General features: G+C 41.2%; 4 protein-coding genes across 4 annotated transcripts; 2 read left to right on the top strand and 2 right to left on the bottom strand.

Moving 5' to 3' along the window:
- Positions 1 to 13,292: 13,292 nt before the first annotated feature.
- On the bottom strand, positions 13,293 to 44,352 carry gjd1b (gap junction protein delta 1b). Its single transcript, XM_080888220.1, has 2 exons — positions 43,301 to 44,352; positions 13,293 to 14,646 (listed from the first exon to the last, which is right to left on the bottom strand). The coding sequence occupies exons 1-2, from the start codon at positions 43,369 to 43,371 to the stop codon at positions 13,797 to 13,799; spliced, it is 921 nt and encodes a 306-aa protein (XP_080744346.1). The 5' UTR covers positions 43,372 to 44,352; the 3' UTR covers positions 13,293 to 13,796.
- A 3,211-nt stretch (positions 44,353 to 47,563) lies between these two features.
- nop53 (NOP53 ribosome biogenesis factor) lies at positions 47,564 to 55,676 on the bottom strand. The gene is made up of 12 exons (XM_080889714.1): positions 55,449 to 55,676; positions 54,867 to 54,943; positions 54,642 to 54,747; positions 52,814 to 53,016; positions 51,498 to 51,553; positions 50,925 to 51,020; positions 50,535 to 50,636; positions 50,254 to 50,421; positions 49,057 to 49,232; positions 48,450 to 48,516; positions 47,995 to 48,071; positions 47,564 to 47,883 (listed from the first exon to the last, which is right to left on the bottom strand). The coding sequence occupies exons 1-12, from the start codon at positions 55,652 to 55,654 to the stop codon at positions 47,823 to 47,825; spliced, it is 1,395 nt and encodes a 464-aa protein (XP_080745840.1). The 5' UTR covers positions 55,655 to 55,676; the 3' UTR covers positions 47,564 to 47,822.
- Positions 55,677 to 56,216: 540 nt separating this feature from the next.
- Positions 56,217 to 58,929, top strand: LOC308401498 (histone H3.3A). Its single transcript, XM_080889715.1, has 4 exons — positions 56,217 to 56,369; positions 57,430 to 57,573; positions 57,757 to 57,910; positions 58,020 to 58,929. The coding sequence occupies exons 2-4, from the start codon at positions 57,446 to 57,448 to the stop codon at positions 58,146 to 58,148; spliced, it is 411 nt and encodes a 136-aa protein (XP_080745841.1). The 5' UTR covers positions 56,217 to 56,369; positions 57,430 to 57,445; the 3' UTR covers positions 58,149 to 58,929.
- Positions 58,930 to 60,128: 1,199 nt separating this feature from the next.
- Positions 60,129 to 63,928, top strand: LOC308401499 (histone H3.3A). The gene is made up of 4 exons (XM_080889716.1): positions 60,129 to 60,284; positions 61,212 to 61,355; positions 61,553 to 61,706; positions 62,424 to 63,928. Exons 2-4 carry the CDS (start codon positions 61,228 to 61,230, stop codon positions 62,550 to 62,552), a joined length of 411 nt encoding a protein of 136 aa, XP_080745842.1. The 5' UTR covers positions 60,129 to 60,284; positions 61,212 to 61,227; the 3' UTR covers positions 62,553 to 63,928.
- The last annotated feature ends 7,635 nt before the right edge of the window (positions 63,929 to 71,563 follow it).

Here is a 71,563-nt window from a genome sequence, read left to right as displayed (position 1 = left end):
ACCAAGTATACAAAAAATACAACCAATGCCACAATGACATGTAGCATTCTGAATAAGCAAGTAGTTTTACCACACAAATGTTAAAACTGATAGTTTTAAGTTTTTATGTTTTTAATCAGATTTCAGGTCCATATTGTCATATTTTAAATAATTTGTGCTTGCTTTCTGAACTTTATTTTTATTTAGTCTTATTGGGGTCTGGGTTTCCTGTCAGTTTTTCAGCCATTGTCATGTTATGTTCCACGTTCCCGTGGCCCAAAATTGTGCAATGAATTAATTTTATTTGCCTGTGGCGAGCTGCATTTAGGTCGTCTTCTCTGAACCATCACATGTCTATCCTTATCATTTTTATTCCTTGTACAGGCTGTAATCATCTTACACTTTCCTGGAGCTGGAGTCACTAAGCCCTTAAAAAAACAAAAAAAAAAACAATCCAAATTAAGAAAAGGCAATTGCTGTAAAAATGTACAAATACAACCACTGTCATTCTGTCTTTCTCTCTATTCCAAATCCAAACCTGAAAAAAACAAAAGGCATCCTTTCTGCCATCTCACAGGCTCTGATTTCCTCCGGTTCTTGAGCCCCTGTGGTGAGTTAAGCCCCTAATGTGTGATCGAGTAACTCATAGTGCAAAATGCCACTTTGCTCAACGAGTTAAACAAACCTGAATGCATTTCAAACCATTTAAAAGCAATCAGCAATTTGAAGCAAAGTGTCGCGCTGACACTATAAATTGTAACTGCTTGCTATGCAAGCACATGGACTGGGATTATACAGCAACTGTAGTCTTCACCTAAAGAATTGTTCTTAAAAGTTAAGCCTCAGTCGTTCACTTTTAGTCCTCATTAAATTCCCCAAAATGGATGTGGGGCTACAATGTCATTTAAAATATAATATAAAATTAGACACAAATCCTCTATGGGGTTGCATACAAAGGTCATCCAATGTAACAATTTAGCCAAATCAAACAAAACTACCTGTTTTGGGGACCCTTTGTTAATTAAGGGAGCAGCCAAAAGTTATAAAGTATGTTACCATACTACCATTGCCTTGGGGGAAGGGGGATATATACAGATATCCCTCTAGATATAGCTATACAGGCATCTGTATGTATAGACATTTCCAGTCATTACCTGAAAGATGAAAAGTTTCTCTAAAATAAAATGCTCCCACCACAAACTGAACTACTCAAAGTTATTCTAGAGACAGAGCACATGGACCAGCTCATGTACTTGTGACACCAATCCCAACCAATCCCATGCCAAATAAAACATAGGTCAGCCCTATAGCTTAAAGAAGGTAAAGGTGGAAGTCTAGGTGTTACCAGACCAGATACCATTTCAACTAGAAATGCAATGCTCTGCAAGGTGCAGAGTAAAGATGAGGTAAAAACTTAACAAGTTTTTCTTTGCAATGACCTTCTGGGGTGAAATCCAGATTCAGTGGAGACACCCAGTACTCATAACAAACCATATCACCTAAGTAAGCGTCGTTTCTTGCTGAACTTCTCCTAACCAGCCATCTTCTTCACCTGGTTTGTAACCTCAGCCTCAGTGCATGTACACAGAAGCCTCGCCTCTGTTTACAGGAAGCAGAACCTGACTGACATTACTGACAAATAACTGAAAGACCATATTCAACTTTATTAAAGTGTTAAATGTTACATTAGCTACAGAGAAAGTTTCACCAATGCCAGCTAACAGCATTTAACAGCAGTAAAACCTCGTTGGAAAGAGCTTCACTGACTCATATCAGACCTACACTCACTACAGATGAATGAGGAACTCACTTATTTGTCCGACAGCAGTCACTGTAGCTAGTGTGCTTGAATTGGGAGTGGTAAGAAAACATGACTCAGCAGACTGCAGTCTGCAATCTACTGACATCTAATAGTGAGATTTTACACACCATACCTTTAAGATCCTGAAGTTAATTTTACAAATTTTAATAAAAACACACATTGGTGGTTTGAATATAAACAGGAAACAGTGTAATAAAATAAATTATATAAATTGAAAAGAAAAAAAACTAAATAAAGCAGCAGTGGCCAAGACAATTATTCATCACAACATGAAATTATCAAGGATTAATAGAACTGTTAAGTGTACCTTGGCTTTAGGTGACTAGTATGTGAATAGTATGTCTGTGGTTGGTAGTAAACAATGCTTCTAATCTAAAACATTCACAGATTCCAGGATAGCTTCCCAATGCTACATTGGGATACGTATCCATGGGGCTACTATGTTAACTCTAATGGTGAGTGTGAAGGGCTGACATGAACCTGATGGCTACAGCTGTGTTCATCTTGTAGTTACTGTTACTGCTCCTAAAACACGAGCTAAATTAACTTTGCTAACAGGACTACCTGCTAGCTTACTGTGCAAGCTTGGTGTTTGGAGCACCTCTCCCTTTTTTTAGTTTGTTTTAAAAGTGCAAATCAAGAGAGAAATTTTGTTCTTACTATTAGTTCCACATACATTAGCGCTGTTATGTTAACATAAAAAATGTTGCTAATTGCACCCACTGAGTTTTATGTTAGCTTAGCTTTACCTGCTAAATGCTAAGTAAGTTGAGATTTGTAGGGGGGTAATAATGCCACTGTAATTTTATCATTTTAATACCAGTGAAAATGCTGCTTTATGTAAGTGTTCTCATAAGTTATTTTTATTCAGGTTACTACGAAAGATTTATATGGCAACTGTATGCATAAAAACATGATTAGCAGAGCTGATGGGTGTGGGTATTCAAGATACCACAGGTTTTCATATGTTAATAATTAGAGGGTTTTTCTGTAACTTTCCCTGTTTTGTTAAACTTGAAAACCTCCAGTTAAGCTACAAAATAATTATATGTGTGTTAAATATTATAAATATATAAATAAGTACTATTTAAAAAGTCATCTTTAATGAGCTTGGGGGCTCCATGATTTCACAGTCTGATGGGCCTGCATAATGAATTATTAGATGTGTGTGTGTGTGTGTGTGTGTGTGTGTGTGTGTGTGTGTGTGTGTGTGTGTGTGTGTGTGTGTGTGTGTGTGTGAGTGAGTGAGCGAGTGTGTGGTGTACACTTGAGTTAAAGCTTCTTACTGTATGATGCACATCTCACGTCATGGCTCCAGTATTTTCCATATACATAGCATGTTAGAATATGCATTGGCTGGTGCTTAATGAAATGGTCAGACGTTGCCTGGACACTGTCTCATGCCACTGAGAGCTTGCCAGGTGAACCTTGTGTGTGCATTCGTGCTTGATCCCTTCATTAAGCTCCTGCCGGTCCTAATTTTTGTGTATGCATGTTAGATGTCTGTTCAAGTAGGTATAAGCAAAGTGGTCCCAGGATCGGCTCCAATGCTTTGTAATTTGTTTGTGTGTTTGTGTGTGTGCACGTGTTGGTAGTATATGTTTGTGCTGGCGGTCAGAGAGGGCGCCTGGGAGGACTGGTGTTTGATTGGCGCATGCCGCCGAGATCTGCTCCTTCCTGTTAGCATACGCATCACTTCCTCTCACCCTGCCCAGAGCTACTGCCTCGCCATCTCACAATCACTCTGACATGATTCCTTTCCTTCTCCTTATTTTTTCTTCTTCTTCTTTTTCCTCTTCCACCCTCCTTCATGCCTCTTCTCTTGTCTCTACTGTCCTTCTTACTCATTGCGTCGCTGTCCATCATTGGTTTAAATGCCTCCTGATTCTCTGGTCCCATCACTCCTTTTTTAAAACTTTTTCTCTTTTCTACATTTCTTCCCATCTTACCATAGTACTGATTTCCCCTAAAGCCCCTCTCACTTCACTCACTCTCCCTGTTGACTCTCAGAAGGCCACTTTTGTTTGAACAGCATGACTGCCATTTCATCATCTTCATCTCCCATTTCTTCACCTGTTACCCCCTCAAAAAAAATCAACACTTTCCGCAACCTATTTATCTTTATATTCAGTCTCAAAGCAATCGCTTACCCTCGTCCCTCTCTTCCTCATCCCCTTCTTTCCCTCCTCCTCAGCTGCTCTCCCTGAAGACAGAGCAGGGGCAGCCAGGCAGAACAGCCAGCATGTTCGCATGTTCCCTTACTCCAGCTCTGCGGCTGCAGCAGCACTCTTAAACCTCTCTGCTCTCGCCTTACACCACCTCCCCTTCACTCCACCCTACATGCTTTCCTTACGCATTCTACACAGAATTCTCTTTGTGACTTTTTAATTTCTTGTGTCTTCTAACTTTGTTAATTTTCCATTCACCTCCTTCCTTCCCTCCTTCCTTCCTTCCATTATGCTTCACTTCACCCTGAGCCTCCATTCATTACCCCTCCAGGCTTTTCTCTGGCCTTACCCATCTCCTCTATCTTCTCGCACCCTTCTTAACATTCCTCGAGGCCATTTGTTTCTCTTCCTGTCTCAAATCTTCATTTCATTCCCGTTCTACTTCTATCATTACCAGTATGGCTTATCAGCTTTCTTCTTTCCTTTCATTCTGATGGTCTTGTTTTATTTTTATGCACCCTGTGATTCCCATCATCTTTTCATTGCTTTCTTCAACACTTTTTGTTAGTGTGTTCACATGTGTTCATCCTGCCATTTTCTTGCTTTGCCCATCAGCCATGGCAAATCATGTAGAGAAGAGTTTTGTGGTAAGACTGGCTTAGTTTAAAAAATAAGTTAGACATTTTCAGTTAAATAAATAGACTTATTGAGTCTGACCGCTACATATTTCTGTCATATTGATTCAGCTCTCGGCTAACTGCTTCAGTTGCCTATTAGCTCTTTGTGTCAGGAAACACTCTTCATTAACTACTGGTTGTCAAGAATTAGCACATTAGTTCAAAAATGTATGTTATCAAATTGTTATGTGTTTACGTATATTATTTTTTATGAAACAGTGTTTCATTTTTTAAAATCATGGACTTAGGAATATTCAGTGCTGAAAGCTTGGGGGGAAAAGAAAAAAGTGTGTGCTGGGTTATTTGCAAGAGAGGAAGTTTTCCTCATTTGAATCAAGAGTCTAAGAATAGAGGTTGTCATATGCTGTACAAATTGTAAAGACCCCAGAGGCAAACTTGTGATATTGGGCTACACAAATAAAAATTGAATTGACTATCAAGTCAAAATACATAAAAAATGCAAAGAGCTGTTAGTGTTGCTTCATTTTTGACAAAACGGGAGAATACACATTAACAGCTTAATTTATTTTGGATGCACCAGTTCTCTGCTGTTGGTCAGTAGCATAATTCTGTTTGTCAAATAGACCAAAAATAAACGCTTTTTCATCCCGCAGTTTTCATCCCCTCCCTTTGCTGTCCCTTCAGTTCAAGGACATGACATGTTTTTAATTGTCAGCCTCTGATTGACTGGCAACTTGTCTATAGTATAGTTCTGGTTACTCGTTTTGGTGATACATACAGGGGAGACATGTATCATGAGCATAAATGTTATAGTAATTTGGGGCTTTTAATGATTTCTTTGAACTATTTTTTTTTTCTAGGGTGGAAAAATTGTACATCTTACATCTTTATTGACTTTAAAAAACAAAAATCGGATTTGAATATCCAAATATATTCAAACCCGATTTTTTTTTATCTTGGATCTGCAGATGGTCAGAAGTAAACATACAGACTCACATGTATACATACATTCACTTTAATGTTTTTAATGGTGCTAAAGGTTCTACGCTGTCCTTTAACTTGACAAAGCCTGTTCTCTAGTTCTCGTTAGTGATCATGATTGACTACAGCTGGTAGTTTCACATTGTGAGCCTGAATGGATTTGTTTGACAGCACTTTGGATTCACCAGTACACAAAACAATAAGGAAACCTAAGAAACTGAAGGTGTATGCTGCACTATCATTCCATCCTGCGAAAAGAAAAGTGCAAAGAAATCATAAAAACCTGTAAACTGTAAATAGATCTGCAGCACACAGCTATCCCTCTTGACCCCATCTCACATTATCCTGTGTGTTAAACACCTGGTTTTAACACACAGGGATTTATTTCACTCCCAGATGTTTGTAAAGGCTTTTCTGAGAGGCCCTGAAATATGCGTAGAGTTCACTCCACTAATTACTGATTGAAAAAGCAACTACACCTCAAGTTCAGTAATTTGCCCACTGGTGTGTAGGTCTGTTTGAGCACATTCCACCCCTCTCATATTTGTGGTCTGTCTAATCTCCCTGTGTTGGTATTGATGCTGCATCACAAACATGTTTGTCCAGCATCAACATTGCAACTGATCAGGCGTGTGATGTCATAGCTTTGCAATATGGAGGAAAAAGAATAAAAATGCAATTATTTATGTCAACATTATTATGAAGATGATGGAACAACACCAGCACAGAGATATAAAATCATGCTACATATTTGGGTGAGATGAAAAGATATCAGCTAACACTGCACACATACATATACCTGGTAATTAGTGCTAACACCAGTATAGATGGATAAAATACTACAATTTAGTGGCCAAAACTAAAGCAGAGACTTTCTAGGTGACCTGTGGTGGAAGAAGTCATGCTATTTGTCAGGTTCAGCGACTTTTATTTAGTATCAGTCTACAGTCACCTGTCACATGCATAATGAAGTCATGGATTATTAGGCTTGTAACAGATGAGTGCAGATGCACAAATGCATTTTTACTTACTTTGGTAAGTTAAAAGATTCATCTCCCTGACACTTGTGTTGAAGGAGGAAATTTTCTTAGTCTGCACATATGTGCATATGGTACACTTTTTATTATGTGGACATGCATTTAGGTATTTACCATCCATTCATTTTCAGGTTGCCTTACACATTCATCTTTCTTGCAGTGTGCTGCAGATAAACCGGCTTTTCCAGATGCAGCAGGCAATACTGCTATGACTGTCTTCACAAATAAATTCCCCCAACTTTTGGTATATGATGCTGAACTGATTCCACATGGAGAACAGAAACTCTCCAGAGAAAGTGTACCCACCAAACCAAAAGATTTAAACCCCACACCTTCACTGTGAGGTTCACTGCTTACATCTGCTCTGCAGTGTTCTCAGTAGCCGTGTGCATGACATGTCAAATCTCTGAACTGTGAACTAAGGTCCTGCTTCCATTTTCATGAGGCCATGGTGATGAATAGAGAGGCACACAAGGTGATTTAACTTATACCCCGTGTATTGATCCCTGTGAGATGAAGGCAGTTTCAGATAATGGCCGTGGTCATTCAGGTGAGAGAAAAAGTAATTTATGACGGCTCCTCATCATAATGTACATGAGGAGAAATGATGGTGATGATGAAAACTCGTAACCCTGGTCTTACAGTTGATGCAGTAAAGGTGGATGGCTTCGATGTTGGAGGAAACTGATGATGTGTATGGCGGCGTCCCAGCGGAAGCAAAGGTGATATGAAAGGATAAGAGGACAATAATGCCGAGGATGATGATGGTGAATATGAATTCTGTGTATGTCTGTGTTTCAGGAAGTGGTGCTGAGCAGCCAGCCATCTGTTGGCAGATTAATCCTGGCTGTGCTTAGAGATATTACCGGCTGGCTTATCGCCGTGGCAACAAGCCTTCAATCCCAGTCCAGCACAGCCACCATGTGACCTTGCTGAGGAAGGTGGATGGGGGTTGGTCACACACACACACACACACACACACACACACACACACACACACACACACACACACACACACACACACACACACAGAAACATGCTACATACATGCAGGCATTGTATTTTTTGGATGCACTCTGTTGCATGTAGTGTGAAAAAAGCACTGCACACATACACGCACCCTGTCCTTTCATCATAAAATCAGGTTTTAATCCTGCTGTCACCTATTGAGTTCAGAAATATCATTACACCAGCCAGCTGTGCTGCACGCAGCTCTTCAAATATTGTTTTCTGTCTGCTATAAATAGACCTGTATAAATATGAATTGTGGCCACCTTTGTTCAGTTTCCTTCACACCACAGAAAGCTTCCCCCCCTAAATCTCATCATTCCCACGTGGTCACATATCCACCCACTCACGTTTTCTATACACACACACACGCACGCACACAACACATCGTTCAGAAAACGACCCGATCTGTAACACACAAATGGACGAATACGCTCGCTTATAGGTCATAAATCAGCAGGCTGGATGCCAGTTCAGGCTCGATGTAACATTCAAGGTTTTATTCAGTCTTTACATACAGTACACCAGTCAGAAATATACAGTGAACCTTCAACGAAGGTCCGTCACGTACATTGTAAAATCAGCAGTCAGAAACGACAGGTTCTCCGATCACGGTTACAAGTGTGAGCGTGTTTCAGCGTGTAGTCCATTGTTCATATGTTCAGTCCATGTTTTTTACATCTGGAGATGTCACAGATGACTGCAAAGGTTAAGCTTACAAATGATGATTGCCTAGGGCTACATTTTTTAAACTATATTCTCTATATTCTATATCTGTTATCCTTTAAATATTGATCACCACTAATGGATGCCAAATATTGGCCATGTTTGACATTGCTCCCCCATTCCCCTAAAACACAACAATTCTGGTTTCATCCCTCTCACTGTAACATCGGTTTAAAGACACAGCGTGGTCTGAGCTCATGAAATGCTGGTCTTAATCAGGAGGATGGAAAATAAGGGAGTGGAACTGATGTTCCACTTGTTCTGCACCTCCTTTTTTCCACTAACTGTAACAACCTGAAGCTTTCCAGGTAGTAATATCACATCAATGGCACTGTGACCACTGCTGTAGGTGGTGGCAGCACTGGTTAAATTCCATCCTGCCTGGATCTACCACTCAGTCTAATTAGATGAAGTAATTATAACTGAGAGGTGCATTCCTGAAACCTGAAATGGGTGTTATGCACCTTGTAGGGTGGCAGCACCAGCATCGCCCAGAGTTCAGAGGAGGAAGAGGGAACATTTTTGTTTCACAATAAAATGAAGCTGAACATCTGGTAAAGGAGTTTTTTAACTTTCATTTCCATTTAATTAAACTGAGTAAAAAGCTTTTCATTTGACACAAGTTGTCTAATTTTCAATTTAAATGCAAAAATGATTTTAATGCCTAACTGACGATACTATATTAATCTTGGGCTATGAGTGCACATTGTCCATGCCTAGTTTGAATTTCTTTTCTGTTTTCCATGGCTTTTCAATTTGTACTAAGAAGCCCTTGAGTGAATGAGAGGGGCATTTTTCAAAACTTGCTCAGAGGCCACTACTAGCCCTTAAAATTGGCTACATAATGGGATTAAGTTAATTTAAGGTCTTTCTGGCAGCAGAATAAAGAGTTATGTAGAAGTTCAATGAGCTCTGTGTGAATGAATGAAACAGCTCATTTACAGGCTGCGTTTCCTGAGGAATCAATTTGTTTGCTACTTTTCTGCATTGTAAAGTAAGTGGAGAGTTAGGGAAATGATGTCATCAGGCTGTATGCTTTTGCACACGTGGCCATCTGTTAGTAACAGTCAAGAGAAACGGCTTGATTTTTTTTAAGGAGACCTGCACTGATCTGTGGTACATTTGTGGGCAGTAGTGTGCTGGACATTAGGGAATGTGGCAATGTATCTGAAATCCAACCTCAGTAGCACCAACAGGTAAACAATCAGGCTTGAGGACAATTTTCATTGTTGGGCTTTACAGTACAAGGTTCGATCGAAAATGGAAGGTATGCTGACACGCATACTGTTTTTATAAAAGCAATCTTTTGTGTATTTGTACTAAAAAAAAGACTGGTGTAAAAGATCACCAGTTTTCTTTCCTGAATAGGTTGTCCGTAGGGAGCTTCACTGAGGAGTCAATCATCGAACTCTAAAACGCGGGAAACTGTAGGTCAGTTACACTTTGTGCTGGAGGCTAAACCCTGGAATGTTCTGACATCTAAATGGTGCCAGTCTTTTACCTGTACGTTCATATTCCTGTGTACCCTGTGGTTTTTACAGTACAACATTTGAGCGACTGGCTTACAAAGCTCAACTAATTATAAAGGTATATATCGGTGTGCAAATTTCTTGAACTAGAAGATTTACCGTATGCAGTGGTTTAGCCTTTTGGAAATTCAAATGGCTAAAATGTAATAGGTAGTTTTAACATCACTGAGTTGGTAGACTCTGCCTGGCTCTGTAGTGTCTGAAAACTGGGTAAATTATATACACACTTGGCATCGAGACAAAATAGCTTCATTCCATATTTTGGACTTTAAAAAGCCTTTCTTTTAAGATTCTGTTGAAGAAAACATAGAAACATGCTTACTCTAGCAATTACACATGCATTTAAAATAAACAAAATCTTTGAAAATTAATTAAATTTTGCATATCACTTTGGCAAGGGAGGAAATATAACATATTTTCTGCTAGTCTTATATTTCAGAACTCTACCCTTGATTTTACACATATAGTTTTTTTTTGTTCCGTTACATAGAAAAAACATCTTTCTTTTTTTTTTTGATATGTCACTGCACGAAAAGAGCAACAGACAACAAAATGAACCCACACATCAAAAAGAGAAGCAAATAAAAAAACAAAATAAATAAATTGCATAATTCATTTCACATTGACAAATAGAAAAGCAGACGGTGGAGAGTAGTGGACTGCTGGAAGAACTGAGGCCTGCTTTTACTTTTGGAACGTGATGGACCCACTGACTGGCTGCAAGTCGCTAATGAACTCTGGATAAATGTAAACCGAAGAAAACCAGGACACGTTTATGGCCTTCCACATCCTCACACTGCGTGCATGTTTGTGTTTCTGACCTGAATGAAACCAGACATAACGACAGAATCCAAGAGCTCTAAACTGAGCTCAAACTCCTCTTCCTACTTTTGCATTCGCTTGTTTTTGTAGCGGAATGAGTGTATGTTGAACATGCGTGCACGCCATTCAGTAAAAATAGTCCTCACACCAGCACTGACCTGTGCTCTGCAGGGATTAGATCAGCGCTGTACTGTGCAGTGACTCTTCAGCCAGAGCTGCATATAGTACAGGACATTGGCTTGGCTTTTAAGCTCAAGGTCAGCATTTAAGCTTTCACTAGAAGTACACGCTCACAGTAAGTGAAGGCCAAGAGGTTGCTCAACCCTTAGGCATTCTGGCATGGCCTGTCAGCACATTTGTCCCTCCTAGTCCACGTAGTAAACTTCGCTGATTTCACCGAGTCCCATCGGCATCCTCAGAAGAGACTAAATCTGGGGATAATCACCTGTAAGAATCACAGAGATTATAAAAGTAAGAGTGAATGTAAAAATAGAGCTGCTGCTTAAGCTCAAAGGCCAACTGCAGATCTAGGGCCATTACTTAGCATCATGTCATATCCAGAGTATTTCCACTATAGCTTCAATATCATTTTGTGGCACTGATTTTTCTTTTTAAAATGATCAGTGATCATTTATATGTACTCTGCATGGTTTTTATGACTTAACATAAAATATAAGTTAAAGGCTGACTGTGTAGAAAATACAAGAAGCCACTGCACTGTAGAGCTCCGTAGGGGTGATCAGTTTGCAAATGCTCACTTGATACTCCTAAATGGCGAAAGCACAGAGTGTTGGTCTGTAACAATTACCTGTAAACTGATTATGGCCTCTGCAACAAGACTTAAACAGACAAATTGTGAGTTTGGCATGAACTGCTATGTTCTTGTGCCCTTGTCTCAGTCACCTGGGCCTCCTCCCCGCAGAGTTACAGGAGGAAATCATGCTGGTGGAACGAAAGTATACCCAACTGTCTCTATATCTGGTTCAGTAGGCACACAGTGTGTTCCCTCCATCTTTTGCATCATAAACTCGTGCATGTCTGTATGTGTCCAGAAATACAATCTTTTTCCCAGCGTGACTTCCTTCAGTCTGCCACTCTTTCACTCGTCTGCAATAATCAAGGTGCAACACTCTCTGTCATCTTTATCTTTTTCTGTTTCTTGCACATCATTCTCTTTTCTCTCACCATGCATGCATGCTGAAATCCAGTCAGGAAAGAAATGCAAAACGAAAGCCACTGAAATTAAAAAAACAAACAACCTACAACTGTCCCTAGAGAGCAACTACGATCAGTTACACAGCTTGATCATTCAAGAAACACCGCATTGTGTAAACATGCATTTGTCTAATGGCTCATAGGCCTTAATTACCTGAAGCTGCGCAGCTGATTTTTGAAGAAAATCAAGGCTCTATAAAACACATAAAGGTGTAACTGCATTTTAAATTCAGATAAGTAACAAGAAGTGTTATTCTAAAGAGCTGCAAAAGAAGTTTGAAAAAATCAGCTGCACATCCTCAAAGCATTTTTTTATATCAAAGCTCACAAATCTCTCCCCTTCCTACACCGTGCATGTCATTAATCAGGACCTACAGTGACAAATGCTTCAAACTCAACTAAAATGAAAAGAAAAGACAGACAGTTTATACATAAAAAGTACAGCAACAAGATTTCCCAATCAACCCGCCCCATAAAGATAAATAAATCTATTTGGATATACTCTAAATGGATAAATAATATTACCATGATATACTCTATGTAACGTTTCAGCAATAATTAAATATCTCAAGGATGGCACCATCGCTTTCTCAAAAGAAGAAAAATCATTATTCATTGTGATGTGTTTTATGAAATCTGTTTAAAGTTGTAGTAAAGCGATCTCTTCTCAAGCTCTTTCGTTATCTTTCGCTCTTCTCTTTTTGTTTCATCTCTTAGCACACGAAAAAGCTGGAGGGAGTGGAGTTTGTGCTTTAGCAGAGACTGACGCTGTCTGGCCGATCATCCGTTTGTTCATTAGTTCCTCTCAGATGTTTACGCAGCAGGAGAGCAGCGAAGGTCACTGCTGTCGTTCGAAAAACCCCTCGGGTCTGTACAGGTCTGTACAGTGGAGCAGAGCAAGAGTAAGGGATAGGGCAGAGAGGGGGGGGGAGTGTTTATTGTACTCACTGTGTTTCTGTTAAAATCAACTTTTGCCAAGAGACTAAACATAAACATCGTCAGTCTTACTCTCTTGGTTTTGGCTTGTAACGGTGTTCCAGCAGAGGCATGACACGCTGTTGGGAGGCAGCGCTTTCTCTCTTGGCGTCGGTCTACCTCAAAATCTCAAGCAGGCAAAGAGAGGAAGCAAAAGAAAAACGTTCTGTCTTCCCCCCCCCTCCTTGGTTCATATGTTTTCCCAAAGCGTGACGTCTCCCTCCTGTTCTCCCTCACTCTCAAACTTGCCTTCATTCCCCAGAGTCTGTCACGGCTTTGACAGTTCTTCCGTTCCTCTTTTTAATAATGTTGCTGCTGCTCATCCTCCCTGTCCCATCCCCTATCCTGCCCCCCCCCCCCCCCCCCCCCCATTTTTTTTCACTGAGGCTGACACAGTCCAGAAGAAAAGCACCATGGGATGCATCAAACAACCATGTCGCCTTCGAATATCCCCAGAGAACACAAAACAGCCTCTCATCTGTTTTCCTCCCTCTTCCCCTCTTACTCTCATCTCTAGATCAGCCCCGTGAGGATTTAATTCTCCGCATAAGAAACGAGAAGCAGAGAAGGTCGTTAGTTAAAAAAGACAGAAGTATAAAATGGCAGTTGGACTATCTCCTTATGAGATCAGCATGTCTTTATTATGTATGTTTGCAAAACGAAATTTGTTGTCCTCTTTGATGCTCTCTAATTTTCTTCCTTCTCAAGCCTCTGCTGACTTTCAGCGCCGCAGAGCCTGAGGTTTGGTCTTTTTTTTACATTCTGTTTCATTCTGTCATAGAGGAGAGGTCATCTTGTTTGACCTCCACACCATCTTCATTAAATTAAAATCAGAATTCGTTCATTCTCTCTGTTGCACATTCATCCCGCTCCCCCTCTGTTGTCTGTCTTCATCGTCAGACGTAGGCCGATTCGCTGGACTGTGTGCGTCCCAGGTTGGGTGGCTGAGACAGATGCGCCATGTCCTTCTTCCTGATTTCACAGATAGACTTCCTGCGGGCCTGGACGCCCCTGATGGCGGCCTTGATCTTGCGCCAGCCGAGATGATTGAGCTCAGCCAGATTGAGCACAACGCAAATGCCGCTCACGGCAAACATGAAGACCAGGAAAACCGTTTTTTCTGTGGGCCGGGACACGTAGCACTCCACCTCCTTGAGACACGGGTAGCGGTCGCACTCGAAAATCCCAGGCACGCTGAAGCCATAAAGGAAGTACTGGCCCGCTAAGAAGCCAATCTCTAGGGCGTTTCTGAACACCACCTGGATGATGTAAAAGCGGGAGATCCCTTCTTGACGGCGAACCTTGGAGCTCTTCCCGTGCGTGAGGCCCCGTGGGGCATTGGGGATCTCCTTCACCTCCAGACAGTCAGGTTCTTCCTTCCCTCCTCCACTATCCCCTCCGTGCTGAACTAGAATTCCATTTATGTTGCGGAGCTTCCGAGCCCCATCCCTTCCGCCGTAGTCCCTCTCCATTATTGGATAGAGAAAAGAGTAGCGCCGGTCTCTCTGCTTGGCTGACTGATGGACAGAGTAGGTGATAAAGCAGAGGCTGGGTGTGCACACCAGTATGATCTGGAAGACCCAGTAGCGGATGTGGGAAATGGGGAAGGCTTTGTCATAGCAAGCTTGGTTGCAGCCCGGCTGTAAAGTATTACAGATGAACATGGTCTGCTCATCCTCGTACACCGTCTCTCCGACGATGGCCACAATCAGAATACGGAAGATGACAACGACAGTCAGCAAGATCCTAAAAGACAAACAACACAGAGATAAATGGGGTTAATACAATATTTTCTTTTGGAGAATGCACTGAATAACAATACTGTGCATTTCATCTCACCATCTCACCTGGGTGTTATTTTTGACTCTGAGCTTGGTTTTATCCCACATACTAAACATGTAACCAAAACTGGATTTTATCATCTAAAAAATATAGCCAGAGTCCGCCCTATTCTCTCTCGGGCCAACACGGAGATGCTGATGCATGCTTTTATTACCAGTCGCATTGATTACTGTAATGCCCTGCTCTCTGGTCTTCCTAAGAAGAATATTTCAACTTTACAACTTTTGCAAAACTCGGCAGCTCGTGTGCTGACGAAGACCAGAGGGCGGGCCCACATTACACCGGTTTTAGAATCGCTGCATTGGCTCCCCGTGTGTTTCAGGATCGACTTTAAAGTTCTTTTATTGGTTTTTAAATGTCTTAATGGTCTTGGGCCTTCTTATCTCTCAGATCTGCTTTTACCATACGAACCCTCGCGGACCCTGAGGCCCTCTGGTACTGGCCTTTTAATTGTCCCTAAAGTCAGGACACATACTCACGGAGAGGCAGCTTTTCAGTGGTATGGTCCTCGTCTGTGGAACAGCCTGCCGGAGGAGCTCAGGGCCGCAGAGAACGTACATGTTTTTAAGAACAGGCTCAAGACCCACCTTTTTAATTTAGCTTTTACTTAACGTTTATTTATTTTATGCTTATTTGTTCTATCCTGTTATTCTATTATTAATTTAGACTTTACCTAATATTTATTGATTTTATTCTTATTCATTTTTTAATCTTCTTACTCTATTTATATTTATATTGTATCCTGTTCTTATTTATTTTATCATTTTACCCTGTATATATCCTATTGTGTCATATCTCCAGTGTTTCCTCAGAGGGCGCTCTCTGCACCGGGGCTGTGATCGACCATGGCTGCTGGGTCTCTGGGGGTCCTCTCAGCCTGGCTGGGGGGCTCCTTGGCCTCCCTCCTGCTGTGTGCCCAGCCTGGAGGCTGCGGTCTGTGACCGGTTCCTGGTGCAGACGGCTCTCTGTTATAATGTTTCCTCACTTGGCTCATGCGAGCCCAGCCCAATTTTTACTCTTTAAGTGTGCGCGTGTGTGTATGTGTGTGGGGGGGGGGGAATATGTGTGTATTCACATCATTTATGTTAATGAGAGTGTGGGGAGTGAGTTGGAGGGTGGGGTGGGCTGCTTTTAACTATGTAAAGCACTTTGTGCTACATTTTTTTTGTATGAAAAGTGCTTTATAAATAAAGATTGATTGATTGATTGATTGATTGATTGATTGATTGATTGATTGATTGATTGATTGATTGATTGATTGATTGATTGATTGAGTTGTGTTCATCTACAAGAAAACGTCCCTATCAGAAAGGTGATAGAGGTGATGAGGGGATGAGATGTCCTCTCCCTAAAATACATCAGCATCTCTAGCTGGGTTATGGTAACCTCATTCCCTCCACCAGAAGTTATTTGTTTAATGAAATTATGTCCAGTCCTTTGAACAAAATGCTAGCAGGAAGTCAAAGTAACATTAGAGAGAAAACAGATGGCAGCTCACAGAGCTATTGTGACTGACTGGTACCATCATGTTTCTCTTTACTCGCATGTTAGGTGCATGGATACATTTTGCTGTACCATTTAACCCCGATATGAGCAAACTGATAAGAAGAATGTAGCTACATTTATTTTCTGGTCTTAACTAAGGGTTAGCTATCAGGGCTCTCTACTATAGAACCAGCTCCCAGTTTGGATTTGGACTTCCTTTATGATAAATCTTCCCATACTGCTTCTCTTGGTGATTGAACAATTCAATCAACTCTTTCCACTCCCTTGTGTTTATACACCAGTGTTATATTTCATCGTTAGTTATGGAAAAAACTCTTTCTCCCATAGCGTGTCTTTTGTCATATCTTCCTCCGCTTAACCTGAACCAGTCGTGGCAGATGGCTGCCCCTCCTCTGAGGTTTCTTCCCCTTAAAAGGGAGTTTTTCCTTCTCACTCTCACCAAGTGCTTTCTCATAGGAGTTGTATGATTATTGGGGTTACCTTCCAATATTGTAGGGCCTTTGCCTAAAAAGTATAAACTGCCTTAAGAGGACTGTTAGTGTGAATTGGTGATATATAAATATGACTGAATTGAACTGAAGGGTTCCGAACTGTCAATGGCTGACTCATTATTAGGAAAACAAAGCTATAAAGACCAAAGGGCAATAGAAATGACCTTATTAAGGCTACAAAGTTAAGCAAGGTGACTTGACGCTGAAATCAAAGCACGGGCTTTAAGGACGAAAGCCGAAAAGAAAAGGGAAAACCTGTATTAACGAGAGAGAGAGAGAGAGAGAGGCATTGTGTCACTGTTAAGTCACTGTTCCCCCGGATAAGAACCAGAGAAGAAGAGTGCTCCAAATGTCATTTATCAGCCAGAGTAAACACTCCAGAAGAAAAACATTTATGTGCAGAGCATTGCTAACGCTACTCGTCAGTCCTCATAAGTCAACCTGCTACCTGTATCTTACAAACAGAGTATGTGTGTTTTGTGAAGAGGGGAAGCAGCGATGACATATCCACATCTAAATTTAGTCTCTCTTTTCTTTGCATCTTTAGGCCCAGCTAGCATAGCAACCACAGTTTAGACTCACTTAAGTTGGAAATGTGATTAATCTTGGTAATATCCAAGCACCATCTCTGTGTTGTTGGCTTTCTTGTTAACAATACACCCTCTTTCCTTTTAGTTCCATAGCAACAGGTGAGAAGGAGGTGAGCTTTGTTTGCAGATTTGGTGCTATTCCTGTGTGTGGTGTGGTGAGACAGAGATTATTGCTCCTGAAATGGGTTCACATCAACTCAGCCTCGGTGTAGGTGTGCCTCGTTATTCGCGTCTATCCGGGCATTTGCTTGCATGTGATGACTTGGCATATCTGTACACTTTGTGAGTCTGTGTGCCTCCATTATGTTAGACACACATATTAGGTAAACTGGATTCTTATATTCCTCTCTACTTTCTTTCTTGCCAACATCTTTTTCTTTGTTCTGTTCTTACTTTAGGCATCCTTCATTTATTTTTCAGATCTTAGACCGAGCAAGCACTTTAGATAGCAAGCTTTTTGCACGCTCCATGAGCCGATGGCTGTCTGGCACTGTATTCTGCGACCATACTTGTCTAAAACAAGATTGTGCACTGCAGACAGGCTCAGCAATATTGTTAGTGTGTTGATCGATTGTTGCATTACTGTTCAATCCCTTAAATACGAGGTTTGAATTCTGTGTAAGATGTGCTCTCACCAATCACCAATGTTTAGATAAATGAAAGTGTCATAAATAAGAATCGCTGTCGTTGCTTCACATGAACCCAGAGGACACGCCATTCACTGGCTCATCAAAACCTGACCTCATTACATTTATCATGGACTTATGGGTTTTGTGCATGTGCGAGTCATTAGATTTTGACATATAAAAATAGCCATGGAGTTAGTGCTAACAGGCATTACAGTATGATGAATGAAGAGAAGCTCATTCTTGAAAAAGAGCTTCACAACAGACAGTTGGAGTGTTTTGGGTGTAATTTAGACAGCAGTAGTGAATGATACACTTCCCAATTTTACATGTTAGTGTTATTTTTGCAGTTGTGTTTGCATTCATTTAAATATGTTGGTAATATTGCATATATTACATAATGCAAGCCACTAAAAAGGGGGCAAGACTTGAGGCTCCTAGGTGCTGCTCCTTGATCAGAAGAATCCTTTTTTAAGCCTAAAACATTATGTATATATACTTTAACAGGTGTCTGACACAAGGAGCTATACCTGTTTGCTCTGTTTGGTCTCATCTCTGATACTGACAGTCACCAAACTGGATTTCTCCACTGTGTTGTGTTTGGAGCATTTTCATAGAATTGCCTGACAAATAATGGGGCTTCCTGTGTGGTAGCCCCATTACTTCATTTTGCAAGTAAAATTTTAGTATTTTTTTATTAGCCTGCACTAATTACCAGATTTGTGTCTGCTTCTGGCAGCCTTACACCTTAAGAATGCAGCTTACTAGTACTTGCTTAGCACTCAACTCTCTTGTCCGATTATTATCCCAGAATGCATCCAAAACCATCAGATGATGCGATGGTGGCTATATACATCTTTTAGACACAGCCAGTGTTACTATAATACATCACTATTTGTTCATTGCTGATCCATTTATCAAATCAGTTTCTGTTTAACAGTAAAATCTAACTTTTGTGAAACAAAACAGTTTCAGCATTTCATCAACTCAGTATGTAAAAGGTAAAGTACAAAGCTTTCTCAGATTTATCATATCAATTAGAGGATTTGTTTATCTGGACACTGTTGGGAGTGGACTGTGAATCCAGGGGGAGACCCATGGTGCTGCACCTGAGACCCTGCCAGATAATCATTAGATGGCATTTGGCTGTGTGAACGGTAATCTACCAATCGCACAGTGGCTTCGCCAGTCTTGCGTGGCGCAGATGTGGAGTTGAAGGGCAGAGTTAATCCTTTCCAGAGTCCAGCGGCATGCAGCTCACATGTAACTCCTATCAAAACGACAGGTCACCAGTGATGGCTTCCAAAATGAAAAATAAAAGACTCACTGCCAATCCTTTCACCTGTGATCAGCAGCAGGGAGAGAGGAATGTCGGAGCAAGGGGGAAAGGAATAGATGCAAAAAAAAACCCAAAAATAATAAGCGATTCCATTAAGGAGCTTAGTAAGCAGGGAATTCACAATACAATGGTGGAGAGTGTATAGCAGTAATTGTGCGCACACAAACACACATATACTGTAGCAGAGGAACGTCCAAACGGGGACGGGAAACTGTTGAGTGAGCGCTAACAGAAGACATCAGCTTTCTGTTGAAGATGAATGAGTTCCAGACAGGGATAAAAGATTATAAAGTCACCAAAAACGCAGTGGCTCAGACATCTTCAACTTAAATTAAAAGAGGTATGTGCCAGTAGTGTGACGGCGTGCGAGAGATAGAGAGGGGTTAGTAAAGAAAACCAGCAATGGAGGAAAATCTCATCGTAGAGAATGAATTATATAATAGCTTCCACACGCAAACCCAGTTCTGTAATCTGTGGCTGGGCCAAGGGAGGATTCTTCCATTAGGGGTCTTTTTGTTAATGCCATCGAATAGCTTTAGATTATCATACCGCACAGAGCAAACCCCACCTGTTTTTTTCCCTCTCCTTTTCAGAGCATTATTCTTTCTTTTCTTGGTTTTATTCACTCTTCATGCAGCTTTGGGCCCCCATTTATCTCCCTTGCACCACAACAGCAGTCGTCGGCCCCCATGAGGAATAATCCGGAATAATCTTAAAATTGTGTCTGTAGTTTTCTATGTAAAGCCTTGATTCACAAGTGATTCCCACAAAAAAAAATAAAAATGAAATTCCACAGAGTAAATTTCCTTCTTATCTTATGTGGAGAAATGTGCAGATTCACATTAACATGCACAATTAAAATGAAGCAAAGATTTTTACAAAAAAGTTGAAATCAGCTTCATTTACATGATTTTTGTGTTGCTTTATCACTGAGTGTCTAGCCAGTGAGCATATTTATACACCGGGTAATTTATAAATATGCTTGAACGATATTACAGACACGTTTCTCAGCACACTCACACCCTCGGTTCCCAGCAGACAGTGTTTGTTGTTCCTTTTGACTAATTTATTGGTGATTATGCAAAAACATTACACCAACTCCAAAACGCCTCCTCTCCTCCAGCAACTGCGAGTCCCTGACCCGCCATCTTTTTTTTGTCTTTCTCATTATCTGACAATAGAGCTCTAGCAATAAAGGGGTGGTTGTATGTTTTGAAAGCTCTCATTACGGGCATGCAGTTAATTGTAAAAAAAAATTGATGTAATGTACAATAGCATGAAAAAAATTATAGCTCTGGCATGTGACTGGAGAAATCTTGTTCCATCTGTTTCTCCATATGTATGCAGACATACATGGACACAAACACACGCAATGCTGCTGCTGCTGCTGCCCTGGTAATCAACACTATTCAACTTTCAGAGAAATTAAAGTGCAATTCACAGTGCAGCCTCCGTGGTATTAGAAATGAAATCTTTAATCTATCTTTAATGTCAGTCTTTTCCAATTAAACTTTCCTCAAAAATGATAGAAATCGAGGTGATGTGGGAGTTGTTTCTCATTATGCGCTGGAGCTGAGTTTCAGATAATAATGAGGCATAGCAGATGAACAAATGTAGATCTCTGTGTTATGATGTTTGTGGAAAGGCATTTTTGAGTGTGCTGTGTTAGACAGGGAGAAAGGTTGAGATGTTAATATGGTGGAAAAACATCACAAAATTCATTAACTGTGGATGAATGCGATCATGAGAGAGCTGAGGCTCTCTTAAGCTCATATTGAGGCGGATATTGAGGAAGAGGAGGGGAAGGACAGAAAATAAGTGGCTCGAGGGATCAATAAGGAACACAGGATTGTAGATTGGAAGATGTGGCAGTGGAGATAAAAAAAAAAGAAGAAGAAGAAGAAGAAGAGGGATGAGGGATGAGGGATGAGGAAGCGCAGCAGTGGTTCCTTTACCCATAAACCCAGCAAACACACACACACACCCCTATCTTCCCTCTCTCCCTTCAATCTCCCCTCTACTCAACTTCCCTCTGCTAGTTACCACGGCAACAGGCAAGGGGCAGAAAATGAAGGGAGATGAAGAGAAAGAAGAGTGCAGACTAGAAGCTAAGTCAACTAAAGAACAGCGTGTTTCAGCCGAGCAGGGGGGTACATTTGTCGCACCAGTCAGAGCGGAGCTTCGGTGCCTCAAAGGGCTCGATGCAAGTTCACTTTATGCAAAAAGCCCAAAGAAGAGTTCACTGAAAGAGTAAATTATGCCAGCAAGGCACAGCAAATTATCCAATGTTGAGGTTGTTTAGAAGTAATTCAGATTTTCAAATCCAGAATATACTGGCCCTGCTTTTAAGTGTTTGTGTGTGGGGGTGGGAAAGGGGGGCTCGGGCTCCACAGTTATTGCATTTTAAGGTGAGAAGATAAAGGAAGTTTTAGAGATAAGATACAGTAACTATTTTAAAATATGGATACATAGTCTCGACTTTTAATGCTACAGTTTCAGTTTATGAAATCCCCAGTAATATTAAGTCAAAGAGAAAGCTCTGAGCTCTGTCTCTGCAGGCTGAGGAGTCCATCAGCTGCTTCGGGTTGTGATGTAAGGCTCATTGATACGGCTAACCTGCTAATCTTTTTCAGACTTTCACCTTTGGTCTCCTTCGATACCTGTTGGGTGCTTAGCTCGGCTTTTGTTTGCACGTCACACCACTACCTCCACTGTCAACCCCGCATCGCTGCTGCCACTCAGTTTCTATTAGTTACATCCCCAACCCGCTTGTTTCTTTTTGTTATCCATTAGTTTTTGTCCCTCACAAACTGACCAGGCAGTTCCATCTTGTGTCATCTGTTTCACCTCAGATCTGTCCCTCACTGACCCTGATAATCGATCTGAATTGCTTTTTGACTTCAAATGGAAAGCAGTGGAACAAGGTTATCTTCTTGCTGTGCCTCCACTATAAATAAAATTTCCTGACATGAGCGGTTCTAGAGGAGCTGGATGGTTGCATTCATTGGAACTGTCTTTCAAAATGCCTTTCAAGTGTCACATTTGATAGAGAGCAACTGAAAATGACCTCATCCATTATCACAATGGAAAAACTAACTAGAGACGGGAAATAAAAAGATGACTCTGTTTGGTTCTGCTATATGCTGGCTAGATTGCATAACTGTCATAAAATAATATACATTGACAGCTAGCTGTTAGCATGCTAAAAGAAGACAATGCTGAAGCTGCATCATGACTGCTTTAGTACATATTTCAGGATGTCAGTGGGACAGTTTGAGCTCTTGTTGGCAGAGCTGGGTCCACATCTGAGGAGTCAGAGGAATCATTTCAGAGACCTGTTTGCCCCAGAGCAGAGTCTTATCTCAGTGTCTGAGGTAAAATCGTATTATTTTGCTTTTTGTGTTTTCAGTTCCGACACATATTTTGAGCTAAGAGTGCACTTGTTGCAAAATGCAGTGGCTTGATTTGCCATATCGGATCAGAAATGGGCTTGGTTCAAAAAATAAATGCCGCAAATTCAAATTTAGGTGCTTGGTGTGAACACTAGCATCAGGAATAGGTGCAATACTTCCAGGATGTTACACGTCCAGTGTGTAAAGGCCTTGAGGGTTGAGTTTTTAATAAACTTAGGCATTAAGGTCTGCCATAGAGGTGGAAAAAGGACAAGTTTAACAATCAGGGAGCCCTCCATACACTGCTGTTTTGGGGTTTTGTAGTGTAGTCAGTGAACATCCTGCTGATTTCCTGTTCCACACACCAGCTATAGTTTATACAACCACATATATTTTTAAAAGCTAATAAAAAAGCTGTGTTGTTGTCTGACAATAACCAGTGATTCTGGTTTGCATTTCAGTCAATGTTTTGCCTTTTCTACATGAACTGTTTACCTAGAGATTAGTCATTTTAATATTGCTGTATTTTGAATTACATTTTTTTACTAAAGACTCATAATCCTAAAATTAATCTCTATACTGATTTCATAGTTGGGCAGACAGTGATTCATCTTTTCTGAAGCATTAAAATATTGGTGTCTGGGACACTGAGAGCCTGAGGGCTGTGGTGTACACCGTGAGTTTTTAAAAGCTTAGCTTAAAGGTGGGCTGCAGATGAGTGCTAATAAAAAGCTGTAGAGGGGTAGAATAAGAACTGAGTAGTTTTTGGGAGCCATGGCGCTTCAGAAAAAGAAGGGACACAGTACTGCAGCATGTTGAAAGGACAAGTGCCTCAGCTGAGGCAGTTAAGGCTTGGACCCAGAAAAAAGTACTTTTCAGAGGGTCACAAAAAAGTCATGTAGGTCACTTTGGAGACAGTTATTAGGTATATAAACTCTTAATGATGTTCAGCAATACAACAGACAAAATATTGCTGATTTTTTTTCTTGCACCCCATCGCCACCCTTTATCCTGCTTCTCTTTCTGCTTTTTCTCTGAAAGGTTCAACTCTTTATCTCTCCTGTGTGTCTTAAGTAAACCAGTTGTTAACCCAAATCCAACCAACAGCGCGGACAGATTTAATCCTGTCACATCAAATATGGATGGACACTTGTCACACACTCTCTCTCACAGTCTGTCTGTTCCTTTGCCAAGGTTTATCAATAGCTCGTAGTTCACAGCAGGTCATCTGGCACCAGGTTGGATCCAGCCTCATACAGGAACCCTGAGACCCACACTCTCACACACACACACCCAGGGGGATGTTCCGGTGCTTCAGGCCAGCGACAGAAGGAGTGAGGGGGCTGCCCTCTCCCCTGCTGACAGACCTTTATCCTGCATGGCCACCCACCTCACCACATACACACACACACACACACACACACACACACACACACACACACACATAATCACATGCACAGACACTCTAAACGAACTAAACTAAAATACGGAGACCTGTAACACCAGCGATTGCACTGAGCACCAATTCTGTCAGGACACCTTTCCATGCACATGTGCGTGCATACACACACACATTTAATCAGATACACGCAGTCTTCCAGCTGTTACAGGGCATCACAAAGCCGATTGTGACTGACATTGCTGAGTCCGCCATCTCAGGAGAAGATGAATTTCTAATACAGAGACCAGTGAAAATAGTTACCGGACCTTTGCTCTCGAGTCAGATGGGATCAGGGCTCCGTAGCTGTTTACTAACAGTTTGCGGTTCTCTAACATGGCAAACCTGACTATTCACCTTTGCTGCTTGCTAAATTGATTTTCTCGTCTTTCTTGATATCTGGCAAGACATGAGTTGTGGACGGAAGCCAGGGTACCTAGAGAGAACCCACACTAACACGGGAAGAACATGCAAACTGCAGATAGAAAGAGCAAGATGTTTATTTTGTTTTTATTTAGCTTTTTCATTTAGGAATAAAATATAAACCTGGACGTGTTTAGTGCATGGCTGCCTTAAAAATGGCAACAGACAACTTTCTCCATCTTTCATATACAGTCTATGGTTTTATCCTGCTTTTCAGAGGTGTGATCACAAACTGCCTGTAGTAAATACATGTTTTCTTAGTCTTTCATTTAAATAGAAATAACTGAGTGATAATTGCCTAAAGTAAACTATTTCTTTTCATTCCCTGCTAAGCTCTCCCATTAAGAATTCACATGCTATTTATTGTCAGAAAGCTTGAAGTGAAAAGCTTCTATCGAAACCATGTGACGTGATATGAATGGAGCCTCGATAAATGCCACACAGATGCCTGTTGGGAGACACAGCTTTCTCCAGTAAATTGCAGCCGGCATCACAAGTCTTTTCTGCTGTCATTCTACAAGTTGTGAAGTCTAAATTTATCTGTATTCACCTCACAACACTGTCTACCAAGTATCTCTTTTTTTTATAATTAGCTACGAGAGTGGTGCAAATGCAACCTACTGCTGACCTACCTCCCTGCAGCTCTGCCTCACCGCTTAATTGAAGAATCTGCAAATGCACTGTTCCAAAAAATAGTTATGTCAAAGTATCTTACTGTATATTTTACAGTTTTGTACTGTCCTTCTAGAATATCATGAAATTTACATAAGTAGATTGTGATTTTATATGTCAAAGGTAAAATAACATAACATCACTGTACATAAAACACAATTTACTTGTTTTTTAAATATATATTTTTTGTATATTAGCTGTGCTAATTATATATTTTAAAAAGTAAATGTAGAGGTAGGAATTGCAATTAATATAAATCTCAAAGTATTCACAACATTCCTGAACAGAAATAGGCCTCTGCACATGGGGTGAGGGTGTGGCCATGAAAACAATGTGACATGCCATTGGATGTTGGGACACATAATAACATGACGCTAAGCATCGGCTAATGAATGTGAACTAACAACCACAAGGTCGCGGGTATGGCTGTACTGTAGGAAAAAATCCTAATATAAAAGTATTTTACTGTGCGTTTTACAGTTTTGTTCTGTTCTTCTAGAATATCCTTAAAGTTACGTAAATAGACTTTGACTTCACATTTCAAATGTAAATGAACGTTAAATCACTGTAATGTAATAAAACATAATTGTCATGATTATTAAATGTATCTGTCTGTACATATGCATATTTAGATTGTTAAAACACATTCACAAATGTATCATGATTTCACAAATATCTGTCCGTTATTTGAAAGATCGAACTGTTGAATTCAAATGTAATGCTATGGAAAAGTATATAACATGATTCCTATAAGCTTGTGTTACATCACATAAGTATTATTATCATTGCTATTTAGGGTGATCGTGGCTCAAGAGTTGGCAGTTCGTCTTGTGATCAGAAGGTTGCTGATTCGAGCCCTGGCTCGGACATTCTCAGTATTGTGTCCGTGGACAAGACTCTCCACCTACTGGTGATGGCCAGAGGGGATGATGGTGCGATATGGCAGCCTCGCCTCTGTCAGTCTGTCCCAGGGCATGCAATCCATTATTATTTAAACCAACTATTAACTGTATATTTCTGTACATTTACGTATTATGATTCATATTGCCATATTAATTGACCTTGTTTATAGGTAATTTCATTATTTGATCACGTTAAAATGTTCCTAATTTAATGTCTAAAAGCACTTGGAAAAGGCAGAATCCCATGTAAAATTAGCGCAACAAACTCTATTTTCATTACTGAAAATGACTGTATTTTCATGAGAAAGTTATTTTCTGTTATTTTACTGTAGTATTTTGGCGCCCCAGCTGCTGGAATATTACCGTTTTCTTAAGATTTGGGTTTTTTTTCCTATTTATAGATAATTTCATTGTTTAATCACATTAACATCTTCTTAATTTAATGTTTAAAATCACTTGAAAAGGCAAGATCCCATGTAAAATTAGCGCAACAAACTGAATCGTCATTACTGGAAATAACCATATTTTTATGAGGAAGTTATTTTCTGTTATTTTACGGTAGTATTTTGGCGCCCCAGCTGCTGGAATATTACCGTTTTTTAAGATGTTTTTTGTAACGGTGTGGGATCGTGTTTCGTGGAGTGAGTGTGTGTGTCGAGGTGTGAATGCATTGCCACGATTTTGCTACTACTTATAAGACTGACAAACAATGATTTTGGTCTTTGTGGCCTGTTGGACAGCAAACCTTAAAACTTATCTTTGACCTACAAACAGTCAAAACTACATCACACACACATGAAAATCAAGGTCAAAACACATAACCAAATTAAATGAAAGCAGTATAAATACATAAGCAAATTAATGAATTAACTTTTACGTTTTCATACATTTTTCCATTTGCCAAAGAAAAAAGTACTGTAAGGTGTTAAATTTAGACAACGCACACTAGCTTGCTGGGTTTTTTCTCAAAGGCATTTCCATCTGCAGTACTTTACAGTATTCATAGAACACTACAGTAATTTACAAAAATATCCAGCATAGTGGTGTGACTACAGTTTTGTATGGTGTTGTATCACTAATGGGGATTAGATTAGTATACTGTTTTCCTGCCGATGCTCAGGTAGCTCTACCTTGGCAACAGACCATGTGATAGAGTTCAATGGGAGAACACGACATTAAAAATAGACTTTCTAAAATTGACTCACTGATCATTCACTCTGTATCAATGGTGAGACTGAAAAAAGTGAAAGGAGTGAAATGAGTCACCATGGCAACAGAGCAGCCAGTGGGAGCGTTGGTTTTGGGGGGTAGGTTGTAAGGTCGTGATGGAGGAGTGAGGCACGAGCAGGAGAAAGAGCAGCAGGACAGAGGAAGCAAGCGATTGCGTGGGCAGGAGATGAGGGATGGAGCGGGGGTGGGGGTGGGGGTCAGTGGAGGGAAATAGAGAAAGACAGAGAGAGAGAGAGAGAGAGAGAGAGAAATGATGGCCGTAATCCGGATTAAATCAGTGGGTTTTGGACAATCCCGAGCTAAGACCGTCCGTGCCAACTCCCCACCCACCGTGGCAATCCCGTGCCAAGCCCCAGCCCAAATCAGCCTCTTTGGCACATGCAGGGAGCCTCCATGACACACAAGCAGACAGCACATGGCCATGCAGGGAACATCCCAAACCCACTCACACAAAACACACTCCAGAAAAAAAATATTACTAATACCTATTTTTATACAGTGTTTCTACAATCATGCAATCATGCAAATCAATGACAAATATGAATGACTGAAAGACACATGACATAAAATTTTTTAAATGATCTTAAATCCTGGGTTTTATATAGATGTAAAAGATCAACATAAAGTATGAGAATAAAAGCTGCCACTGTAGCTGGTTTAAAGACACGAGCCTGTGCTTGCTTCGGTTTTTACCACAATTTTAATGATATTCCAGTACAGAAGCTCAGAGATATACAGATATACAGAGGGACATGTTGGAACATTTTGAAAAACTGAGAGTTTGTGTAAAAAATTTAGCAAAAGTCGATGAGATAGAAACAAGTAACTATGAGATGATGTTGCGGCAGCAAGCAAAGGGACCATTGCAGTGTATACTGGGGCCTTAACACGGAGAGACAGACAACCATTCACACTATGGCCAATCACTAATTAACCTAACTGCACTTATTTGGACTGTGGACAGAAGGCAGAGTACCTAGAGAGAACCCACACTAACACGGGAAGAACATGCAAACTGCAGATAGAAAGAGCAAGATATTTATTTTGTTTTTATTTAGCTTTTTCATTTAGGAATACAATATAAACCTGGGCATGTTTAGTGCATGGTTGCCTTAAAAATGGCAACAGACAACTTTCTCCATCTTTCATATACAGTCTATGGTTTTATCCTGCTTTTCAGAGGTGTGATCACAAACTGCCTGTAGTAAATACATGTTTTCTTAGTCTTTCATTAAATAGAAATAACTGAGTGATAATTGCCTAGAGTTAACTATTTCTTTCATTCCCTGCTAAGCTCTCCCATTAAGAATTCACATGCTATTTATTGTCAGAAAGCTTGAAGTGAAAAGCTTCTATCGAAACCATGTGACGTGATATGAATGGAGCCTCGATAAATGCCACACAGATGCCTGTTGGGAGACACAGCTTTCTCCAGTAAATTGCAGCCAACATCACAAATCCTTCCTGCTGTCATTCTACAAGTTGTGAAGTCTAAATTTATCTGTATTCACCTCACAACACTGTCTACCAAGTATCTCTTTTTTCATAATTAGCTACGAGAGTGGTGCAAATGCAACCTACTGCTGAGAATAAAGCGCGCTCCCTGCAGCTCTGCCTCACCGCTTAATTGAAGAATCTGCAAATGGGATCGTGCTTCGTGGAGTGTGTGTGTGTGCCGAGGTGTGAATGCATTGTCACCCCCTATCTGCTTGCTGATATGATCAGCTGCAGACATGGGGACTGCGACAGTTTTGGCAGCATGCACGTTCGTGTGAGAAAGCGTGTCTATGTGTATGCTCCTGCCCCTGAGTGATGAGTAAATATAGTAACCGCACTGCAAGCTTACGCACATGTTCGTATATTTGGATGACCATCTGGTTATGAGTGCGCACATGTGTGTGAAGGGGCATTTGTGTGAGAAGGCAGTGAATCAGATGGTGCAGCATGTTAGTCCTGGCAGAGATTGTGTGTGTCTTAGCAAGGTGTAAGGTGTGTGCACTTTTGCTATTTGTTTATTCGTGTTGAGTCAGTTGCACTGTGCAGACGCTGATACTGCCTCTGAGGAATAGTCATCACAAACACGCACACTATAAACAGCAGAAACAGATGGATCGACCACAAACCAAGTGGTCCTAACAGTAATCCAAGTGAAGTGTTAAGATGCAGCCGAAGATGGGAGTTGCTTTGTGGGGTGCAAGGGGGATAAATCAGTCTCAGAAGAATATCCTTTTCATCTTCAAAAAGCGAGATGGGATGAGATAACAGGATACATGATGATGTGTAGAGGAGTGGTTTTATCTGATCAACAGACAAACATGATGATCAATCAAATAAAATGGAGCGTCTTTACAAAGCCTGCATAGTAATGCTCTTAGTCATGTCTCACAAAAGCATATTGTATAAATAAGACAATAATCTCACAGTAATCTCACAATAAAAACACCAAGCTCACAAAAATAGACCCAAGTGAGAGAACATCAAAAGCTGACGCTCTGCCTTGTTCCAAACAAAGATCAAAGATAGATATTTGTTGTAATTTTAGCCCTCGTATTTTATGTAAGTTGCTTTTTTTCCCCTCTTCCTAACCTTTTTATAGCACTGAAAACAGCCAGGCAAGGATGAGTTTTAATGACATTTCATTATCATTAAATCACAGATTCACTGTGTTTTGTAAGCACTGCGTGCACCATACACTTACAGATATTCCGGGTGGCCCTACATGGGAATTTGTTCCACTGTAATCAAATGTTTAAATATTTCAAACACAACTGTCTCCCTTGGTAACAGCTGTGTTTACATGCATAGGAGTGCATTAAATACAATCATGTGAAGAAGTAAGAGTTCACAGGACTTTTATGTCCAGTCCTGGACAATGTTAAGTACAACCTTACTGTTTCCACAGGAATTAAGAGCAGAGGTAGCAGCCAAGTGCTGCTAATCAAATGCATTTGATTTACGGATAATTAGAAAGTGTGACCACTGCTGTAAAAGCAGAAGTCTTGGCAGTTTGCTGGTCTGGAGCATTCAGGTATGTGTTAACACAATGCCGCAACCTCCCCAGGATTGGACGTGGCAGCAAATTCACTCCGAGGTCGGACCGAGTATTGCTTAGAGAAAATGCAAAAAAATGCAAAAGCTACATCTCAGACTCTAGTGGCCGCAGTTAACATGTTAAATGTTAAAGTTCATGACAGAACAATTAGAAAAAGACTGAACAAGTGTGGCTAGTTTGGAAGTGTTACCAGTAGAAAGACTTTTCTCTCTACAAAGAACATGGCAGCATGGCTTAGGTTTGCAAAGTTAATCTGAATAAACCAAAAAGACTTGTAGAACAATAGTGACTCAGTCACTAATATGCATAAGGAATTGTTCTTACCCTGCACAAAAAGTGAAAAAAAGTGATGATGAAAAAGTGAATCAGACTTTTTGCAAATCCTTGGTGTCATGCTCACTGCCTACAATCCGCATACTATCTGCTTACCACTATACTGCCATTTATTTGTATAAGGAAACAAGTTCACCTTGAGGTGGAAAAGGTGGTGACAATATTGTTATACGCAGGGTTGCACATAAGTGGTCTGCAGGTGCGCATTCGCTGTCAAAATAAAAGACGCACACCAGATAAGAAGTTGCCACGCGCGTTTGCGTACATATTAAAGGCAGTGTTTTTGTCCGGTAGAGTGGTATTTTCACAGCATATTCTGCACCACATCTCTGTGCGTTCATCATTTGTTTGAAGCCAGCTCACCTCCTGCAACCACTTTTCCGAGAATACGCGCTTCTTTTGCGGTTCGGACTCCTTCTGACATTTCTTTGGAGGTGGAGGAACACCAAAGCTTGCTTCTTCGACATCTTTAAGAGTTCTGAACAAATGTCTGTCCTCCTCCAGAAAATCTTATGTACGCAAACGCGCGTTGCAACTTCTTATCTGGTGTGCGTCTTTTATTTTGACAGCGAATGCGCACCTGCGGACCACTTATGTGCACCCCTGGTTATATGAGACAATCCTGCAAAAAAGGTCAAAAAGGTTTGGCAGGACAAAGTCTGAATTAAGAAAAGTAAATGGCGTCTGAAATGGAAGCCAAAAAAGGCACAACTTTGCAAAGGGTTTCCATGGACACCTCATACCAGCTGTCAAACACGGTAGTAAACACGGTAATAATTTGGGCTTGTTTTGCACCCACAAGATCCCCAAGCACATTAGCGTTACTGTGTCATCTATGAACTCCTCTGTATAGCAAAGTAGAATCTGAAATGCATAACCTGAAACTAGGTCATCCAACATGGCAATGAGCAAATCTTGGTATCTGTCTATGGATGCAGCTTTTTGACTAGGGTAGCTCACATTAGCTAATAACTTGGCAGTCTAAAAATGGTCACTTCTGGCCCTGAAAAACCAACCAACCATTTCCAGCTTCACAATGAGAATCCACTAGAGGATTACCTCATGGGCCATCATCTTATCCATCTTTTATTTACAGTCTGTGAGTTACATCAATACCCCAAAACCACATTTACTGTGGGTAGAGGTGATTTTTGTAGTTTAAACTCATTGTCTGGCTTTTTAAAAAAAAAAAAATCAGGGATCCGAAAGGTGTAATGTTTACTTTACTTTGGATTCAGCTTGTGCCGCTAAAGCATGAAAACCAGCATGCAGTGATGTGAAGTTTGTTTATGATAAATAATTCATTGCATCACTCTGAGTATCATGCAGTAATACAGATGAGCACAGGGACTGCTTTTCTTGGGTGGGTTTTAAGGTATTGACTTTGTGACAACACAACAGTGGATGCCGGCAGGTGGTTCTTAATAACTTAAGGTGAATCAGAAGTGCGTGGATGCACCACCAGGGACACAACTGGTTCTGCTTTCCACTCCATTTTATAAAAAGTAGAGCGAACCATATGATAACTGCTAAGGATTCAGTTGCAACTTGGATTTACACTGCTGTTGGCAAAAATGATTTTCACTGCACTGTTCTCAAGTGATACAAAGCTAATGACTGCCTGGAAGGGTAGAAAAATGTATCAGTCTAGAACTAACAAGCACATATATGATAAGTAACAATAAAGTCTTCTAGATATTTCAACTATAATTACTTTTTACAGCAGGGTACCAAAGTTAATGTAGCAGAGCTTTAAAAAGAAACAATATCTTATAAATGAAGACAAGACTAAATTGCCTTAGATAGACATTTTTCCAGGGTGGATCCCATGTGTGTGTGTGTGTGTGTGTGTGTGTGTGTGTGTGTGTGTGTGTGTGTGTGTGTGTGTGTGTGTGTGTGTGTGTGTGTGTGTGTGTGGTATTGTCCAGGTTAAACTAACCCTCCAGTATCATTCTAACACTGACCTGCTCCGTCCTCCAGTGAGGTGCTAACACTAAACCCATAAGCCTTGCTGAGTCACCCCAACAGGGACAGCTTCCCTCTGAGGCTCTGCAAGGTGAATTCTTTCTGAACTTTGACCCCTGCTCTAATTTTCATCCCCTCCACCCTTGAGATGTTTTTATAAATTGATGCCCTCCTAGATGCACAAAGCAGATTGGCATTAATGTACAGGTTTATCATCTACTTTAAATAATGTCTTACAGTGTAACCAGTAAGCTGTCAGCCTGTAAATGTCATAGGCAGCTGTGAAACCCAAATGCAGTACACAGTATTTAAAATCAAAATCATTCTTTAATGCTGTTTAGAAATGTTTTTTTGAACTGAATCCAAATATTCAAAATCACTTGGAATAAATTCCTCAGAGAAAACAGAGCAAGAAAGTGAAGAGCAATCAGGGACAGACCCAAACTGAGCGTTCAAATACACAAAGGCTGATTAGGTGGTCGGTAAATAAAACAGGTGTAACCAATCAAGCAAAAGAAGATTTAACAAGAAACAAAAGGGAGCTAGAAACAAATAGAAACGCAAGGAATGCAGAATAATAAGACTATCCTCAGGAACTACGAGCTTGAGACTAAGTACGCTAATGAAAATACATTAAGAACATATAAATGTTAAGCACGCAGTGTGGGTGCTCGGTTAATGACCCAGGAGCATGACAGTAAATGCCATGTCAACCCTGACCTTAGCATATGTGGAGCGTGAGATTGAAGCAAGGAAGAATAAGCAGCTGGGGTACAGCGAGAGGATGGGGGAGGAAGTAGATACGGGGTGTAAGCAAAAAGAAATGAGAACACAAGCTGTGTAATTACATGCAGTTCTCCCCCAGCTACAACTCTGCCTCTATAGTAATCCCAATGGAGGCTGGTTGTAGTATTCCAGCCATGAAAGGCTGTGAGCAGCTAAAGAGCAGCTCTTTCCTGCTCTGAGGGCTCATTTCCAGGATCTTTGTATCTCGAGCAGGAACACTAGTGCATACTTGTGAGGCACCGTCAATAATAAACTTATGTTTGATATTTCATTTCCAGATGCTGCATGTAATTAAAGTTTTATCAGCAGCTGTGTAGGAGCCATCTAATGTAGCAGGAATGGCATGAGTCTTACTCCCATCAGTAATTCATAATCTGGCAATATAACATGTGAGGTCATTTTAATAAGTGTTGTGTGGTAGCACCGTGAAGGCGCTGACATTACAGCCGGCAGCATCTCAGGGGTCATTACATATGAATGGAAGGAAGTGTGAAAGCAGAGACAGAGAGGGATGGAGGGAATACATGTTGGCGGTCTCACTTGGCTCCCTGTTAGAGTGTCTTTTTAACAGTCTCGCAGGGGAATCTGCCGCAAGTGACTCGATATCGCAGCCTCTTTCCTTTTTTTTCCTGCAATATAGCATCATTTGTGAGCTAATTCTAATTATGTACAAACAAAATCGAGCGTAGCCTCTACGGGGTTGCGAGTGCTCCACAGGGACTTGCTAAATAAATGCACCATGATCTAAAGGTCATGTGACGACAGAGCTGAAACTTGCCACCAACCAGAGACGCATCGAGTTGCAGATAACAAAGGTCACTAATAAATATTGGTTTTAGCTTAATGCATGCATTGGAGTGTGCTGATAAAGTGGCATACACAGATACATGCACACATATATATGGATGAGCTCCCTGAGTGAACACTCTTGAGATTTACAGGGGCCGTGCTGAGGAATCCCACTGAGAGAGCAGGCCTTCGTCAAGAACGAGATGGAGACCTTGACTGGAAACATACAGTATTGATAAGTCTGCATGTGCACAGACACGCTGAGATCAAATGAAATCCTCCATCATCTTCTCTTCTGAAGGGAGACGTTAATGAACTGAAGCTGGAAGGCCTACTTGAAATGCACATCTAAGCAGTTCGAAGGCTTCAAAATGCTCCAGACAAAGTGCTCGTCAGATCATCTAACAGTGTCTGAAAACCTTTGGGTGCGTTTGGTCAGGCTTACAGTAAATTCTTTACATTTTTTTTAAAGCAGAAACAGCGAGAGCTGAACGAACTACAGTTTGGGAATTTAACCCTTTCACGCATGGTGGTGGTCACAGTGACAGCTATTCAAAGGCTGTTTTCTTGTATTTGTGTCAGTGTTGATGGTATACTTGCACATAAACCACTACATTGGACACTGATGTGTCACTCTACACCAAATTCAGAATGTATGTTGTCCTCCTAAGTGGACAAACTCTTAGAAAAGTACATGTTTAAATAATGAAGTTCAAAAATCTTTTTTTCATGCCTAAAGATTAATAAAAATACTTAAGAAAAAAAATCCTGATTGAGGTTGTCATAATTCATCCATGAAAGGGTTAAACAGATCAGGATTTGCAAAAAAACTTGTTATCCTGTCTTCAAGTGTGACTGTTCAAAGCCAGCGTAAATACTGTTTGATTACTGGGGATTTATGCTTCACCGGGAAATCTATGCTGTAGCAACGTCACAGCTGCAAACCCCTCTGAAACCCTACTCTGTAATGTAGCATGCACCTCCCTAGAAATATAACTACACATCAGGTCAATGCACCTCGCAACTTCTGGGATTGTTCTCTTCAGTACTGACAGTTCCTCCTTTGCATTTGCAGCTACTTTTCACAGAGTGAGAATAACCATCATCATCTCAATATAAGGTGCAATAATCATAGCATCAATATAAGGACTCACAAATTCCCCCAAAGTGGATTGTAAATACTATGCAATGTGAGGAAACATAAAAAGAAGTGGAAAAACTAGAATCACAAGTATGTTTGCCCCTGAAATAAACAACAAAAAGCAGGAACCAGCAGGGAAAAAAGTCCCGGCATTTTATTCGTTTTTGTCAACTTGCACTGCATATAAAACACCAGGACGCGACCACATGGTAATTAACACATTAATAATGTAGCAGCACAAGCAGAAATGTTGGCAGTAACATTGGTCATAGTCTCTACAAAGATTCCTCACAGAAGTCTAAATCCGGCCTTAGATCAGAATACTTTATTAATCCCAATGAATTATGTGGTCACAGTTGCTTAGAGACAGTAAGTACCAAACTAAATTTAAAAATACAATATATTACAAATGATATAGTTGATATAAAATTGATTAATATTGTTATTTTCTCTATAGCTGATGTGCAAATAACAGCATTAGCCTCCAAATATGCAAGAGTATAATTTTCTGTAAAAATGTGAAAAGTCATGTTGTATTTGAGAATTAGGTATTTAAATATTCACTTTGAGTAGTGAGAGTGTTTCTGCATACCAGCTCTCAGAGTGCTGCATTATCTGTTGATTTGGCTAAGTTTAAGAATTTACTGAAGTCAACAAAGAAAATTATTTATGAGAAAATTCGAGCAAATGCAACTCCTTTACGCCTTTACTCCATAAATACGCCGGCTCCTCTGTCAGGTAGCCAAGAACGAGCAGTGCCACCTAAAGAGGCTCAACATAAGGACTGAAAATCAGCCAGAGAAACTTGTCCTGATGGCTCCAGAGAGCGAATGTGTGATAGAAAGACATGCAAATGCTTGATTAAGGTTGTTCTTTTTCCCAGCAGATTCTGAATAAAATTGAAAAATTGAAAGATGGAGAGGATCATGTCTTTGAACTATTAGTATCATAGAGTCATGTTTTGTAGCTTCAGAGAGTCACTTGCTTCTTGATATTTTTATCTTATGAACTTTAATCTTAGTGTTCATTGTTTCAATGTTTTGCTTTTATTCTGGATTCTTTGAGGGCGGTTGTTCTCTCTTATATTGTCTCTAGTCATGCCTATTAGGGCTGTCAATGGACCTGTTTAACACTGCTGCTCATAAATGGTGATGCTGATCACTGAACTTTTATTTTACTGTCTTTGGGGTGGCTCATTGAGAAAGCCATTGTAAGAATAAATATTTGGCCTGCTAATTAATATCAAGGTTTATGTTAACAGGCAAAAAGTCAATGAGGTACTTAGAGCTTTAATCGCTCACTTAACATTTCAGTCAGTTAAACCCATGAGGTAATTCGTATTGCAAATGGACAGGCCTGAAAGTCTGTTTCATTAAGCGACCTGTCTTCTATCAAGCGCCGCTTTCCATTCGATTATTGGAGATCAATATTAGGAGGTGGGAGGATGGACTTACATGTTTAGCAGTCTCGTGCTGGCCAATGGCAGCTGACAAATGACACTTCCGCATATGGAAGGAGGACCATAGCGACAGAATGAGTGATGTGTTGACAGCAGTTAAGTGGCGAGTGTTATATCACAGCTTGTGTTCAGAGGCTGTGTGTACCAAAAGGCAGTGCCACAGTCCATCATGTGATCCCGGAGAACTCGATTTACACCTGGGCCGCTGCTCGTAATGGGAAGAATAAATCACTGCTAGCAGGTGACGCACAAGAACACACACACTCGCAGGCAGAACTAAAGCAAGCGCACATGATCTGCTGCCAAAGTACGTTAGAGCTCACGTTTTACGTACAGCCTGAGTGTTTCTGTAGACACACACACACATACATATAAACCCTGACTGTAGAAGGGACTCTACAGTCACGGTCGTGTGTATTCTTACACGAAGGAGTGTTATATTACTGCTAAAGTGTGCGTGACTCATGTATGACAAATTGACTCAGGCACACGCTGGCATCGCCTTAGGGACAGCAACCTGTCCAGTGCTTCTTTCACAGGACGCCACCTTCAGTGACCAATGAGATGAAGGAAAAGAGCAGGGGAGAGACAAATGGGTTTAGGACTGACGGAAACAAGCTTTATTAAGAGACTTAAGTCCATGATTACACAGAAAAAGCACAACATAAAATATATATATATGTATATATATATTTAAAACATGAAACAATATTAGAAATAGAATCTACAATGAATACAAATCTTATATTACACATAGCGCAGTTATAAGAAATCAGTTTACACAAACACTTCAACCATTGATTCATTAGACTGGATGAGTAACAGGAAAAATTCACAGTAGGATTCATGAGCGCTAAAATTATACTGTTAGCAGAACCATTCAAACTTTCTATAAAAGTGAACATTAACTTCCTGAAAAGTGCTTTTAAAGTACAAACACCTACACTTACAAACATCTGACATTGCATCTTTGGATGCAACGTGTACCTTCTGGATCTACTGATGAGCATGCCAGTAAAAGAGAACCCTCACAATGTACCCAGGAACACATTGTTTAAATTTACCAATAGTTTCCTGTGGTTTGCTCGATCAAAAGCTTTACACACATCAATAAAACACATGAGGACTGATGAATTTTTGGTCCTATACAAGTTCACTGTTTTCTTAAGTCCACATATACATATGTTGATACCATGCTTGAAACTAAACTGATTATCCAGAGAAGAGATATACACACTTTATCAAGCAGGATTCTTTCTAGAACCTTAGATAAAATACTGGCTAGTGTAGTCGGCCTATAATCATCCAGACAGCTCACTAGTCCAGCTTTGTCCTTAATAACAGGGAAAAGCAAAATACACAACATTGAGTCTGGTATGGATCATAAAACCAGGGAAACAGAGTGCTAAAAGAGCTTAAACGAGCATTTTTTAGATGTGCTGCAGTAATGTGATCCATAATGCAGTAATGTAATGTTGTCTCCATAATGCTGCAATATTATCTGCCCCAGAAATATCTTCAACCACACACGGTAGAGATGGTTTGCCTGGTGGCTGATGGTTTCTTTCCAAAAATCTGTGACTTTATTACTCACCATTGTCCTGGCCATAGAGTCATAACTTTCTCATTTTAAATATAAAGCGAATAGCATACTTATATCTGGAATTCGCAAGTTTCTTCTGTTCAAACTCTGGACCTTGCTTAGGTCTTTCATCCATGGCTGAAAGATTATAGGGAGTATAAACATTTAGGATAACAAAACTATTGTTTTTCTGCGTATATTGTATACCAATACACCAGCTGATCATCCAGTCAAACTGACTTTATCACAGCATCATTTTTCTTTGCCCCAAAGCACATTCACACCCCCCGCTATTCTGTCTCTGACTATAGCTGTGCTGACATCAAATTTTGGAAAAGTAGTTAAGTTTCCCAAGTCTTTTTTAGGTAACCATGTCTCTCGCAAACATAAAATGTCCCATTCTGCAAGCAAACTGTCCACAACGATATGTCGAGCTTTATCCCCTGTAGGCCACGCAGGCCACCACAGTTGTAAGACAACACCTGAAGAGACATCATCATGCTAATATGTTAACACCAGGAGATGCAATTATCTCCCCTGCTGGATGCACTTTTTGACCATTTCACTAATGTCATTACATTCAGCAGTAACCTTGAAAGAACTGGGCTTGTTGCATATATTGACAGTTTTCTGGTGGGTGACATCTCTATTAAGTTTCTCTTTAAGATACAGAGAACGCGTTTCTGCATCTACATCTGTGGCAAATTTAGTGTCGAACATAATAACTAATTTAGTCTTTACAGTTTTGATAGTACTCACAGCTGCAGTACCAATGATAGATACAGTTCCAGGTCTCTTGTTGCGTCCAATGGTTGCAACATCCATTGCCGAACCTGAAACAACCTTCTCCGGCTACCGGAAATCCTCCCCTTCTTCACAACTTTACTCTATTGTGGAGAACACGTGAAGAGCTCTGACTCAGCTGGATCCTTCATAGTAGTAGTGTCCATGTTAAGTGGCTGTCATCAGAGCCAGATCTTGATCACACACTAAAATCTCTAGATAACACACTGACTCATCACTCACCCAGATCCTCGAACCAGCCAAGCCTCCAGCTCCCTGCCTTCCGGTCAGGCCACCTTTGCCTTGACTCTCCTGCAGCTCTTCAGAATGATTCCCCCAGGATAAAGTGAGAAGCGGTCCCCCGGTCCCTCAGCGCTCCGAGTAGCAGCCCCAGCCAGCAAGTCAGACTGACACTTAAGAGCAGTCACACGGTTTTTGACTTCCACAGCGCCAGCCCGAACTTGCTTACAAATGCCCGCCTGAAGTTTGACTACATATTTCAAAGCACCCACCTCATTACACTGCTGGTCCATTCACCGTAGCAAACAACAGACATAATCCCCATGTTCATCCATTTTTTAATTGGACAAGTTGCTAAAATGTCCTCCAGCATGACTGAGATAAACAGCAATGTGTTTGAGATTTCCAATAAACAGACTGTGTATCTCATGATGAGTGAATAAATATCCGAGTCACTCCCACCAGAAGCAACGAAAATAAGCGGTCGGTTGGCAAGACTGCCTGAGAAAGGCAAAGCTGTTTATCAATCAGCTGGTCATTACACAGTCTGTCAGTATGTCAAACAATGTGGGAGTGGAGGACAAAGTAGTTCCAAAAACACTTCTACAGTAAACACAGACTGGTGTCAACCAGTGTTTTCGGTGTGGGGTTGAAACTTTAAATTGCCTCTTTACATTCACGTTGATGTCATCATAGACGGTATAAAAAATGGACATTGCTTCCAAATTATAAGCGTGGAAGTGCCTGAAACCCGCTTTCTCTCCACCGGATAGCGATATCTGTCTTTGCAAAAATGTCTGTTGGGACATGGCTTTGTGTCTTGGAATTGGAATTCAAATGCTGATATAACAGCAGCCTTTAACCCACTTCTAACCTGAGCTCAATCCTAGGGCATCAAATACTGCCGTTCTGTCAAAGTCGCTGGGGTCTTGCACATATGCGCAAGGTGTTCTTTGATGTCAGTGCCATTATGTAATAACTGCTGCAATGTTAGACACCAACAAAAAATGCTCCTGATTGAAAGAACAGGAAGGTGCATTTAAAGCCTTAGTTATACTTGGTTGCGGACAGCTAGAGACCCGACAGGCAAGTAGTCGTTCCTATTATACTGCTTTAAAGTCCGCTGCCTGGCCGCATGCATAGTCGGTGCATTTTAATGTAAATTCTTTACAGACAAGTCCACACGGGCACAGAAAACAGCCAGGCATGCACACTCTTGCATGAACCCTCTCGCTGACTGTCTCATGATGACATTGACATCACTGGGACCCAAGCAGACGCTAGCAAACTCGCAGAGAGGGAAAACATAATCCCCACTTTAGGCATTGGCAATGATGTCTATCAGAAGACTGGCGTTCGTATTTTGAGTGGGAACTCTCTTTTTACTTACTGTTCACTTTTGCTTTTGTTAGCTTCAAGCACCAAAAGGGTTGGGTTTAAGAAAAGATCGCAATTAGGTCCTGCCGCAGCATGAACTCTACATATTAAAAAACTAGTGCTAATGCAGGGGTGGGCAACTCCAGGCCTCAAGGACTAGTGTCCTGCAGGTTTTAGATATAACCCTGGGTCAACACAGCTGAATCAAATCATTCATTCATATCAATTCATTACCAGGCCTCTGGAGAACTTCAAGACATGTTGAGGAGGTAATTGAGCCATTTAAATCAGCTGTGTTGGATGAAGGATACATCTGAAACCTGCAGGACACCAGTAGGCAAACACGGGGTTAGTATCTTGCCCAAGGATATTTGGCATGCAGCCAGGAGGCAGCCTGGGATCGAACCACCGACCTTCTGATTAGTGGCTGACCTGCTCTGCCACCTGAGCTACAGCCACCCCATCATCTAATGGGACGTTATTGTGTTAAAGGGTTTAAAAGGGGTTTCCAGTTACATTATTAATTCACAGTGTAAATTTCCTGCAGAAGTCTAAATCACACATAAGGAGTCTCGCCCAAAACTTTCATTAGTGGCGTGTTGGCAGTGAAACCAGGCAAACCACAACAAGGAGAATGAGCCCTTAGCTTGGATAGTGATGGTGGTGTATTCATGATAAAAACTTCTTTATTTAAAAAAGTACCACCTCAGTTTTATCAGAAAGATTATGTATGAACTTTTGTTGTCTGTAGATATGTGGGAACTTTTCAGGTGCTATAATTTGCAGACTTGCTACAAATATTGCCATATGAGTATCTAGAGTGAGGGTACTCATTGAGCCAGAGCAGATGCAACTTAAGCAGGAAAGGGCTGCTGGTAAGCCCATGTGAATGTTTGGATATTTTTTTAAATTTCTAATGGGCTCCTCCTGTGTTCTGAACATTTCAGCTGTCTGTACAATAGATATAATCTGTGCAAAGATGATCTGAGCCTCTGGGTGTCCTGCTTGCTCTGCTTAGGTCATGACATGCAGCACCATCTCGTGACGAGACTCCTCTTGGCTTCCTACCAACGCCCTGCAGACTGAAGCCATGTGTCTGCTCGCTTGTCTGTGAATAAGCGCTCCCCGCTGCCTTCGCCTTCACTCGGTCTTTTTACTCTTTCTCCGTCATCTGCTTCGTGTCTCCCACATCTCGCACTCCGCTTGTCGGTTCTCCTCATCCCCGTTCTACTTTGGAACCAAGTTCTCTTGCTCTGCTTTTTGATTTGTTTAATTTTTACCCTTTCCCTTCACTGCCTGCCGTAGATGTCATTGTTCTTTTTGAGAGTTTCTCCTTAGCTACCCTCTCTTTCTGTCTTTTCTCCTTCCCGCTCTTTGCTGAGACCCCACACCCATTATGACTAGCCTAGATGATGAGGGACAGTGTGCTCCCAGGGTCTCGTGAATGAGGGAAAGCAAATGCTGACAAACCATGTATCATAACACCAAAGGAAACGACTCTGACCAGTCTGACTCTCAAAATCAAGCTTCAAGTCAACACGACAATCTTCACACTCAGAGTTTTGTAAGCAGAAGAAGACTCATCCAGAAAAAAAACAAACTCCACGCATCGTTTACTTTATAAACTGCCCAACATTCATTCGCTCAATAATTCAAGAGTACCACTAGCAAGGGTGAGTCAGTAGCTGGAGGGAATTGGTTTAAACTGCAAATTCAGATGGTTTCTCATGAACTTAAGTTGAACTTGCGGTTTCACACATATCCTGAGAAAGCCTTCATACTCAGGAATACGTCCTTTACTTAATGTTAAGACGTTTCTAATAATGTTTACAGAGCCGATGTGCTAAAATGCTCATGAATAATTGCTCGTCCTGCGGCCCTGAGAACGAGTTACTCCAACTAAGATGCAACACATCTCGGCATGTTAGAGAATGCATAAATCATAACTGCTGTGATCGGCTGTGGCTCGTGGATTTTTTTCTTTTGGGGGGGGGGAGTAAAGATAAAGAAGATGACATCATACTTGACAGAAAAAGACAAGAGGTGAAGAAAACTGTGGTAAATTGTCAACTGGGTCACGCTTGTGTAGCGTGCTGGCTTCTGAAACCAACTTGATGTTACAGCAAGGAGGGAGGCATCAGCGTGGAGAAGCACATGGCAAAAACTGGGAATGACAGAATTGTAGATGTTTTAGTCCTCTGTGTGGACTAATAGTAGCCCTCATGGCTGCATAACCCTCCCATCGTATCACCCAGACAGATTAAAGAAACTAACCCACCTACCCCCCACAACCTGCAGCCCGTCACCCTGGACCTGAATGTGAGCACAGAGGGACTCACAGTCAGCATGCACACACTTACTATACTGTAGAAACACATATAGATAAGGACACATGCACATAATTTCAATTAAAAGATAGCATTCACGTCTTCAACAGCTCACCTTCCAATCATAGTAGAGTGCTGCTGCACAGCAGCCTCCAGGAGGCGCTCTAGGATGGTCCATTCTCCCATGGTTGGAGTCAGGAGGCATCCACTGGGCACAGAAAGTCAGGACTGACCCCACTTCAGGTGGGCTTCCCAGACAGCTGGGGTTCAAGTCAATCAATCAATCAATCAATCAAAGCTTTATTCGTCCTTGTCTCTCAGTGTTCAAGTCCACTTGTTAGGTTGAGTTGAGGTAGGGAGTGGCTTCAGGTGGCTGGTTTGGTATAGAGAAGTCAGGAACCTCAGTGACACCTCATTGTAAACTCCGTGTCTTCTACTAAATGTGCTGTCCGCCACGCTTTCCTCACACCACTAACTGTGACTCCTGACTCCGCGTGTGCGATTCGCCTTCCATGCACTTCTTCACGTGAACGTGTCTTCCTTCTCCTCTCCTCTGGGCTACCCCGGCTCTGTTTACCTCCTAAAACAGCTGGTGTGTCCTATGTTCTCACACCAACACTCGCACACACCTGCTCTGACAGAGACCCGAGCCTCTCGTCTACTTCTGCTGACTTTTGCGGAGCGGCCGTAGTTTGTGCAAACAGACATCCATCGCTCGCACACTAACACTACGCCCTCGTACGCTCGTTCTTTGACAGCATCTTGTAGTAACTCCGGCCGGGCAGAGGTCCATACACTCATGTGAGCCTGAGCAGCCAGGGGTTTCTGCGTGTTCTCCTCTCCTCCATCCTGTTTCTCTGTCCACTCTTCAGGCTGTTTTTCGAGGGATTCCTTCTCCTCCTCCTCTCTGTTGCTCCTTCCTTCCCTCCTGCTTTGGTTCAGGCAGAGCAGCACTGTAGCATCGCACTCTTCCTCCTCCTTCCCTCTGCTAGAAACCGTGCCGGAGTCGCTGGGTTATCCAGTTCCTCCCTGCCTCTCTCTCTCTCTGTTTGTTTCTGTCAGCGTGCTTTACGAGGCAGCGCTCCTTTCCTTTCTTCCCTTCATCTTGTTTTTTTCCTTCCCACTTGGTTTCTCTCTGTGTGCGCCCTCCACCTGCCTCCGTCTCTCTCCCTCTGTCTCTCTGAGCCAGTAGGCAGCCAGACCAAGCGTGTGTCTAGAGGATTAGAGCGAGGAATCATCTCTCTGCTCCTCCCCCCTCTGGCTCCCTCTCACTCACTCTCCATCACCGTGTTTATCCCCCCCCCCCCCACCCCTCCCCATCATACCATACAAACAGTTTTTCACTCTTCCGCCACACACGATTTTCTCCTGCATTTACATTTTTGCCATCCATTGTGTTCTCGCGTCTGTGCAGTGATACCTACTGTACACTGCAGACGGAGACATTAGAGGCAGTGTCACGCCGAGGCTATGCAAGGATACTGAGGCGACACAGGGGAAGTGTGTGACAGAGCGAGAACACGATGGAAGCGCTCCATGTGTGTGTTTGTGTGTGTGAGATACTCACTCAAACACACCATCAGTAATTATGCGAGTAAATCACGCATGACCAAACATCTAGGTGTTTTCATTATCAGTGATTCTTCCCGTTGTTGCTCTTTTTTTTTTTTAACAAATGCATTAATCATCATTAAATGTCACAGAGCAGATGTTGCAAAGAGGCACTGTAGTACTCTGTTTCATGATCTACGGTGATAAATAATAATTCAGATATTATGTAATATGCTGCTAGTAAGGCTTTTAAATACTACCTGGACAATAGTCTATAAGGGATATACATTAGATATATTTCGCAGTGGTAATATAAATATTAATGTGATATAAATATTAGTCAATAATGAGGAATTTCAGTATTTGCAAATAAGATGTCACATCTTGTACCTTCTGATATTTTTATTACATCCATTTTCCACAGGCTTAATGTGGAAAAATTGTGTGTTTAAGCACTTTTAAAGATGATAGAAAGCCAGAAAAGAACAAAATCAAAACAAACGAGTGTTGATATTTCACATTCAGGGCATCCCTACTCAGTATTACAGAAAAAATATGAATCCCGAATCTAGCACAAAGGATAGGGTCCTCCTTTGGCTATTTTGCTCGAACAATCCCATATTTAGTTTGCAATGACATTAAAAACAAAAACTTGAAAATATTTGACTTTTTTTTTATGTTTAATATTAAAATATTTGACTTTCAGCTCCTCAGGACACATTTCCTGTAGTTTCAGAGACAGTGCTGAAAAGGTGCTATGCTCCCATAAACTTGATTAAAAGGTATATTTACAGTATGGTACAAAAAGCAGTATGTTTCTATGGCTAGTTTCCCCTTCAGAATAAGTGAGTACTGGGACTGAAAACACCTGGATTCAAAGATTGATAGATGTCGACTTCAGTCCATATATTTTGTGTGAGTTAGGAGAGCTTCTGTGTTGATTTGACAGGTGCTCTGACACACAGATTGTACATTCTAAACACAACAAACGTATATGATTTTTCAGCACTGCTTCCTTGTCTGAAGTGTATCTTGTTTTGGGGTCATTCTGGGATCTTTATATCCCTGTATCCTGCATCACAGAGCTCAGTGCGTCCACGTGCCTCTGCGTGTGCTGCGTGTACGCAAGGAGGACAAGGTGAGACAGGCAGGAGGATACTGGGCCGCCCCCCCCCAAAAAATAAGAAAGAAAAAAAAGAGCACGAGAGAGGGAGGGGAAAAAAATGCCTGTCACTTTGCAGCAAACAAGCCTGAGATCACTTGACAACGTTGACTCACACACACATATACACACTGTGGCATCTCCATGCAGTGCAGCTGAGTGTTTTAGAGGCTTCCACTGTTACTCGCTGGCTCTGCAGACCGGAGGAATAGTAATCTATTCTGAAGGAGGTAATGAGTGACTGCGCACACACGTAATCCCTCCTACTCCTCATGCCAACACAATCTGGCAGCACCATGTCTCACACGTGAAGAGAGGAGGGCAAACGGGAGGGGAGCAAACAACTTGGCTGCAGTCGGTCACTGGCATGAGTGCAGGAGAAAACACTAATATCCTTATATGGTGATGTGCGCGCTTTTGTTTTGACTAAAACAATGAAATTAGTTTGGAAACAGCTTGGTGACAAATTTTTATGTTGATTAGCCACGGTATGTTTATGTGCAGTTGGTGATAGCGTTGTAGAGCTGCAGGCCTCACCATAGGCCTGATTTATCAAATCTCAGTTCTCCAGACCTGTCACCTCCCATGAAGGCCTACAGATTTGGTGTTATATGTCAAAATGCCTCAATTTTTTTGATACAACCTACCAAATACTTAAAAAAAAAAACCCAAAAAAACCCAGCAACATCCACAAAAATATCTGTACAACAAATTATTTGATAAAATTACTTCTGGCCCAGTATCTCGTAAAAACTTTAAATATAGAACGAGGGGTTGGAGACGAGCTGTGGCTTTATGAGTCAGCAGGTTAATTCATCAGCAGGTAATTTGGCGTCATCACCACTAATAAGTGCTCAAACGAGCATAGCCCAGGATCAGGTGCTCAGTTTGTCTTGAGAGGGAGGAGGGACAGCTCAACCGACTAGCATGTGGTTGGGAGCCCTTTTGTGGACACTGAAGGTAAAGACTACAATTTCACACTGATTAACAGATAAGAAGCTTTGGAGCAACTCCAGGGACCATGGGGCTTAGGGGACGGGGCGTGGGTGTCTGTGTGTGTGCATGCAGGTCCTTGTTCACGCCAGTGGGACACTGAAGGCAATTATGGTTTTAAGCCAGCGGGATGGAATCAATTATCACATGCCAACTTCCTCAAGCCCATCTGTTTGTTTTTTTTTAAACCCAATATTAAAAAAAAAGAAAAAGAAATGCATTAATCTACTTCAGTTAAGCTCAGCTCAATCAACTAATGTAAGTGAGGATTTTAAAAAGACATACTTTGTTTCTATTGTGTACCCTTAACTTTGTATGCTGCAAATTGTTATATAATGTGGGCATCCTAGCATCTAAAGCAGAGTGTATTAACTATTTGTGAAAACAGACTAAATGATGCAATCTCATTTGAGCAGCTTCTATGATGGACTTGTGTAATCAATATATAAAAACAAACAAGCACAGAAAAATGTTTAGGTGTGTGAGTATGGCATAATCTTAAGCAATGAGCTGACATATTGCCATTACCACTACAGGGTTTAACCCTTCATTAACCTAGTGTACTCTTGTATGAGCAGCGTAGTGACACACTGACAGCTGGACTCGACCATTTACTACAAACCCTTTGATCGTGCCCTGATAGGCATGACATTATGTAACACAAACACACAATGATACAGTAATCTGTATTTAACTGAAAGAAATTATAGAAACACTGCATGGCAGATGCACTACAGGAAACAATTAAAACTCATATCCGGCACTCTTGGTCAGAGTTTATATATCACTGCTGCAGGTGACATCAGTCTGAAAGGGCCCAGCAGGCCCTCAGCAGTCATTATGTCGTATATACACAGTTCCATTATTCTGCACTGGTGGTTTAAAAGTCTCCCAGCTTCTTGCGTTCAGTCCCGTGATGTGTAGGTCGGCATCAACTAATCTCCTTGAAAGCCCTCTTCTCCACATACTTCACCTTGAGTCTTCTCTTGAACCTAGGAGGGAGAGGGTGGAAACTCATGTTATTCACTACACACCTTATGAATTCACACATCACTCTGGGCCTTTGATGAGATGTTATGTAAGAGCGAAGCAGAGGTCCTTACTTGGCTCTTTCTCTGGGTTCAATAAGGTTTCTCTTCTGCAGACTCTTGAAGCGGTCCATGAGCACGCTGCCCTCTGGCTGTGGAGTCGCAACATTACACAAAGAGAAATAGTCAAAACAAAGCCATGTGACACAAATGTCACGCTGCTCTCACTGGATATGCAATTCCCACGTGCATCATAAAATCCTATTCTCATCACAAAGACCGATTTAAGTATTATTCAAAGACATAATTGGGGGAGATAAGAGGGAAGGACTGGGAATTTTCCACCAGCAATTACATCAAATGAAACTAATGATCCCTGTGGGGAAAGCGAGTCAGCACAGTATGAGAGAATGGGATAAAGCTTTGAATAGTGGAGAAGTGCTGAAGATAATACAGCAGCCAAATTAGCCAAAACCCATTACAGATAAACTGTGTCCTTGCTCGCGGAGGTCAAAGTGCTTCTGAAGTACCTTGAGTTGTCGCAGGGAGCCGGCTAGCTCGTCGCTCAACTGAACCTCCATGTCCTGAGGCTGGAACCTGTGAAGAAATATATAAAGCAAACATTAAAGACGTGGATAGAAAAGGCTATTTATAGCCAAAAATGACCCCTGCTGAGACAATGTTGGCCACTACCAACAGAAAATTGAGCTGGGGCGAGGTGATGTGACTTGTCATGCTAGTTTTGTTTAGTTAAAAACAATATTTTGATTTCATAGCTATCAGGAATAGCAGCCATTACTAGAGTGCACTGAAGCTGTTGTACAACTTTACAGGATTACAGTTCTGTCCCCATTAGCAGCTGTGACTGAAGGAGAAAACCCAGATGAGCAATAAAGAGTCTAAGTGTTCAAACTTCCCTTGTCATAATCAGATTTTTTTTTTTTTTGATTTCACAACAACAGCTGTCAAAGAAACAAAGAAATAATATTTCGTATGTCATACGAAATAATAAAAACTTAAAAAAGAAAAAAGAAAACCTGTCATTTAAACCCATTTTGCACCTCAGACTGTATAAAAGTTGTTAAAACTCTGGAGCACGTAAGTATGAGTGTGTAAAAAAACATGTTAGGCTTGTACTTGAGTTTGCCGAGTCGCCTGGGCTGAGCTTTCTGGGCCTCCTCCTTGGCCTTGCGTCGTTTCTGTCTGATCTGGGTCGTCTCTTCCTGCTGTTTGATCGAGGTCTTTATGGAGCGAAGCTGGAAGAGCTGCTGTTGCTGCTCAGTCTGTCGCCTCTCTGTCAACCGCTGCTGCTCCTATATTAGGGTTCAAAAGAGAGCCATGAGTGGACTGTGTTACATACACGCATGTTTTATCCCCTTCAGATTTCAGGTTAACTATTTACAAGTGTTGAAGTCATCAGATTACGTTTGAGCTGTTTGTTCTGACTCTTCTTTTGGCTGCCTATTTAGGGGGTCACCACAGCAGATCACCTGCCTCTCACGCCCTCCTCTGTCACACTGCCCCTCTGCATATTCATCTGCATTAAATCCATGAATCTCTGGTCATCCTTTGTCCAGTGTATCCACTGTCCCTCCTCTGTACATGTCCAAATGATCTCTGCCTTGCCTCTAACTTTGGCTCCAAATTGCTCAACCTAAGCTGCCCTCTGATGTACTCACGTCTAACCCATCTGTTCTGACTGGTGTGTTTATATCAAGTACTGTTATACTGTTTAAGAGATATTGTATACTTTATAAAAATGATTAATTTGGAGTCTTAGGCAGTGAGATAAATGTTTAAAATGTGAGTGGAATGATAATATGGGTAATAGGAGGTGAGCTTGTTAGACTAACTTTAAAACTTCAGTTTCCATTAGTTTTTTCTACTCTTGGTCCCGTATGGTTTCAGGGAGAGCAGATATTGCCAGCTGCGTCCGTGAGTATTGAAGTCCCACCCACCACTAACTGAACTAAATATTCTTACACAGACATCAGTGTATCCTCCAGTGAAAAATCTTAATACAATAAAATGCAATTAATGAGTTTTCAGTGGAACTTTTTGGCTTTTCACTGTAGGCACACATTCATCAGCCCAATAGTGACTCCATTAGGTGCCCTTAATAAGCCACGACAGTGAGCATGTATACAGAAGGACCACCCAAGTGGAAAGAAGCAGTCCTTAACAAACCCGTCCTTTACCAACAGTGGCAAATCAAAATGTGTGCTGTGAAAATCACTGCACTTTGGGTTTTGTGCAATCTTTTTGCAGATGTATGAAGACTTCTTAGGGTCAGGGTCACTGTAATTTGGGATGTTTTAAACCTTGTATCCGTACCTTCATTTTTTCTGCCTTCTCTCTCTTTCTCTGTCTTTCAGTCTTCTTGTCGGCCACTGCGATGGCTCCCACTGCCACTTCCTCCCCATCCTCTTTTGGAGCATCTTTTTCTTCCTCCTCTTCACTCTCCTCTACCAAGCCTTCTACCTGCTCACGGAGGATTGTCTCCTGAAAAACGCAATAACGCACAATAGAATTGAAAAAAGTCAAAGACACATTCATCAGCAGCACCAAAAACAAAGTGAAAGATGAAGGCGAGCTAGAGGAATTGTCAGCTGTACCTCTGTAGCTGTGTCTGCTTTGTTGTAAGCCAGCTGTCTCTCTAGTTTGTCTTCTACCTTCTTCTTTTTCAACTCCACCTCATGGGCTTCCCTGAGCAATTCCTGCATTCAGAAGAGAGAGATGAACATTTGTTAATTACCAGCTGCAGCTTTATAATAATCTAAGTCAGTGGTTGTTAGGCTGGGGCCATAGTTTCAAAGTCACCTTGCTCTAAATACTGTTTCCATTCAAAAATTTGCCTACATAAAAGTTACCATGTTTATTTTTTGCACCAAAGAGCACTAATATTAAATTATTAACAGTTATGCAACACTTTAATCTTTTTCGGCAATTACATTTCAATATGTAGGATCAGTAACTACACCCAAAGATGCAGGTTTTTAATTTACCTGGTGGGAGAAAAAGTCTGGGTTGTAGGACCCTCCCGGAGCGATCACCTCTACAGCCGGGAGCACAGACGGCTTCTCGTTCAGCTTCTCTGGACGCTGAAATATCAAAATACCACACTTCAACAAAATCAAACAAATATATTTTTATACACTGATTCGAATCAATTAAAGCCCTCCCCCTATCTTACACGTAAGGGTTCTGAAAAGTTACAGCCTGTGCCAAACAGTTACCCCCCCCCCCCCCACAGAAAACACTGCTGCCAACCCGCTTATCACACTGCTGTAGTCAAGTTATATTATTTATCTACACTGCCATGTAACACACTGCCGTGATGTCAAACCAGTATCTCTGCACACAATGAATGAATGAGCAGCTTCCTCTACTACAACCTTAATACGTTCTGTAATTATATGAAAGCGTGAATACATGGGGTCCATGCACATCTATGCAAATTAACACCAAGCTGAACCTATTCTAACCCCCCAAAATAAGGCAATTAGTAGGTCGTGTAAATGAGCATAATTGGAGCACTTCAGACAGCATGATTAATCTTAGTCAACTGTTATTCTCACCTTGACAAGTTTCTTGCGCGTCTGTTGAAGATACCAGGGTTCACCCAAATCTTTGGCTGTAATTGAAATTTGGGGGGGGGGGGGGGGGGGTTTATACACAGCATTCCAATAAAATGTGTCAAAACTTCCACATTTTCTAAATTAACAACAGATATTGGAAAAATCAAACCACACCCCTGTGCCAGTCTTGCAAGTTGTCAACACAGCTGCAGGGAAAGCAGCTGTTAGACAGCAAAGCAGCATGTTAAAGTATCCCTCCACCTCAGCTGGAACATTTCCTTTGGCTGACCTAAACTGGAACTTCATAATACATGTACAATAACACTGGCATACTGCAATCAACTCTAAACAAGCCAGCACTAAAACCTACACAGGGGTGTCGAACTCCAGGCCTCGAGGGCCGGTGTCCCGCAGGTTTTAAATCTCACCCTGAGTCAACACACCCGAATCAAATGATTAGTTCATTACCAGGTTTCTGGAGAACTTCCAGACATGTTGAGGTAATTTAGCCATTTAAATCAGCTGTTTTGGGTCAAGGACACATCTAATACCTACAGGACACCGGCCCTCAAGGCCTGTAGTTCGACACCTGTGACCTACAGCTTCCTCCTCTGGGTTCCCCTAATCACATCAGCTGTTATGGACAAACATTCTGTGCCACAGAAATCTTTAAATGAGTATTCACTCACACGGTGCCCATATCACTGATGGCTACCTGCTCTATGGATACCCAGCTTAATATTAGTCAATAGCTATACCCAAACCTAGAAATGCATGCAAACACATTTCAGGTTCATGCTTGCTTATAGCTTATCCTTCACATATAAACTACCAGAATGTAAACAAGATACAGATATCCACAGTTCTGCATGAACCCCGAGTCTCAGAGCCATGTGAAAGTGTTAAATCACTGCTGAATCCATCAAAAATCAATGAAGTGCTCTGGCACCTTTACCCTTGAAGCCATTAACAACTTCTATAAAGTTACAGAAACCAGTGAACCATCAAAATATGTCAGGTGGATCTCGTGCTGTAGATTTGAGTAGAAGCATGAAACAAATAGAACTGTCAGTGACTGCATCACTGGCTGCACCACTGCGAGAAAATCTTAGGCAAAAGGTTTTTTGTTTTTTAATCTCAGAGTAGACAGTAGATATAATCTGATATGTATAAGATGCATCCTCAGGTCCCAGACGACTGTTCACACAACAATCAGCTGAGCTCCATGTTAGTCTTCACATTCCCAAGAAGGAAATACTGGGAGCGCAAGGATGGGATCATCATTGGATGTACATAAATGAACACACAAAACTCACTCTCTTGTCCCCAAATGTCATAAAAATCTCTCTCTGGGTTGTTGTTGGCCTCAGTTTCTGTCTTTTTGCTCGTCCTGTCGACAACGCTTCTATTCAGCGGACGCTTCTTGCTCCGTGGGACCACGCCGTTGGCTGCCAGCTTCTCCGCTCTCTCGGCAGTGCGACGAAGTTTCTTGGCATTTGGCTTCTGGTAGGCCAGCACACTAGTGGGGGGGTGGGGTGGAAGAGGAAGCAGAAGAGATGATTATTTGATTACATGCGGAAGAAGGATGCAAAAGAAATGGAAGTGTTAGAGCAGAATCTCCTCTCCTGGTGTGTTTTTATATCCTCAGATCCCAGGACACTGTTCACATAACAGTCTCCTGAGCTCCTGTGAACTGTCTTCACATTCCCATGAAGGAAATACTGGGAGCGCAAGGATGAGATCATCACAGGACACACACAGTCCTCCACATTAAGCCAAATAAATATTCTTAAAACATAGGTTTATATTCTACAAATTGTCTCCTGAATTTCTAAATGAAGGTGTTTATTATTAAGGGGGAAAAAAAATCCAAACCTACATTGTCCCGCGTGAAAAAGTGACTGCCTCCTTAACCTAATAACTGTTTGGGTCACCCTTAGCAGCAACAACTGCAATCAAGTGTTGGGATAACTGGAATTTTGGCCCGCTCATCTTTGCACACTTATAACTGAGCCACACTGGGGGGTTTTCGAGCATAATTGCCTTTCTAAGATCATGCCACAGCATCTCAATCGGGTTCCAGTCAGGACTTTGACTAGGCCAATCTAAAGTTGTCTTTTTGTTTTCCTTAAGCCATTCACAGGTGAAGTCGTCAGTCCACAGAGTATTTTCCCAAAAGTCTTGAAGATCAAGATGTTTTCTTGCAAAACTGAGACCACCCTTTATGTTCCTTTTGCTCAGCAGTGGTTTTCATCTTGGAACTCTGCCATACAGCCCTTTTTTGCCCAGTCTCTTTCTTATGGTGGAGTCATTGACACTGACTGTAACTAAGGCAGGTGAGGCCTGCAGTTCTTCGGATGTTGTTCTGGAGTTTTTTGTGACCTCTTGGATGAGTCATTGCTGCACTTTTGGAGTCATTTTGACTGACCAGGCACTCCTGTGAAGGAGTTCCATGTTTTTGCCATTTGTGGATAATGGCTCTCAACGTGGTTTGCTGGAGTCCCACAGCTTTAGAAAGGGCTTTATAAAATTTTCCAGACTGACAGATCTCAATTACTTTGTCATTTGTTCCTGAATTTCCTTGGCATGATGTCTTTCAAGGATCTTTTGATCTACGCCACAAGCAGGTCCTATTTCAATGATTTCTTGACTGAGAATAGGAGTGGCAGTAATCAGGCCTGGGTGTGGCTAGAGAAATTGAACACAGCTTTGCAAAGATGCAATACACCAATTTATGTTACAAAAGGAGGGGACAATCACTTTTTCCACATAGGACCATGTAGGTTTTGAATTTCTTTTCCCCCTTAATAATTAACACCTTCAGTTAAAATCTGCATCGTGTTTACGTGCATCATTTTTGTCTAATACTTACATTTGTTTGATGATCTAAAACATTTAAGTGTGATAAACAAAAAACCGGAAATCAGACAAACAATTTAAAACAGATTCAAAGGGGGGATGGGGGGGTGTCACACTCAGTGAGTAGGACTATATGCCCAGACCTTGGTCCCAAGGCCCTTTGCTGTGTGTCTTCCCTGACGCTCCCACACTTGTCTACTCTTCACTACTGTGCCACTTAATAAAGGCAAAAAATACTGTTGAAAGACCACAGATTCAAGGATCAGAGAGACTAGGATTACTGACTCTTTAGGCGGTGCAACAAGGGAGTCATGCTGAAGGATCAGGTCTATCCTCAGAGGACGCGATGATTTCCCTTTCCTCTTCTTCCCCTTGACTGGTTCTGCAGCTTCTTCACAGAGGAAACAAAATTTCAGATTTACCAACTTGTTCAGGTGCATTTTTTAAACAAAATAATAGAAATAATTGGATAGAAATAAAGTGCTTTAGATGACAGGGAAACAAGTTTACCTTTCTCTTCAACTTTCTTCGGCTGTCCAACATCCAAAAAGAACAAACTGTCATCTGATTTCTCACACAGCAAACCCCTGAAATCCAAAAAGATGCCATTATGTCATACGTATAATTTAAAAGACAGATTTTCAACTACAACAATTATTCAACAGTGTCATGTATGCTGTGGACAGTGGAGAAAAACAAAGTCCATCACAGGGGTTTTTAAGCAGACTAAAAACCACCAAAGTCAATAACAGTAAACGCTCACATTTCAAGACCACAAACCAACACGTCTGTTTATTTTTGGCCGACAGCAGGTTTGAAACTATCAAGTCATTACAAACCATGATAGTGACAAAATAAAAGTCCCACGACAGAAGCAACTTCATCCTTGTAATGTTTAAAACGGATATGTTCTGAGACCATGATTATTATCAACTGAAAGGTAAACACAGCACATTTTTATCTGCCCAATATAAACCTAGGGGTAAAGGTGAGCAGAAATACTAGTATCAGATATAATAGTTGACAATTTCTGTTTTTAATTTTAGACTTAAAATACACATTTTCAACACGTCTCACTGGCTGTTAACTCACCCCGTGGTCCTCTCTTGATGCCTGACGTCTTCTAGAAACTCCTCTACGTCCTGTACGTCACTGTATTTGTTCCAGTTCTTCTTCTTATTCTTGTTCACACGCTTTCTCCGACTGCTGACCAGGTCTGTAGGGGTTACTTTGGGGTTTAAAGTTAAAAAACCTGGCTGTGAGATCGCCACGCGCTTCAATCTCCTGGCAGCCGCCATGTTGGAGGACTAGTGGGGGAGGGAGAAGCGCGTTTCTTCTTCTTTTGTATGCGGGAACCACAGTTTGGCGCCACCAGCCGGACTGGCAGAGTAAACGCTATTAAACTGCTTTTATAACTAACTTAATGAAAAAGTAGTTCTGCTTTTCACTGCATTGTTTACAAGATTAAGATGAGATTTGTTTATATATTTTACAAACTCACCATATTGTAGGACTGGCTCTAATGTAAAATATATATATTTATATTTGTATAATATTAACAGTTTAATTACACTGCTTTTACATTTTTATTTTGAGAAATAATATAAAATAAACAGCAAATATAGCTCTAAAGGGCTGAAAGACTGAATATCACTGTTTCTGCAATGACTCTTGAATGCTGATGGTGCTTCAGTCTCCCTTTTCCTGTAATGGGCGTTTGGTTTAAACACTTCTCTAATAATTACTTTAACCAACAAAAAGGTCAAAAATCAGCTTGGGGAAAAACTTGTTGCGGGACGTTGCTGGTGAAGGTGATGATGCAGTTGTTTATCATGTTGCAGCATGTGTGAAATATGTTTGTCACAGTTGCATCATGGGAAACGTGTCTCCTCTTGCTTTCATATGTTCTTTTTCCTTTTTTTCCTCCCTTCATTTTATTGCGAGAACAACGCTTAAGAGTCTCAAGAATACATTCCCAGTTTTAGGCGGCAATCTTTGACCAAGTTTTCAAAGGTGAGTATCATTATTTGAATAAAACTCCACTTTATCTTTTAATGTCAAGTTAGTTTGGAAATTATGTGTTTTTTCGTTTATTTTCGACGAAAACGCAGGGCACTCGAGCTATTATCTGCCTGCTCGGGGAGTGAGGGACCTAAAAAGCACTTGTGATCCGGTCGAATTTGACTCGGAAATGCGCCTAAAGTGAGGGGTCATCTGACACAATAATTATCATCAATCGATCCCCTGACATGTCTAGTGTCGTCCTCAAAAAGTGTATTCCACTTTCACGCCGCGGTTTTTATATTCTTCCGTCGTTTTTATCGTCACCCTCTTCGTTTGGTACAACGATTTTTCCTTCCCGTTTACATTCTTCAAGCCAACCAGCCAGCCATCATCTTCGTTGCGCTAGTTTGCCTTTACGAGGCCGCCGGGGTGGGCGGGGTCGACTGGTTTTCCTTTAAAATAGCTCATTCTGAATGAAAAACACTAGACTTGTGAGCAAGCGGAGAGCCCAATATGAAGAAACGAACAAACCCACGTTCAGTGCGCAAGGGGCGAGGTTTGTCTGGGAAACCCCGTGCCCTGAGTGGTTGGCATGTTCATTACGTCCCGCCCCAAAGGCGCTAATCCATGATGTGTTTGGGTTATCTGATAAAGGGCTCAGTTTTGATTGGGTGCCTATGCTGCCTATTACTGTTTTTTTTTTTTTATAGCCATTGCATAAGCCACCTCGGGTATTTAAAAAAAACAAAACAAAACTCAGGCTCCCGTGGAAGAGTGGAGTCTGTCATGTTGCTGTTAACTTCCAAATCATTTTAAATACAATGCGAAAGTTAATTTTCATTCTTTACAGCCTGTACACATATTTTATTCTGAACTTTCCGGAAGAAAAAAAAATAAACCCTGTCTGTTGAACATCTAAGAAATATGAAACTAAATTAATATGCAATCACTTTATTTTTATTATTGCTGTAATGAAAAAGATTGTCATAGATATGGGAAAAAGTGTCTGTATTTATTATTATTGTTGTTATTGTTTTTATTAATGCAGCCTTTTACTTGTTTTCTTCAGGTGATCTGTAGTAGCCATGGCCCGTACCAAGCAGACTGCCCGTAAATCCACTGGAGGTAAAGCTCCACGTAAGCAGCTGGCCACCAAGGCTGCTCGCAAGAGCGCCCCTTCCACTGGTGGTGTCAAGAAGCCCCATCGCTACAGGTGAGATGTCACCTAGCTCTCCTGGAAACTATAGTATAATGTAAACCTAATGTGTATGAAAAGAGCAGGCATCCGTCATTAGTCAGTCTTCTTAACTAGGGGCCCCCCGTTGTATTGTTGCACATTCTCACTATAAGATAAGACTGACTCACTGCCAGTTTAATTTCCACCTCTGCACTTCAGGCCGGGTACTGTGGCTCTGCGTGAGATCCGTCGTTATCAGAAGTCCACTGAGCTGCTGATCCGCAAGCTGCCCTTCCAGCGTCTGGTGAGGGAAATTGCTCAGGACTTCAAGACTGACCTGCGTTTCCAGAGCGCAGCCATCGGAGCTCTGCAGGTCAGTAGCTCTCACTGATTAATTTCATTTTTAAAACAACAAAAAAACAGGCTATTTGTCATCTGTTCACTAAAATGCCTCTAATGTTGAATTTTTCTGCCACCTGCAGGAGGCCAGCGAGGCCTATCTGGTGGGTCTGTTTGAGGACACCAATCTGTGCGCCATCCACGCCAAGCGTGTCACCATCATGCCAAAAGACATCCAGCTGGCACGTCGCATCCGCGGAGAGCGTGCTTAAAACATTTTGATTTATTATACTCTGTCCTCTCGTCCCTTCGCCACTCATTTCTCCTTTTCCTTCCTCTATACTTAGTAGTTTGGTTTGAGGTTCTCTATATATATCATGATTGTGATAACCGTAAATGTGTGATCATGTCTTCTTTGGTGCTACCGGTAGCAGATTTTTCTTAGCGGTATCTTCATGTACTTTGAAATCATTCATCAGTTCTAATTAGTGAGCCACAGGAATACCTTGTGACCTCTATGAATAAGATGCTTTTGCGAACCAAGAATAGTGTATGATCTGAACATGGGAATAGAAATTAGCATTAAGGTTGAGTTTCATCTTCAGACAGACACATACATTGATATGAGTCTTCTGACTTTCTTTTCTTTTTTTAAAAAAACAAGTAGAAATTTGTTGTAAAAGTAGTAAGTTTTCTTTTGCTTTTTTTTTTTTTTACGATATGGTGTATTTCTACTGTTGCTGTTTGATGTATCAAAATTCAAAAGATCAATTCTGGTTGTCAATTGGAAATGTCATTGTGCTATGATGACACTGCATGGTTTGACAGATGATGAGCGGCATATATGTAGCAGACCTTTGTTAATCATATTTTAATTTTCAGCCACGTTATCATGTCCAGGTAATATTATGACTTTTTGTTCCTCTCTCAGGTTGATATGGTAACCTTTTTTTTTCTACTGTGTTCTTGATTTATGTTTCAGTCATTTTTAAGAGCAAAATATTTGTACTCCAGAATTCACATACAAACATAATAAACAGATTCTTGTGCTTAGATGAGTTGTGATTTTTATCTTGAAGCAATTTAAAGTCCCCAGCTTTGTATTTTTGGCATATTCATTTATAAAAATTAACCTAGTAAGATTAATTTCAGTTGTATTTATATAGCACTAAATCACAATAACAGTTGCTTCAAAGTGCTTTATATTATAAGGTAAATACCCTGCAATAATAGAGGAAAAAAGATGACCATTTATAAGGAATTACTTGGTGACAGTAGGTAGGAAAAACGTCCTTTTAACAGGGGTTGGGGAGAAAAACTCACTCCAGGGACAAGGATAACTTTACTTACTTTTTTATTGTAAATTCATAAAACAGCAATAGTTAGTGAAAATACTATTAAAAATGTCGGAAGAACTACTCCAAAGTTATTTTTATTTTTTAAAATTAGTCCTTGTAAAACTAAATAACAGCATTTCGAATATGAAACATTTTGACAGTAGTTTTCCGACTGCTGCGAAAAAGCACTTAAAAACAACCTTTGAACTGTCACTGCATGAAGCCAACTTTTAAATGTCTCTTTCAGTTTGACTCAAATGTTAATACTTTAATTCGACAATAAAGAAGGCACTCAAAGGAAGCGCAGGCACTTCCGTTTTCTACATTTAGCTTTACCGACATTTAAAAGCCCGAAATGTTCGATTAAAAAGAAAACGTCAAACTAACTCCCCAGTGCCGGTGTTGTGCCAAAAAGTGATTTCCAATGTTTCCGTGTATTTTTTATGTGTAATATCTTTACGTATGTTGGTAAATAGACTTCGGTGAACAGCGTTTACAAAGGGGTTATATATAGAATTAAAAGATTATCTGTTTTTTCAAGTATCTTTATAACTCTGTGTTATTGTACTCACATTATAACCAATCCGGTCCTTTTTCCCCACTTACAATATTTTTACAGAACTATTGTAATATTTGCTGCCATTTCTGCTGTCTTACTCTTACAAAAGACATTTTTAATGTTAATGAGATTTTTTTTAACTGCATAAATAAAGGTTCTATAAAAGTCGCTGCCAAAAACTGATTGCGGCTTCTACCTTGTTACACGAATGTTGTTTGTGGCTCAATATGACTTTGTGTCATCCATGAGGGATGCATTTGACATATGTTTCACATATTATAGGCCAACAAGTTACTTATAGCAGTTTAAATACGAGCAATCAGTTTTTGGCAAATACCGGGCAGCACCTGTCACTGTAACCACAGAAATGTTGTTAACGCCGTTGCATTGTGGGACGCATGATTGACGCGGCGGCCATTTTCCCGCTGGACGCTGCTTCCCATTGTGGATACGAAGAAGAAAATACAGACAAGCGACACATTTCTCTCCACTTCTCTTCACTTTCCCTCTAGGTAAGCGTCTTGAAATGTGTCACCTGGTTCGTGGCTGAACTTTGAATTTTTCTGTTTGTTTTATTTACAATTCACAAGCTCGTTTGAGGGAGAAAAAGCAGTGTTTTCGTCGTGTGAGAAAATAAGACACACACGGCTGTCGAAGCGGCGGTGAAATGCAGTCCTCTTTGCAGCCGCTCAGATGAGCGGATATTCTGGTTCAAATTATGCGCCGGTTCAGCTCGGTTCTACGCTGCCATTAGGGGTCGTTCAGCATTCCTGTGTTCACCTATGAGTTCCTTAACATGTACTATCTCTGTTTTTTTCATTTTCCGATTCGCTGGAGCGTCGGAGAGTTGTAAAATTGAAGTTGTTTATGTGCTACCCGCTTGTTCTTCTGTCCTGGGTCTTTATCCCGCTTGCGCATCAAACCGCCGCCATCATCAGAGCGAGGTGGGCGGACCTAGTAACAGTGGAAGGTAGCTGGAGAGCCCGCCCATTTTAGTTTCCATACGCTGGTTGGCTCATGGTAATAGTTTTAGCTTTGCCAGCCAATCGTGTAGTCGTTCAGCTTTGATTGACGCATGTCTGGCTGGTCGTCAACGGGAAATGTCTTGTGTGTTTATTTACTAGAAAAGTTGAGTAAATCTAAGTTGTCTGCTGCAACCTACAAGCTGCGGTAGCTGTGATTAAATAATTGCCTAATTTCAAATTGCCATTATTGAGCATATTCGACACAGCAGTAGCATTACATCAGTGCTGTTGCTGTAATAACAGAAAATAACACAAAATGCAATAAAAGGTTTTCCTGTTATCATATTTTAATTATTGGAGCCTTTCAAGCATTTAATGTATTTGTCCTCCATATTACTCAGCAAGAAAAAGAAGGCATTTGAAAAATTGTCCTATAAAATGCCAAATTCAACCTTTTTATTCACTCTTTTTCAGGTGATCTGTAGTAGCCATGGCCCGTACCAAGCAGACTGCCCGTAAGTCCACTGGAGGTAAAGCTCCACGTAAGCAGCTGGCCACTAAGGCTGCTCGCAAGAGCGCCCCTTCCACTGGTGGTGTCAAGAAGCCCCATCGCTACAGGTAAGGCAGGCAAAAACTAACTTGCAAAACTTCTCCTCTCCGTTTTTTTCAGCTTACTGTAAGGGTTTTGTGTTATTGTTTTTTCTTCAGGCTATCACTGATGTCTCTCCTCTTCTAAATGTGTTTATTGTTGCATATGCACAGTGCAAGTCAAAGCCAAGTTTAAAGTAAGTTTAATTTCCACCTCTGCACTTCAGGCCGGGTACTGTGGCTCTGCGTGAGATCCGTCGTTATCAGAAGTCCACTGAGCTGCTGATCCGCAAGCTGCCCTTCCAGCGTCTGGTGAGAGAAATTGCCCAGGACTTCAAGACTGACTTGCGTTTCCAGAGCGCAGCCATCGGAGCTCTGCAGGTCAGTATGAAATGGGGCTTTCAAGAGGAGTATCCCTCTGAAAAAATTCTCAGCTAGCTCTGCCCACACATGACTTTGGATGAGGTATCTGTACCTGACTGTTTCCACCTGAAACAGCCTGACTGCTCGCAGGGTTAGTTTCTAAAGCTGGCCAGACACTATGCTGGTTTGAATAAATGTGTGTGATGTGTTAACTCACACAATATGTTGATATTTAATCAGGGTCAGAACCTGCAGCCTCTGTGCTCACACTGTGCAGATCCATCATCCTGCCACCATGTGAAGCTCAGGGTTCTTGAAGCTGTGTGTTCAGTGTTGACACAACAAGAGAGAGGTGTCATTACTTTATGCATTTTTTTTTAAACATTGGCATGTTATTGTGCTTTTTTTTGTGCTGAAAATGTGATTTGAACCAACATTGCTAGAGTGCATTTTGCAAACTGTTGCACTCCTAAAATTTACATCTATATTGTATATCAGGTGTGCTGAAGACTTTATACAGTGTGCACACACACACAAACATATCTCTAGTATGTAGTTTAAAAAAAATTAAATCTCTGCACAATTTTGTTCAAGATTTTTTTTGTTTTTTTTGTTGTTTTTTTTGCAAAATGACTGATGAACTCCAAAAGTGTAATAAATATACCAAATTCAAGTGATCATTGAAGTGATTGTTTCAGCTCTGCTGAAAACTGTTGCATTTCCTCTTTTCTGCAGGAGGCCAGCGAGGCCTATCTGGTGGGTCTGTTTGAGGACACCAATCTGTGCGCCATCCACGCCAAGCGTGTCACCATCATGCCCAAAGACATCCAGCTGGCACGTCGCATCCGCGGAGAGCGTGCTTAAACGCTCTCGTTCTCCCTCTTGGTCTTTCTCCTTCTCACCTCTTCCTGTCCTTCCTTCACCTTTCTGCCTCTCCATCCCTCTGCCCCTCACCCGCCGTCCCTCCCTCCCTCCCTGTGTTAGTAGTGTGTAGAGGAAAACTGATTATATTATAATTAAAGTGTATAGTCGTGTTTTTCTTAGTGCTCTCGGCAGCAGACTTCTAGGGTACTCTCTTTTTGTGCATGTACCAAATCTTTGGTGATGAGATCTCCTCAAGCACACATATCCTGGTTTGCACTGTTTCTAACAGGCTCTGTGAGAGAGTGGGTAACATGGATAAAGTGAGGAGAGAAACAGAGTAGAACAATGCAAACGTGGGAGGGACAAGCAGGAGGACAGGATGGCTGTTTTTTTTCTGCTGGGGGGACTCTGGTCTCCTTTCTGCAGCAGGGTGCTAGAAGAACTTGCCTGGTCCTCTCGTCCTGCTTCCTGTCCTGCCAGCCTCGGCTCAGCAGCAGTTTGTTTCTGCCCCAGAGAGCTGAGCCTGGACTTGGTGTCCTGTGTGTCTGCGTGAGTGTTGGCTCTGATCACCATAGCAAATTATATACAGTCTATCAGCATCTTGGGGAAGTAGTTCTATGATTACCATATGGCTCATTGCTGTTATTCATTGTGTTGGGTTTTGTCTTTCCAAATAAGTCTCACAGTTGTGATTTTTTTCTTTGTTTGTTTTATTTTATTTTTGAAACTATTTGACACAGAGTTGGGGGGATGAAACAGATTCAAAACAAAACAAATACAGAAAGCAGATTTGAAATATTTTTTTCTACTGAAATGTGATGCTACTGACTCTCAGTGACACCAAAGTTTGATCCTCTTGTACACGCTCTTATAGAGTTTAACCTCATCTGTCTGTTTGTTGTGTTCAAATTGGGTTCTAATTATTTAAAACCAAAGCTTATGAGCTCAAATGGTGTCAGAGATACTTTTTTAGCAGTGGCACGTTTTTTAATACCAAGACCTTTTTATAGCAAAGGCTCATCAAGATTTGTAACATTCTGTAAAACCAAAAGTTCTCAAAGTGTAAAAATGATTTTTTTAAGAAAATAAAACAACTGATTAAAATGTGAAGGATATTCTGAATCAGCATTGAATGACTAATAATAGTCATTTTTTCTGTATACGTCCCCCCTGTACTTTTATTTTCTTCACTCTGGATCAATTGATCATCTGTATACCGCTTCTCAGGTTGACTTTTCACCCCTTTTAACTTAAATTTGTTTTTTGCTTTATTTGAGTTTCTTTTTTTAAATGTTGAAGATAATGTTTCAATTAAACAATGTTTGTAATTTCCAGATTTGTCATATAAGGTGGTAATAAATGGATGTTACACACACTCCTCTGTGTCTGTGCTGCATAAATAAATGCTCTCAGGTGGATTGTTTATACCTGTTAAAGAAAGACCACTGTTCATTTACCAATAAGCTTTTCCAACAGTTTAGCAGCATTACAAAAGAGAAGTCTAAAATATATTAAGAATTTACATTTCGGTTCAGTCTACATGTAAATGGTTGCTGACCTGTATAGCTTCTTATTCTGTAGCAGGAATAAATAGCTAGAGTTGGCGCTGTAAGGATCCAGTTTATTGTGAAGAGTACTTTGTGCTCTGTAAGCTTTAAATATTTTTGGCTCTTCATTTTCAAACACTTACAAACTGCTCCCAACACATCAGAAACAAAAATAAAATAGTTTTTATGACTCAATATGACCCCAAACTTTAAAACTTGAAGCTAAATGAGATGCACAAACAGCAGGTTCGAGAGCACCTGGGACTTCCTTAAGTTCCTTATATTATATTAATGGCAGTGACACCACTAGATGGCGCTACAACACAGTGTTTGTGACTTGAACTCATAGCTCCTCTACACCAAGAAATTAGTTACTTCTAAAATCACGATGGGCCTTAATTTAGAAATATATGTATATGATTGTAATTGTATGAATGAAATCAAAATATTTTTCCATCTTTCTTACCACTAATGTGGTTAACCAAAATTAAGTTAACCTTAAGCTCAGCTCTAACATTAAATTTTATTTTTTTTTGTCCATTAAACTTTGCCTTTTAATATTTTTAGGCCCCTCTCTCAGATGTGAGACTCCCTTCCTGGGTTGACATCATTCCCCTCATCACTGTTTCATTTCATCCTTCTACTCCCTTGATTAAAAGGGATAAAGCCATGCCCTCAGCCATGTTCATCACAATAAAACACACACATTTGCCCATGTCACTGCATGTCTGTGTGACCTCAGCTATACTGATTACAATGAAACGCACACAGACAAACAAACATCTAATCAAACACCAGCCTTTAATCCTTTTGTTTTGACCAACCACTGTACATTGGTGCAGACTTACAAACATGTATGGATGTACACCCACATACCCACAGACAAGCGATCGCTTCTGGGCACCATTTTTCTGTCTGATGTCACTTCTAATCAAAAGCTCACATGACTTTATTGAGTCAATACTTGTTTAATAACTTTCATACAAGACATGGTCTTTACATATATATATTTTTCCCCATGATATCAGCATTCATACAACTACTCCAGCTGACAGGATTTCCATTTTTCCTTTTCAGTCCAGTGGAGTCAGACTAAATGTAACAAGTTGTTAGTTAATGTTAAAATGACTAAATGAACTACCTTTCAGTGTAAAAAAAAACCCCCATCCTGGTTAGGAAAACCTGCAGTGCGTACAACGACTAATTGTCACAGCTTTCCTTTATATTATTCTCTTTTCTTCTATGTCCATCCATGCTTCCATTTTCTGATGTTTATCCAGGACCATGTTGTGGTGGCCAAGACAGCGAATCCTAGACCTCCTCTCCTGGACACCTCCTTCAGCTCATCTAGGGGAACACCAAGGCATTTCCAGGCCACGCAAGAGATGTATACTGTCCAGCGTGTTGTAGACCTACCCCGGGGCCTGTTCATGGTAATACATGCCTGGAACACCTTGCCCAGGTGAGCCCCAGGAGGCATCCTACTCAGATAACCAAACCTACTCAGATCCCATGACCACAAGTGAGAGTAGGGATGTAGATTGCATCACTGCAGACACTGCACCAATCCGCTTATCAATCTCCCGCTCCAATCTTCCCTTACTCATGAACAAAACCCAGAGATATTTTAACTTGGGGATGCTAATTCTCATTCCTGCGTGGTCGAGCTTGAAGCCACCACCTTACAAAGCCAACAAAATTGCAGTGTTCCACACCTAGGATGAAAACTACATCGTTACATCCTCGACTGGCACCAACCACCTTGTGGCCACAGCTCCGTGCAGCATTGTTTATTTAGACTCAATGTTCCAAAGCTTCCATCCGAAGGATTTATTAGCTCTTCTCTTTATCCAAGTGTCCAAGACATGAGATCATAGATGTCACGAAATGATTACAAAAACAGTCATCAAGTTGCACCTCATGCTTTTATGTACAACCTTATACTTGAACATCGTGCTTGTTATGGACAAATTGTGATTAGCACAAGTTCAGTAACAGAATAACATTCAGGTTCAGATCAGGCAGATCTGGGCACTCTGAAGTGACCAACAACAGTCAGGACCAGTTCCCCGACCTGAAGGCACAGACACACAACCCTCTTGTGCACAATGGAAAATCTGAACGTACAGATAGCAAGCCGGGGGGATACAAGAATAGCCACCCTGGCCTGCCACTGCTCACTGCAGGCAACTCCAGTTTGAAACAAAGTCCAGTCCCTTTCAAGGAGACTGGTTCCAGAGCCAAAGTTCTGAAGTTGGGCTTTGAGGTGAGCCCTATTATATCTATCCAGTGTCTCGCAACCTTATACGCAAGGCCAGGCTCCTCCCCCACATGAGATGTGACATGCCATATCCCAAGATCCAACATTCCAACAGCCAGGGGTTTGACTGTCAGAGCCTTTGTCCTTGAATGCCACCCAACACCCCGTGTTCTCATTTAAATTCCACCCTCAGTCGTGAGTTAAACTGACCAAAGTGCCCCAGCCTGTATAGCAGTGGGTGTTAGGTGATTGGGGGGGGGGAATATCACCTGATCAATAAGTTTGACAAGCTGATTTTTTACATCCCACGATTTACCTTTATATGCTTTGTCTCGCTTCATGTATTTAAATTTTTTTAAAATGACAGCTCAGCAGATAAATTTGTATTGGATTATTTGAAACATCCATACCAGGATCAGACTTAAGCATCCTGCCGCGGTGGCACAATAACCCAGTCTGTTTCCTGTTCCAAACGGGACGCATTTTCCCAGATTATACTGAAAATTGGCTTCACACACTTACCCAGTTAATTATACATGAAATAATTTCATGCTCTGGATGAAAGGAACACCCTACTAATTGTCAGTTGCAGGATTTCATGGCAGAATATGAAAAGAATGGTCTCTTTCAGGATTTGGACCTGAAGGGTAGCATGGTGGTAGCAGGTGAGCCAGGCCTTTATTGTTCTGAATAAGCTGCAGTAACGAGGAATTACTGTGTGAAATATTTGTGTCTAGCTTTTGCCACTGATTGGAGCCTCTCTAGCTTTTCTTTGCTCTTTAGAAACATTCAGTCTGCTCTTAAAACAAAGAAGCATCATGTGAAACCACTACAGCTCTAATAGCTCAACATATAATGGACTCTGCATGTCAACACATTAAAGAGGTATGATCCTAGTTATTCTTCTTTCTATTTCATGCTTTTGTCTATGTGCGTGTTTCAGTGTGTATATGTGTGTGTATTTGTACACAACTGTGCATTCACCTTCCCCAAGGTCTGCGTAGTGGCGCTCCATCTGTGGCACTCAGGGGATTACAGCCAATCTGTCTGTCTGCTGCTCAAAGTGCTGACCGTCAGACCAGCAGCAGATTAACACAGTGCTGGGATTGGGAGGAGTGGAGGGGGGGGAGTGGGCAAATGAGGGAAGTGGGTAGATGTTGAGGAAGAGAGAGAGAGATGAGTGTGTGTGTGTGTGTGTGTGTGTGTGTGTGTGTGTGTGTGTGTGTGTGTGTGTGTGTGTGTGTGTGTTGGGGGAGAAGGGGGCAAGTTGAGGGGTCGACCCCAGATTAGAACAGAACTGGTACAGTGCGTATGTGTGTGTGTTTGTGTGTCTTATCTGGGGGAGGAGGGGGTGTATACATAGGACAGAAGGAGAAGAAGGAAGAGGGACAGATGTATATGGTGGGGGGGAACGAGTGGGGGCCAAAACTGGCATAAAACTCTATGCAAACAGGCATCTCCACTGTTTAAACCAGTTGAAACAGTTCAAATGGATCAATCTCTAAAATCTAAACTCTAAAGCATTAAAATTTGTCAGACGTGAAGGTGAAGGTGAAAAGTCTGATGTCATTTGTTTCTTTGTTTCTTTGTTTAATAAGGATCCCCACTAGCATCAGCCTTAGCTGTTCTTCCTGAGGTCCTTGCTCTCAATCCAACATCCACAACACATGAATAGAAACGAGCAGGTTGTTCTCATACAGACGCCACCGCGTTTCAGAGAGAGAATTAAAAAGCTACCTTATAACAGGACATAAATCCATCTTATTCTTTATTATTTCTAATTGATTGTGTTATCGCATGTCCAACTTACATCCTTGTAATGCAGTTTTAAGACGGGTCATGTGTGCGTTCAAATTCACCTAACATATGTAGCATGTCCCCATCATTATCCAAACAATTATAATCACAGTTTTTATTGGGTTATATTTAAAGTGTTCAATTGGGCCTCAATGTGCTGTAAAGGAGCCAGATGAGACCTTACTTGGATGAGAGTGTAGTATGCTAAGTTAAGCTAAGAAGCTAGGCAGTTTATTTTCCCAAGGGGTCACATGATAAACTGTGACTGTTGTGGAGGGCCACACCAATAAGGTGAACTCAGTTTTGATCTGTATTCATTTGATCTCTTTATAAGCTTATTGGTGTGACCCTCAACAACAGTCTCATGTGGCACCTTGGAAAAATTAATTGGTTAGCCCTGAAATGCTAGCCAGATTGGTTAGCAAGCTGCATTCACAAACTGTAAAGATACCAGGCACAATCATGCTTCTAAGTGACGACAGATTAACCAAAACTAGAGCACAAGCTTCTTGGATGGGCAGTACCTCAAAGAGGGACATAGTATTTTTCAGGTGACTACACCAAAAATGCTCTTGGAGGTCAAATTGAGTGGATAGTAGCGATAGTAGCCTGTTCTGGCATCCACCCATGCCCCTAACCTCACAATAAGTAGGTGAAATCAAACTGAGACTGAAGTGGGTTTAACCTCACTTGTCCTGTGAAGTCCAGCTGGGATGTCTGGCAGAAGATGGACGTAACATTGGGTTTTTTGTTTTTTGTTGTTTTGTTTTTTTTATTGTATGGTTGCAGCATTTGGGGATGTAGTCACTGTGGGAGGGCGGTGAATGGGTTAAGACTACAAGAGTGGACCACAGAGATTACTGTAATGTACTAGTGCACCACAAAGAGACTAGTAAGTGGGGGTGATGAGGAACTGGAGGTTGTGGGGGGCTGGGGTGGATGGAGTTGGGAATTGCTCTGAGGGATTAACTGTGGTCTCCTGTTAACACAAGCTGGTTGTCAGCTAGCAGCACAGCAGGGTTCAGTGGAGTCCCACACATGCTGTTTAATAAAGACTGTAGCTGTTTGTACACACTGTGTGTGGACAATGAGGGGGACATAAGAACAAAAGAAAAAATAGCTGAATGCTAAGGACTACATGTGGGGTTAGCGCAAGTGATGGTTTTCATGTAGCTTTTTAATCCACTTAATGCTGAAGTGCGATTCCACTGGTCAGTATATATGTGGTCAGAGAAAAGATAAGATAACCTTTATTAGTCCCACACGTGGGAAATTTGTTTTGTTACAGCAGTGGACAGTGCAAAGTTGCATAGAAAAATTAGAGAAAAAACACTGGAATAATATATCCATAAGATACTGCACACAATAGAATATAATAACAATAAAATAAAATACTATATACAATCAAATAAAATAGAATACAAATGCTATATACGATATGAGTATGATACAACGATGCCAGAAAGAGTATTGCACTTAGTGTTATTGCTATTGCACATGTGTGGATGTGTGTGTGTTTGATCAGTTGAAGTCTTTGTTGTGGAGTCTGCCAGCAGTGGGGAGGAAAGACCTGCGAAATCTCTCCACGTCCCACATCGTGGGTGCCGCAGCCACTGAAGGAGCTGCTCAGTCCTGTTAGAGTCTCCTGCATGGGGTGGGAGATGTTTTCTAAAATGCTGTTACATTAGAATGATAAAGGTATATAGGTTAAAATTAGGTAACCTGCTGACTGTCTATAAAAAATCCCTTTGTCTGGAAAACAAAAAGGGAAAAGTGATGCCTTAAAAAGGGGGTGCCTTAAAAATGCATTCTTACTGATGGCCAGCAGGGGGTGACATTTCTTATTGCAAAAGGAAGTCAGATTGTATTGAAGCCTATGAGAAGAATTGCCCTTCTCCTCACTTGATTTACGGCCTCAGTAAAAACCTTCTTGACCAGTTCTTTTCTTGATCAATTGTTTCCAGTCTTATTTTTATACAATATGATATTAATATGGTGAATTGCTCTTACAATTATTTCAGAAGAAATAATAAAGTTGTGCATGTTTTCTTGTGAGTGAAAGATCTTAAAGATCAACACAAAGCTTTGAAAAAGGCTTTCTTTCATTGAGGGAAGACTACTGTTAACCAGAAAGACTTACACGCTCATGGCTAGCTAAGAATGATCAATTAACCCAGCATGCATGTGTCTCTGGATAACATAAAAAAAAGCCCACACAGTCACAGGGAGAACCTGCAGGCAGCACTAAACCCTGCTCATATAACACAGCAAAGTTAAGATCAATCACTCAAGTGAAACGAGTAAGTAAATGAGTAGAGACACATTTTACATCCCTGTTCATGTTACTGTGCAGCACCAGTGTGTCCCTGTGTGCATGTGTGTGTCTGTGCTGGCTTGCATCGCTTAGGCCATGTGCTTCTCTAGTCACACTGCTACCAGAAGCAGGCGAGGAGGGAGGGAGAACATACAGTCTGCAGACACATGGGAAATGCTCGGCAGCCTCTCTACAGCGCCCTTCGTTGAACAGTTAAGAACTGCAGTTTTGTGACTGACTGGTCAGTCTCTCCCTATCCTTATATTTCCTCCTCATGTTGTGTCTGTTTTTCCAAATTAAATACAACTGCAGGACGTGTGCATGGGCAGTGAAACAGAAACATGGATAGCAAGCAGTTTCCCCCGAGAATATAGTGACTTTCTTTGCTTTTAACTACTTAAGAACAAAATAATTGATGGTTACAGCAGGACAAAGACAAATATTGCGTCGATTCTATGAGCCATGTACAGTCAAAAACGATCTTTTAAGCCTTTGCGTGTTTGCACGGCACAGACTGCAGGCTCGATGCCCATGATTTGGCAATGAATAGATGCCGTTTCTTGATGAATTCTTCATCTCGTCACAGTGACACACAGTAAATATTTGTGTGAGTGTGAGGCTGCTCACCCGTCACAAACACCCTGGCTGTTGATGTGTTTTTTTGGCAGACACACTGACATGTAAATAGCCACCGAGTCACAGAGTCGGAACAAACATGTTGACTTGTTGTTTCCAGAAGGAGTGTGTGTTGTTGGTGTGTGCTTATGTGTGTGTCTGACTCACATTTTGTAACTTAATGGAGGCACCCCTGACCCCCACCCCTCCCGCTCCCACGCCACAAGTTTGTGATTGGTCTGCAGCTCCAGCGTTGGGGATTAGGCCATGTTTCCCCACTTTACGTCCCCTGTTCCTCTCTCGCTCTCCTCTTTTCTATTCCTCTCTCCCATTCTCCCTGCGTCACATGATCCATTACATCACGGGATTGAGGTCAGAGCTGGATTAGGGCGAGCTACGTGAGCGAGCGAGCAAACGAGAGAGGCAACGCTGGAATTACTGAAAGTGAAGGAGGAGAAATGGGTAGGTAGTCGTTGTT

This window comes from Rhamphochromis sp. 'chilingali' (assembly GCF_963969265.1).
Source record: "Rhamphochromis sp. 'chilingali' genome assembly, chromosome: 8".
NCBI classification, from domain to species: Eukaryota; Metazoa; Chordata; class Actinopteri; order Cichliformes; family Cichlidae; genus Rhamphochromis; species Rhamphochromis sp. 'chilingali'.
This window is presented reverse-complemented; position numbering and strand designations above follow the sequence as displayed.

Bases quoted from the DNA above. Each gene is read 5' to 3' on its own strand.
- gjd1b (XM_080888220.1), bottom strand. From the start codon at position 43,371: ATGGGAGAATGGACCATCCTAGAGCGCCTCCTGGAGGCTGCTGTGCAG. The intron at 14,647-43,300 runs GTGAGCTGTTGA...TTTGTCTTTTAG, and splicing joins CACTCTACTATGATTGGAAG to GATCTTGCTGACTGTCGTTG.
- nop53 (XM_080889714.1), bottom strand. From the start codon at position 55,654: ATGGCGGCTGCCAGGAGATTGAAGCGCGTGGCGATCTCACAGCCAGGT. The intron at 54,944-55,448 runs GTGAGTTAACAG...TTTGGATTTCAG, and splicing joins CATCAAGAGAGGACCACGGG to GGGTTTGCTGTGTGAGAAAT. The intron at 50,422-50,534 runs GTACAGCTGACA...TGCGTTTTTCAG, and splicing joins AAGCAGACACAGCTACAGAG to GAGACAATCCTCCGTGAGCA.
- LOC308401498 (XM_080889715.1), top strand. From the start codon at position 57,446: ATGGCCCGTACCAAGCAGACTGCCCGTAAATCCACTGGAGGTAAAGCT. The intron at 57,574-57,756 runs GTGAGATGTCAC...TCTGCACTTCAG, and splicing joins AAGAAGCCCCATCGCTACAG to GCCGGGTACTGTGGCTCTGC. The intron at 57,911-58,019 runs GTCAGTAGCTCT...TGCCACCTGCAG, and splicing joins CAGCCATCGGAGCTCTGCAG to GAGGCCAGCGAGGCCTATCT.
- LOC308401499 (XM_080889716.1), top strand. From the start codon at position 61,228: ATGGCCCGTACCAAGCAGACTGCCCGTAAGTCCACTGGAGGTAAAGCT. The intron at 61,356-61,552 runs GTAAGGCAGGCA...TCTGCACTTCAG, and splicing joins AAGAAGCCCCATCGCTACAG to GCCGGGTACTGTGGCTCTGC. The intron at 61,707-62,423 runs GTCAGTATGAAA...TCTTTTCTGCAG, and splicing joins CAGCCATCGGAGCTCTGCAG to GAGGCCAGCGAGGCCTATCT.